This window comes from Mya arenaria, chromosome 15 (assembly GCF_026914265.1).
Source record: "Mya arenaria isolate MELC-2E11 chromosome 15, ASM2691426v1".
NCBI classification, from domain to species: Eukaryota; Metazoa; Mollusca; class Bivalvia; order Myida; family Myidae; genus Mya; species Mya arenaria.
This window is the reverse complement of record NC_069136.1, coordinates 45113381-45185469: the sequence shown is the minus strand read 5'-3', so window position 1 is coordinate 45185469 and position 72089 is coordinate 45113381. Positions and strand designations below refer to the sequence as shown.

The following is a 72089-nucleotide window of genomic DNA, read 5'->3' as shown; positions in this document are numbered from 1 at the left end:
TTGTACAACATTTTTATACAATTTATTTGAGGTATTGATAATTTTTAACATCTTTATTTTCATGAACTTGAAATATAAGTAAGTGCTATCGCCGTCTTTCTAAACGATCCATACGGTTAATTCCCTAATGGTAAGTTTGATTACTTATCCGCAGTTGTACATTGCATAATCTTACCTGCTAAAGAAGCTCCGATAAGTTGACCTGCCGCCATGAAGATTAAAAGACATCCGTATCCATTTGCAAATCTGTGAAGGCCTAAAAGGCTGATAAGTATGGGGACTAAGAGTGTTCCAAAACACCCAGAGAGCAGCCCAAAACACAGTGCAAATATCAAAATTACCCAGTAATTCGTCGTTGCAGGTATAAGACATATGAATATCCCAGATAAAATAAACGATCCGCCATAGAGAACAAAAGCATTGCATCTTGGATGTTGAGCAATAGCGCCATATGCAAAGCGTCCAATTAGGTTCGCTAAGCCAAGTCCTGATATGAGAGCGGCGCTATGGTCCGCGTCAAACCCGATCGTTTCCGCATGCGCAACTAAATGTACGTACAGAGCCGATATCCCGCAACAATATAAGAACACATTTACACACAGCAACACGTACCCTTTCTTTTTAAATGGAGTTATATCCAAAATTGGCTGTTTTTCAGTAATCTCCGGTCGTTTTACGGGTTTTATCAAGGCACCGAACACACATGTATGCAGTGAAAGAGCGCCTAGTATAAGAAAACTCTGTTTCCAGTCATACTTATTCACAAGCCAGCGGATAAGAGCAGGATACACGATGTTGCCAACACCAACGCCGGAAGCTGCGATACCGGATGCAAGGGTGACCTTTTCGTCAAAGTAGTATGATATGGCTGAGATAGACGGAATGTAGACAATACCAAGACCTGCTCCTAAAATGCAAATCATTGTGCAGGTATATGTAAATATAAGTGGATCATTTTATAATAACACTTAAAAGTAGTATTCAAATAAAACGTGTATTTAAGACCGAGCATATGTCTTTAACGACCACAACTTTTTCACTTCTCATATCGTTTAAAATCATAAGTATTCATGCAAACGCTCAGCAATTCATAGTACATAGGGGATATTATGATATGACGCTTTTCTGGTGACCAGTATCACGTCGAGTACGGTGTGTGTAAACAGGTATGCGTCGAGACCGCAGGTCGTGACGGATACATGTTTACTTACCGAACGAAACGTGATGCAGGTCACCAGATAACCGTTATATCGTAATATTCCATTTATTATATACCTGCCTATTCAATTATTCCTTTTTTTTTCGTTCTAATTTAATTTAATTTAAACGCTTTCTGTCAAATGCGCGTATAAATTCGAATGTGTTACGTAGTTTTGTGTAATGAAGTCAAGGGAGGCTACTACTGTGAAACGAAGACAGAAGCTAAAGAATTCACTTTATTGAGCAAAATAACAACAAACTATTGTATGTTTTAGCAAAATTAAATGTCACAGCACAGGAAAACAAAACATCAAAAGAGCGGTACTTATTTTACGAGTACATGCACACACTAATCGTCATTTCCTGTTGACGAAAAGCGGTCATTTTTAACATAGTAACTATTCGTGGGATTTTTTGGGGATCATAATATGCAGAACTGAGGGAAGTTCGTGAGTCAGTCGCTATTTCTATCGATGAAGTGAATTTGCCTTGGCGAGCTGCTCATATTTAAGATAATTAACGTGGATAATGCAACAATTTGTGAAGTTCGAAATGGCAAACAACTAGTTCACTGAAGTAGTTGTCTATATAGATTGGAAGTGTTTTTTGCTTCGTGCTTATCCTCATCTTTGTTTAAAGAACGTGAGAACCATTTTCCTGAATATAAACATGCTTGCAGAGCGTGAGTAAAGTTAATTGATTTAATGTATTTAAAAGTTGACAGGTTTTACCAACTTTTTTGGTCACGCTATTTTAAGCAACACGGAAGTAGTTCCGAGATTTCTCACGGAAAACGACAGTATCGTGAAACGGATTTTTCAATAAGGCGTACTGTATTTTCACTGTTGGATATGGAAAAGGAATTTGATAGGCATATCATAAATGAATATAACGAACAGATGATCTAAGCTTACCAGTAAGCAAACCGAATGTAAAAAAGAGATAGTAGAGGGATGTAGCAAAGTAGCTGAGGCATAGGCCGGCACTGGTTAGCAGGCCACCACCAATAATAACTGGACGGAACCCGTACTTGATGGACAGCATACTCGCAATGGGACCTGAATAAAATAAAAACGATTTAATACATCGTGGTAATAAAAAAGGAATTATGTGTTTGCGCTCACGAATAAAGCCATGGGCTTGTTAGACTCAATCTGTAACCCAAACAAGAATTAATAAATTCATGTTGATGTATGAATTGTCCTTCTTTGTTTATTTGTTCAGAAATGATGAGGTTTAATGAGGCTTTGATTTCGGACATTACCAAAATCCATAAGCATGAATCCACTGTGAGCCATTCATCAATTACTCATTCCGAGGAATCAGTGCATGTGTGCATATGTTTGAATTGCAATTACGTATGAAACAAAATGCCTGCTTGTTGGAAAACCTACAATGTGTTTATTTGTTTATCTAACTTAAATGAAATGAAATAGAAAACATGAGTCCTTACTCTAGAGTGTCTGATAAGAATTGAAACGTGTGCCTCTAAACAAGACATCGTTGAGTCTTCAAGATAAATTAAAGAGAAAGTGATTCGCTAGTATTGAGATTATCATATATCCATAAAAATTAAATTTGTATTCTAATTATAATACACTACTCGCACTTCAAGTCGTATTACTGTAAATTACTTGGTAGTGGGTTACAAACGAGGTCTCTAACAGAAACCATGGATCATCAAGGCACTTCGCTCAAAGAAGATTTTTCCACATCAAGATTGAAGGTTTTAATATGTTACACGCAATTTTCGACAAATTATATAAAATATACAGAAAGAGGTCGCTGCGTTTACTAGAATAACATATACAGTAAGAGGTCGCTGCATTCCTTGAGAGGAACATTTACAAAAAGAGGTCACTACGTTCCCTGAGAAAAAACATATGCAGAAAGAGGTCATTACGCTCCATTAAAAGAGTATAAACAGAAAGAGGTCGATGCGTTCATTGAAAAGAACACATACAGAAAGAAGTCGCTGCGTTCCTTGAAAGGAACATATACAGAAAGAGCTCGTTACGCTTCTTTAAAAGTATATATACATAAAAAGGTCACTGCGTTCTTTGAGAAAAACATACACGGAAAGAAGTCGACACGTTCCTTGCAAAGAACATATACAGAAAGAGATCACTTCGCTACTTGAAAAGAACATATACAGAAAGAGGTCACTACGTTCCTTGAGAAGAACATATACAGAAAAAGGTCACTGCGTTCCTTAAAAAGAACAAATACAGATAAAGGTCACTGCATTCCTTAAAAAGAACAAATACAGAAAGAGGTCACTGCGTTCCTTGAAAAGAACATATACAGAAATAGGTCACTACGTTACTTGAGAAAAACATACAAGGAATGAGGTCGATACGTTCCTTGCAAAGAAAATACACAGAAAGAGGTCACTTTGATACTTGAAAAGAGCATAAACAGAAAGAGGTAACTGCGTTCATTGAAAAGAACATATACAGAAAGAGGTAACTGCGTTCCTTGAAAAGAACATATACAGAAAGAGGTCGCTACGTTACTTGAAAAGAACATATACAGAAAGAGGTCACTGCGTTCCTTTAGAAGAACTTATACAGAAATAGTTCGCTATGTTCCTTGAAAAGAACATATACAGAAAGAGGTGGCTGCGTTCCTTGAAAAGAATATATACAGATAGAGGTTATTGCGTTCCTTTAGAAGAACTTCTACAGAAAGAGGTTGCTGCGTTCCTTGAAAAGAGCGTAAACAGAAAGATGTAACTGCGTTCCTTGAAACGAACATACACAGAAAGAGGTCACTGCATTCCTTGAGAAGAACATATACAGAAAGAGGTCACTGTGTTCCTTGAAAAGAACAAATAAAGAAAAAGAGGTCACTGCGTTCCTTGAAAAGAACATATACAAAAAAGGTCACTACGCTCCTTGAGTGAAAACATATACAGAAAGAGGTCACTATATTCCTTGAAAAGAACATTTACAGATATAGGTCACTGCCTTCCTTAAAAACAACATATACAGAAAGAGGTAGCTAAGTTCCTTGAAAAGAACATATACAAAAAGAGGTCGCTACGTTCCTTGAGAATAATATATACAGAAAGAGGTCACTGTGTTCCTTGAAAAGAACATATACAGAAAAAGGTCACTACGCTCCTTGAGTACAAACACATACAGAAAGAGGTCACTACGTTCCTTGAAAAGAACATATACAGAAGGAGGTCGCTGCATTCCTTGATTGGAACATATACAAAAAGAAATCACTGCGTTCCTTTAGAAGAACTTATACAGAAATAGGTCGCAATGTTCCTTGAAAAGAACATATACAGAAAGAGGTGGCTGCGTTCCTTGAAAAGAAAATATACAGATAGAGGTTATTGCATTCCTTTAGAATAACTTATACAGAAAGAAGTCGCTACGTTCCTTGAAAAGAACATATACAGAATGAGGTCGTTGCATTACTTGGACAGAACATATACATATAGAGGACACTGTGTTCCTTTAGAAGAACTTATACAGAAAAGGTCGCTACGTTCCTTGAAAAGAACATACACATAAAGAAGTCGCTGCGTTCCTTGAAAAGAACATTTACAGAAAGAGGTCGCTGCGTTCCTTGAGAAGGAATATATACAGAAAGAGGTCGCTACGTTCCTTGAAAACAACACATTCAGAAAGAGATCGCTGCGTTCCTTGAGAAGAACATATACCAAAAGAGGTCGCTACGTTCTTTGAAAAGAACATTTGCCGAAAGAGGTCGCTACGTTTCTTGAAGAAGAACTTATACAGATAGAGGTAGCAGCTTTCCTTGAAAAGAACATATACAGAAAGAGGTCGCTGCGTTCCTTGAGAAGAACATAAATATAAAGAGGTCATTACGCTCCTTTAAAAGAGCATAAACAGAAAGAGGTCGCTGCGTTCATTAAGAAGAACATATACAGAAATAGGTCACTACGTTCTATGATAAGAACATATTCAGAAAGAGGTCACTGCGTTCCTTGAGAATAATATATATAAACAGAATAATATATATAGACAGAAAGAGGTCGCTGCATTTCTTGACTAGAACATACACAGAACGAGGCTGCTGCTTTGTTTGAGATGAACATATACAGATCAACATGTACAGAAACTTGTCGCTTAGTACTTTGAATAAAACATATTTTTGCCCACCCCAGATAAGTACATCTTAATATTTGGCCATGCTGGACATCCTTTTCTTGCCCACAGACAAAGAAAAAAGGACCCTTATTTAAAAAGATTAATAAATTAAAATTCATTTTACTATATGTTGTTATAGTGAGGTACATGTATGAGTGAAAGGGCATCTACCATGGCCGCTGTAAGATATGGTCATCCCAACCATCGCGCAGAATGTTCTAAGGAAACCCGGTAAATCTCGTTTCCGCAAAACAACCTACGCCCGGGTTGGAATGAACCTCTCGCACAGTTAACTCGGCCATGGAAGATAGTTATAATTTTCGAAGTTGTGTAGTATATATACTTATAGCATTTCGAACTTAACAATTCCGACACAACATAAATATATCTGAAAAGAACAAATTAGCTATATAATGAGATTTTGCACGATATCTTTCGGAGCTCATTTATTCTGACAAAACATATATTTCTATGTGTCTACGGAATGGTTCCGTGCCATCAAGCAAGTAATGTATTCCAGGTTATGGGCAATTTATGTTTGATTAATAGCCTACAAGCACATAACTCTGTATTAACAACTGCAACGCTTCTTTGATCTCGACTTGAATTTGCAGTAAAGCTTCATCGCTGCGAGCAGTTTTATGCATTTTATGGTTGTAGGTCATATGCCCTTGACGTTCATTGATATATGTAGCGTGCGTTTAAAAACCGTATTTTTATCGCTTAATTAAGCTTTGCTTTAGAGTAAACAGTAATGATGGATTTAATGAAACTGAAAAGTACACCCTAGAGGTTAAATTATTATGTGTGAATGAAATGGGTTTCCAGTTATTGCTCACTCTCGAACCTGCTAAGGTCTCTATATAGCTAACCATCATACCTAGCATACATGACAGCAGTTGGGAGCGAACCTGCCCAGGTCTATATATTACAAACATACCTAGCATACATGACAGCAGTTGGGAGCGAACCTGCCCAGGTCTATATATTACAAACATACCTAGCATACATGACAGCAGTTGGGAGCGAACCTGCCCAGGTCTATATATTACAAACATACCTAGCATACATGACAGCAGTTGGGAGCGAACCTGCCCAGGTCTATATATTACAAACATACCTAGCATACATGACAGCAGTTGGGAGCGAACCTGCCCAGGTCTATATATCACAAACATACCTATAGGATACATGACAGCAGTTGGGAGCGAACCTGCCCAGGTATATATATATTACAAACATACCTAGCATACATGACAGCAGTTGGGAGCGAACCTGCCCAGGTCTATATATTACAAACATACCTAGCATACATGACAGCAGTTGGGAGCGAACCTGCCCAGGTATATATATATTACAAACATACCTAGCATACATGACAGCAGTTGGGAGCGAACCTGCCCAGGTCTATATATTACAAACAAACCTATAGGATACATGACAGCAGTTGGGAGCGAACCTGCCCAGGTATATATAACTAGCATACATGACAGCAGTTGGGAGCGAACCTGCCCAGGTCTATATATAGCTAACCATCCTACGTAGCATACATGACAGCAGATGGGAGTGAACCTGCCCAGGTATATATATTACAAACAAACCTAGCATACATGACAGCAGTTGGTAGCGAACCTGCCCAGGTATATATATTACAAACATACCTAGCATACATGGCAGCAGTTGGGAGCGAACCTGCCCAGGTAAATATATTACAAACATACCTAGCATACATGACAGCAGATGGGAGCGAACCTGCCCAGGTATATATATCACAAACATACCTAGCATACATGACAACAGTTGGGAGCGAACCTGCCCAGGTACATATATAGCTAACCATCGTACCTAGCATACATGACAGCAGTTGGGAGCGAACCTGCCCAGGTCTATATATACTATATAGCTAACCATCGTACCTAGCATACATGACAGCAGTTTGGAGCGAACCTGCCCAGGTCTATATATAGCTAACCATCCTACCTAGCATACATGACAGCAGTTGTGAGCGAACCTGCCCAGGTCAATTTATAGCTAGCCTACCTATAGCATACATGGCAGCAGTTGTGAGCGAACCTGCCCAGGTCTATATATAGCTAGCCTACCTACGTAGCATACAAGGCAGCAGTTGTGAGCGAACCTGCCCAGGTCTATATATAGCTAACCATCATACCTGGCATACATGACAGCAGATGGGAGCGAACCTGCCCAGGTCTATATATAGCTAACCATCATACCTAGCATACATGGCAGCAGTTGTGAGCGAACCTGCCCAGGTCTATATATAGCTAACCATCCTACGTAGCATACATGACAGCAGATGGGAGTGAACCTGCCCAGGTATATATATTACAAACATACCTAGCATACATGACAGCAGTTGGGAGCGAACCTGCCCAGGTATATATATTACAAACATACCTAGCATACATGACAGCAGTTGGGAGCGAACCTGCCCAGGTATATATATTACAAACATACCTAGCATACATGACAGCAGATGGGAGCGAACCTGCCCAGGTATATATATCACAAACATACCTAGCATACATGACAACAGTTGGGAGCGAACCTGCCCAGGTACATATATAGCTAACCATCGTACCTAGCATACATGACAGCAGTTGGGAGCGAACCTGCCCAGGTCTATATATACTATATAGCTAACCATCGTACCTAGCATACATGACAGCAGTTGGGAGCGAACCTGCCCAGGTCTATATATACTATATAGCTAACCATCCTACCTAGCATACATGACAGCAGTTTGGAGCGAACCTGCCCAGGTCTATATATAGCTAACCATCCTACGTAGCGTACATGACAGCAGATGGGAGTGGACCTGTCCAGGTCTATATATAGCTAACCATCATACCTGGCATACATGCCAGCAGATGGGAGCGAACCTGCCCAGGTCTATATATAGCTAACCATCATACCTAGCATACATGGCAGCAGTTGTGAGCGAACCTGCCCAGGTCTATATATAGCTAACCATCATACCTTGCATACATGACAGCAGTTGGGAGCGAAACTACCCGTGTACATATATTGCTAACCATCATACCTAGCATACATGACAGCAGATGGGAGCGAAACTACCCGTGTACATATATTGCTAACCTACCAATAGCATACATGACAGCAGCTGGGAGCGAACCTGACCAGGTCTATATATAGCTAACCTACATATAGCATACATCACAGCAGTTGGGAGCGAACCTGACCAGGTCTATATATAGCTAACCTACCTATAGCATACATGGCAGCAGTTGTGAGCGAACCTGCCCAGGTCTATATATAGCTAACATACCTAAAGCATACATGACAACAGTTGGGAGCGAACCTGCCCAGGTACATATATAGCTAACCATCGTACCTAGCATACATGACAGCAGTTGGGAGCGAACCTGCCCAGGTCTATATATAGCTAACCATCCTACCTAGCATACATGACAGCAGATGGGAGCGAACCTGCCCAGGTCTATATATAGCTAACCTACCTATAGCATACATGGCAGCAGTTGGGAGCGAACCTGCCCAGGTCTATATATAGCTAACCTACCTATAGCATACATGGCAGCAGTTGTGAGCGAACCTGACCAGGTCTATATATAGCTAACATACCTAAAGCATACATGACAACAGTTGGGAGCGAACCTGCCCAGGTACATATATAGCTAACCATCGTACCTAGCATACATGATTGCAGTTGGGAGCGAACCTGCCCAGGTCTATATATAGCTAACCATCCTACCTAGCATACATGACAGCAGATGGGAGCGAACCTGCCCAGGTCTATATATAGCTAACCTACCTATAGCATACATGGCAGCAGTTGGGAGCGAACCTGCCCAGGTACATATATTACTAACATACCTATAGCATACATGACAGCAGTTGGGAGCGAACCTGCCCAGGTACATATATTACTAACATACCTATAGCATACATGGCAGCAGTTGGGAGCGAACCTGCTCAGGTCTATGTATAGCTAACCTACCTATAGCATACATGGCAGCAGTTGGGAGCGAACCTGCCCAGGTCTATATATAGCTAACCTACCTATAGCATACATGGCAGCAGATGGGAGCGAACCTGCCCAGGTATATATATAGCTAACCTACCTATAGCATACATGGCAGCAGATGGGAGCGAACCTGCCCAGGTCTATGTATAGCTAACCTATCTATAGCATACATGGCAGCATTTGGGAGCGAACCTGCCCAGGTCTATATATAGCTTACCTACCTATAGCATACATGGCAGCAGTTGGGAGCGAACCTGCCCAGGTCTATATATAGCTAACCTACCTACAGCATACATGGCAGCAGTTGGGAGCGAACCTGCCCAGGTCTATATATAGCTAACCTACCTATAGCATACATGGCAGCAGTTGGGAGCGAACCTGCCCAGGTCTATATATAGCTAGCCTACCTATAGCATACATGGCAGCAGTTGTGAGCGAACCTGCCCAGGTCTATATATAGCTAGCCTACCTATAGCATACATGACAGCAGTTGTGAGCGAACCTGCCCAGGTCTATATATAGCTAGCCTACCTATAGCATACATGGCAGCAGTTGGGAGCGAACCTGCCCAGGTCTATATATAGCTAGCCTACCTATAGCATACATGGCAGCAGTTGTGAGCGAACCTGCCCAGGTCTATATATAGCTAACCTACCTATAGCATACATGGCAGCAGTTGGGAGCGAACCTGCCCAGGTACATATATAGCTAACCTACCAATAGCATACATGGCAGCAGATGGGAGCGAACCTGCCCAGGTCTATGTATAGCTAACCTACCAATAGCATACATGGCAGCAGTTGTGAGCGAACCTGCCCAGGTCTATATATAGCTAACCTACCTATAGCATACATGGCAGCAGTTGGGAGCGAACCTGCCCAGGTCTATATATAGCTAACCATCATACCTAGCATACATGGCAGCAGTTGGGAGCGAACCTGCCCAGGTCTATGTATAGCTAACCTACCTATAGCATACATGGCAGCAGTTGGGAGCGAACCTGCCCAGGTCTATATATAGCTAACCTACCTATAGCATACATGGCAGCAGTTGTGAGCGAACCTGCCCAGGTCTATATATAGCTAACCTACCTATAGCATACATGGCAGCAGTTGGGAGCGAACCTGACCAGGTCTATATATAGCTAACCATCATACCTAGCATACATGGCAGCAGTTGGGAGCGAACCTGCCCAGGTCTATGTATAGCTAACCATCATACCTAGCATACATGGCAGCAGTTGGGAGCGAACCTGCCCAGGTCTATATATAGCTAACCATCATACCTAGCATACATGGCAGCAGTTGGGAGCGAACCTGCCCAGGTCTATATATAGCTAACCTACCTATAGCATACATGGCAGCAGTTGTGAGCGAACCTGCCCAGGTCTATGTATAGCTAACCTACCTATAGCATACATGGCAGCAGTTGGGAGCGAACCTGCCCAGGTCTATGTATAGCTAACCTACCTATAGCATACATGGCAGCAGTTGGGAGCGAACCTGCCCAGGTCTATATATAGCTAACCTACCTATAGCATACATGGCAGCAGATGGGAGCGAACCTGCCCAGGTCTATGTATAGCTAACCTACCAATAGCATACATGGCAGCAGTTGTGAGCGAACCTGCCCAGGTCTATATATAGCTAACCTACCTATAGCATACATGGCAGCAGTTGGGAGCGAACCTGCCCAGGTCTATATATAGCTAACCTACCTATAGCATACATGGCAGCAGATGGGAGCGAACCTGCCCAGGTACATATATAGCTAACCTACCTATAGCATACATGGCAGCAGTTGTGAGCGAACCTGCCCAGGTCTATATATAGCTAACCTACCTATAGCATACATGGCAGCAGTTGTGAGCGAACCTGCCCAGGTCTATATATAGCTAACCTACCTATAGCATACATGGCAGCAGATGGGAGCGAACCTGCCCAGGTACATATATAGCTAACCTACCTATAGCATACATGGCAGCAGTTGGGAGCGAACCTGCCCAGGTACATATATAGCTAACCTACCTATAGCATACATGGCAGCAGTTGGGAGCGAACCTGCCCAGGTACATATATAGCTAACCTACATATAGCATACATGGCAGCAGATGGGAGCGAACCTGCCCAGGTACATATATAGCTAACCTACCTATAGCATACATGGCAGCAGATGGGAGCGAACCTGCCCAGGTACATATATAGCTAACCTACCTATAGCATACATGGCAGCAGTTGGGAGCGAACCTGCCCAGGTCTATATATAGCTAACCATCATACCTAGCATACATGGCAGCAGTTGGGAGCGAACCTGCCCAGGTCTATGTATAGCTAACCTACCTATAGCATACATGGCAGCAGTTGGGAGCGAACCTGCCCAGGTCTATATATAGCTAACCTACCTATAGCATACATGGCAGCAGTTGTGAGCGAACCTGCCCAGGTCTATATATAGCTAACCTACCTATAGCATACATGGCAGCAGTTGTGAGCGAACCTGCCCAGGTCTATATATAGCTAACCTACCTATAGCATACATGGCAGCAGTTGTGAGCGAACCTGCCCAGGTCTATATATAGCTAACCTACCTATAGCATACATGGCAGCAGTTGGGAGCGAACCTGACCAGGTCTATATATAGCTAACCATCATACCTTGCATACATGACAGCAGTTGGGAGCGAAACTACCCGTGTACATATATTGCTAACCATCATACCTAGCATACATGGCAGCAGTTGTGAGCGAACCTGCCCAGGTCTATATATAGCTAACCATCATACCTTGCATACATGACAGCAGTTGGGAGCGAAACTACCCGTGTACATATATTGCTAACCATCATACCTAGCATACATGACAGCAGATGGGAGCGAAACTACCCGTGTACATATATTGCTAACCTACCAATAGCATACATGACAGCAGTTGGGAGCGAACCTGACCAGGTCTATATATAGCTAACCTACATATAGCATACATCACAGCAGTTGGGAGCGAACCTGACCAGGTCTATATATAGCTAACCTACCTATAGCATACATGGCAGCAGTTGGGAGCGAACCTGACCAGGTCTATATATAGCTAACCATCCTACCTAGCATTCATGACAGCAGTTGGGAGTGAACCTGCCCAGGTATGAATATATGATTATAAAGCAAACCTACCTATAGCATACATTACAGCAGTTGGGAGCGAACCTGCCCAGGCCGTGACTGACTTCGGTTGACCAAACGCTTCCAGAAAGATCACGTGATATACGCCTAAAACAAAATAATTCCAGAAATATTACGTGGTATAATCTTGAAAGAAAAAAAAACTCATCCGCAATTATAACAGGAAATGCCCCTGAAAGAACAGAAGTATATAGACAACGTATCTTTAAAAGTCTTCATTTGAAGCAAAATGTTGCCTTCCGACGCAATTATGACGTAATAAATCACGTGGTATACTTACACTGTATACGCCTGATCGCCAAACAGGAGGTGTAGGATTAGATATATACCCCCGCTCCGTAGGCACCCTAACCATAAGACCACGGAGGCAATATGATAAAAAGGATCAACTAAAGCAAAGTAAAGCCTGATTAACATTAAGGTTTAAATTGGATAAAAGGGCTTCCATTAGCAAGTAGTAAACAATAGTCTAAAGCATATTCATAATAGGTATCAGAATCATAATTATAGGACACAATGAAGTGTCACATTAGTGGGGTACATTACCTCGCCAAGAAGATGGAGGCGATATACGTAATTGCATAAGTCTAATCAAACTTCTGTCTTGTTCATAAGAACACTATGGAAACTATGGAGCTAATCTGAGTACTGTTTAAGCCGAGCTATTCCGGAAGTCCCTACCTGTGCTCCAAGCGAGTCCATACGTCATCATGTGAAGAGCGAACGAGCAAGCCGCAACCACCCACGCCCATCCCCTGTCTACGTCATCACACGGACGCATGACGTCACTCCTACGTCACTGTACGCAGTCAGGATAGCGTACGATATGAAGTCAACCCGTGCTCCTAATTCACTTCTGCTGGAACGAGAATTGTGATTTTTTCTCTTTTTCCACTATTTAATAGAAATATTCCATAATTTATTAGAAATATTCCACTATTTAATAGGAGTATTCCACTATCTGAAATAAAAAAAAATGTAATAAACTTCTTCATTATAAAATGAATAAATTAAGTATTTCATTTTGATGTGCTTTTTTTCTTTTTAGTTACGATAAGTTCGTATCGCATCGACCTTTAATGTAAAACATTAAACGGAAAACGAATTTCAATCGTTTTTGGACTAGGGCACTTGTGGCTTAGCTCATAGCGATACTCACGATATCTGCATTCTCAAGCCGCATCTGAGGGTTCACTGACGTAATGTATTCATACGCTGTATTTTGATTGGATTGCCGTAAGCGAATTTGAATTATAAAAGTAGTACCAGAACTGATTACAATGAAAAAAAATCCAATAAAATTAGTTCTCCTAACAATTCAAGCTAACCGTATGTTCTTTTAATGAAGCAAAAAAAATCATAGGTAGCGAGTGAGTTAATCGGGTTAACTACATGAATGTTCTTGCATAATTATGCTCAGATTAAATGCAATAAGAATATGAACATATTGGAAAAGTACGCATCGAAATTTTCCCGTTCAATGCTCTGTATTGATAGACTAGTACCCTTTATCCGAAAAGAAACCAGTATCAGATAACCGCGGTGCCCATCGCGCATTCGAAATGTCTTGTGAATTCATACGTAAAGCGACTAAAGTGTGCGATCTAAGTAGAAAACAACCTGGAAATTTTGTTTAAAAAAAGCAATACAAGTTCCTTTGATAAAATCATGTGATTTCAATTTTGCAAAATGGAGATAAAAAATATCAAATATGCGCATGCTTATTTATGAAGTTCCATTCTAAATGAAGCCAAATGTATGAATAAGTGCACAGAATATGGCTTATGAATAAAATGATTGTTTACCTATGTGCATAGAAAAGTCTTGGAGCCACTCTCAGTGTAAGTACATTTTGTTCAATGACATTGTGATAAACCATCGCCGTAGGTAAAACAATCTTGCCTGCTCAATTTTGATTTTCTCTCGTATAATGCACCAGTCAATTATTACCACGGCCCCTTGGGGATATACCGGAGGGGAAGGGCTGTGTTTCAACCTTTCAGGTGTCCTCGTAGCTAAAGAACTTCACCGAACACATTATATATTACCCTTTTGGACTTGTTCAATGTGTTGTAAACATAAAAAAAAATATCAACATTAAAAGTATGGAAGCCAGAACTAGTGTCCTCGCAATGCCGGGAGATTGCGGTGGTTTTGTCTTCCCGCAAATTATATCAGGGAATTGCACTTACCCCTTAGATCCCCGGGGTGCGGGGCTTTTCACGGAATTTTACCACCGGGGGGGGGGGGGGCGTGGTTACAATTGACTGGTGTATACTTTACAAGTTCTCTATATAGTATATAATTACATCATTGAAAATCTTCTCTGAAACTGCAAATAACAGACCTTTGATATAAAAGATTTGATCAAATTAAAGAAGTATGTGTACTTTGGTTAACTTACGCCAAACACGTACATTAATTTGTACAAGTCTGATTAAACGATTTTGAGAAATTCAAAAGAACTATGACTTTATCTGATTTAACGCTTTAGCCCCACACCCCGCCCCCTCCCTCTACACACACTTAACGAGATTTTTCAAATTTCCTTTCCAGCTTGCAAGCAATTTAAGTCAAAAGTTTAAGCAAGCCCATTAAACAGTGACCCCTTGTGATGTGAGCCGATTTTTTCAATGCTTAGAACATGGTTGTCAACATTCCCCTAAATGAAGCCCTAGTCCATCAGTGCTTTCAGCACTTTGATTGATATAAAAATCTTTCGAATGAGCCGATATCAGCAGTAAATCTATAGTAATGTGTAATTGGTATTTCTTAACGACCGTTTAATACCAACATACTCCCACTGTAACTGCGGTTTGCAATGTCTTACAAATATCTATCTGTGAACATTAAAATGCCTTTTATCCTGTTGTAATTGTCTAGCGTTCTGTATGTAAAAAGAGCCATAAAATCGAACCATATTGATAAATAAACCTTAAAAATCCATAATTTACAAGTATGTATTATACGCATACAATAGAGTGTTACCTTGAAGTGAACTGAGCTAGATTTCTACCTGCCCTTATATCTCCTTATTGTCTGATCACTTTTAAAGATGCACTCTTACTCCCAAATAAGATTTACCAAAAAGGATGAATATATGTCAAAACAATGGTTCCTATAAAAGTTACCGAGTTTAATTTGAAAGAAATCTGCAGAAAACACGGTATTTCTATCTAATTACACGATAGAAGATCACAGTAAATCTTTTGGCATTTACATTTTTGCGTTTTCAGCTATTAAAACATCATGGAGTATATTAACTGCTGCTCACTTTTCATAATAAATAAACGAACCGTAGTAACTTGTTGTTTATATTTACAACACATTATAATTGTTATTACGTTGAACTTTTGATTCTATTGGTAACAATTAACTAAGGCGCTGTCTCTACGGGATGGAAATATTTCTGCCGGACACGTTATAGATAAAAGTTTATTTAATTGAAACATACTAGGAGCTAAAGGCAAACGTTTGTCATGCAAGTTAATACAATTTTGAAGTTTTTCACCCCATTAAAAACAAAACAAAGCAATAAGTTCTACTGCAGTTGACAATTTATTTAATATATATATACAAAATCATCTTCAATAATATTGTACATATTAAGTATTTTGTCCTTCTCATTTTAACTCAAATAGAGCTATTATGCATTTCATAAAGTACACACATGTATTAATGGAGTATGTTACAAACATGAAATAAATAGAATTCATCACGTAACAATAATGATTGCACAGAAGAATATTACAAACAAGAGTACAGTCAAACCCCGTTGACTCGAACTCGCTTGGCCCGAATTTATTATAAAATTATTGGTAAACACATTTAGCTGATTTTCTGCTCCAAACTTTCTGTAGAAATTGTAATTGAAACCTTGCGTCAGTTTTTATAGCACGAGTGATGTTAAGTTCGAATTGCTCGAGCGGGATAATGTACTTAATGCACGAGCGTCATTTGGAATGTAATGCACGAGCGACATTAATTATGTAATGCACGAGCGGCAGTCAGCATGTAATGCGCGAGTAACATTTAAAATGTAATAAGAGAGTGACATATAGAATGTAATGCACGAGCGACATTTAGTATGTAATGCACGAGCGACATTAAATAGTTAATGCGAGAGCGAAATTTAGTATAAAAAGCACAAGCGACATTTAGAATGTAATGCACGAGCGGCATAAAGTATGTACTGCACCAGTGACATTTATTTAGTATGAAAAGGACGAGCGACATTAAGTATAATATGCTCGAGCGACATTAAGTATGAAATGCACGTACAACATTTATTATGTAATGCACGAGCGATATTTAGTATGAAATGCACGAGCGACATTTAGTATGAAATGCACGAGCGACATTTAGTATGAAATGCACGACCGATACTAAGTATGTAGTGCATGAGCGACATTCATTTTATAATGCACGAGCGACATAAAAATGTACTGCAAGACTGACATTTAGTATGAAATGCACGAACAACATTTAGTATGTATTGCACGAGCACATTTAGTATAAATTGCATGAGCACATTTAGTATGTATTGCACGAGCACATTTAGTATGTATTGCACAAGCACATTTAGTATAAAAAAAATGAGCACATTTAGTATGTATTGCACGAGCACATTTTGTATAAAATGCATGAGCACATTTAGTATGTATTGCACGAGCACATTTAGTATGTATTGCACGAGCACATTTAGTATAAGATGCATGAGCACATTTAGTATGTATTGCACGAGCACATTTAGTATAAAATGCATGAGCACATTTAGTATGTAATGCACGAGCACATTTAGTATAAAATGCATGAGCACATTTAGTATGTATTGCACGAGCACATTTAGTATAAAATGCATGAGCACATTTAGTATGTATTGCACGAGCACATTTAGTATAAAATGCATGAGCACATTTAGAATGTATTGCACGAGCACATTTAGTATAAATTGCATGAGCACATTTAGTATGTATTGCACGAGCACATATAGTAAAAAATGCATGAGCACATTTAGTATGTAATGCACGAACACATTTAGTATAAAATGCATGAGCACATTTAGTATGTAATGCACGAGCACATTTAGTATAAAATGCATGAGCACATTTAGTATGTATTGCACGAGCACATTTAGTATAAAATGCATGAGCACATTTGGTATGTATTGCACGAGCACATTTAGTATAAAATGCATGAGCACATTTAGTATGTATTGCACGAGCACATTTAGTATAAAATGCATGAGCACATTTGGTATGTATTGCACGAGCACATTTAGTATAAAATGCATGAGCACATTTGGTATGTATTGCACGAGCACATTTGGTATAAAATGCATGAGCACATTTAGTATGTAATGCACGAGCACATTTAGTATAAATTGCATGAGCACATTTAGTATGTATTGCACGAGCACATTTAGTATAAAATGCATGAGCACATTTAGTATTTAATGCACGGGCACATTTAGTATGCATTGCACGAGCACAGAGCACATTTAGAATGTATTGCACGAGCACATTTAGTATAAAATGCATGAGCGACATTTAGTATTTAATACACGAGCGACACTAAGTATTTACTGCACGAGCGACATTTAGTATGTAATGCACAAACGACATTGACTTCGTAATGAAAGAGCGACATAAAGCATGTAATGCATGAGCACATTTAGTATGTAATGCACGAGCACATTTAGTATAAAATGCATAAGCACATTTAGTATGTAATGCACGAGCACATTTAGTATAAAATGCATGAGCACATTTAGTATGTATTGCACGAGCACATTTAGTATAAAATGCATAAGCGACATTTAGTATGTATTGCACGAGCACATTTAGTATAAAATGCATAAGCGACATTTAGTATTTAATACACGAGCGACAATAAGTATTTACTGCACGAGCGACATTTAGTATTTAATGCACGAACGACATTCATTTCGTAATGCAAGAGCGACATAAAGCATGTACTGCACGAGCGACATTTAGTATTTAATACGCGAGCGACACTAAGTATGTACTGCACGAGCGACAGTTAGTATGAAAAGCACGAGCGACATTTAGTTTGTAATGCAAGAGCGACATAATTTATGCAGAGCACGAGCGAAATTTATCATGAAATGTGTTGTGTTTACAACAAGAAATAACAACAGTTTTACGGTTTATTACTAGTACTTGAGAACAGTCATTGAGAACTAAACTACTGTGATAGCATGCAGCATGTAGTAGTAGTACAGAGGTGTGGCTTATCAGCAAGAGGTGTCGCTATTGGCTGAAGTTAAATACACAACAGTTCTCCCCTTTCAAATATGAAGTCATAACATCATATATATCAATAAAATATTTCCATAATATTTTAAACTGTTTATGTTTTTCATCATAAAAATATTGTTTCAACAGTGCGATCATTGATAAACAATACATATTTTGTAAAGATATTAAATTAATTGATCTTTATTTGATAAAATTAATCACAAATAGCAGCTATTAGTTAGCAACACTTCTCCAGCGTCATTTAATTAAGCACATTAATTTACAACGCCTCTTGACGGGTACTCTAATTATACGCTAATCTTTCCGGCGGGTGCCTATCGCGTTGTGGATAACGACGTTCTTCGACCTGGGGCGGTTCATTATTATTATTAACATCTGGGGCTAATTGCTCTGAATGTTGTGAATCGGGTAGTGTATTGAAAAACCCCTGACCGCGAGTTAATGGCATTGATCCTGTTAACTCTGGTATCTCAGTTTGAGCCTGACTTTGTTCTATTTCGGTGGGCCGTAACTGATCAATGTGTCGTTTCCATGTGGCATTTCCAACAAGTACTTTATACATCAAGGGGCCATCCCTTGATACCACCGTCCCTGTAACCCATTTCTCTTTCACGCTCGGCCTATAATCGCGCGCAAGTACGCTTTGATCTAACACAAGCTCCCTAAATGTTTGTTTTCCTGCTAATGACAAAGTCATTTGTTTGTCTTGAACACATTGCTTTGTGTCCGGCTTGAGCAAATCGAGCCTAGTCCTAATTTTTCGACTTAAAAATAGTTTTGACGGTGTTTCGTTGGTTGTGGAATGCACAGCTGTGCGGTATGATAATAGAAAATTACTGATTTTCAAGCCGAAATCGTCAGTTCCGCCATCCATAGCTCGCATAGCAGATTTAAATGTAGCATTGAACCTTTCAACGAGACCATTTGTTGATGGTTTTGCCGGGGCTGTTTTGATATGCATTATGCCATAATTTGCATGAATTTTGCAAAACTATCAGAAATGAATTGAGGTCCATTGTCTGTAACGCATTGTTTCGGAAGACCGTATCTTGAGAATATAATTCGCAATTCATTTATCGTGCGTTCGGCAGTATTCGATTTCATTTCTATAACTTCTGGCCATTTGCTATGTGCATCGACAATTACCATAAACATTCGTCCTAAAAATGGGCCAGCAAAATCGACGTGTATTCGTTCCCAGCTGGAACTCGGCCATTCCCACGGATGTAGGTAAACATGTGCTGGCTGTCTTTGTTCCATCTGACACCCATTACATCTTTTGACCAGAGATTCAATGTCACTATCAATACCGGGCCACCATATGTAACTTCTAGCCAGTCCTTTCATTTTGACAATCCCAGGATGCCCTGAATGAACTGTGTCTAATACCTTAGACCGTAATTTGATTGGAATTACTACCCGGTTTCCCCACATCAAACAACCATGATGAATTGCGAGTTCATTCCTACGCGAGAAATAGCTTTTCAACAGAGGGTCATTAAGCTTTTCGTCCCTGCCGTTTTCTACATAACTGAAAACACGCGATAACAAACGCTCGCGCTGAGTTTCTCTGCGAATCTGAGAACTTGTGACCGGTAACTGATCAATTTGAGAGGTGTAAAACACTTCTTCAATATCATTGTCATAATTTTCGGCGGTGTGCGGCGCCGGCAATCTAGACAAGCCATCTACGTTCGTATGTCGCTTAGTATTCTTGTACTCAACATCGTAATGAAATCCCGACAAGTATAACGCATATCTTTGAACACGTGCCGCGGTGGTAACCGGTATGCTTTTACCAGGGTTAAAAATCGAAGTGAGCGGCTGGCAATCTGTCACTAGAGTGAAATGTCTGCCATACAAATACGTGTAAAAAACGTTTTACTGCCCAGTAAATCCCTAACGCTTCTTTGTCTATTTGCGCATACTTACGTTCCGTCTTTGTCAAGGAACGCGACGCGAATGCTATTGGTCTTTCGGAGCCGTCCGGCATAACATGTGACAATATACCGGAAATACCGACAGGGGATGCGTCCGTTGCGAGCCGTACCGGAAGTTCCGGATTGTAATGTGTTAGCACGGGCTCTGATGTGATCAAGCGCTTCGAATCATTAAACGCCCTGTCACATTCATCTGACCATTTATACTTTTGATTTTTCTGGAGAAGTGCGTTTAACGGACTTACAACGGTTGCAAGATTTGGCGTTTAAAACCCCAAGATAAGCCCTCAATGAAGTTACATCATGTGGTACAGGTGTGTCGAGCACCGACTGAATCTTGTCATTACATTTCCACAATCCTATTTTATCAATGTCATGACCACAATATGTAACCTTGTCCTGAAAGAATTGACAATTATCTTTGTTAACTTTTAATCCATTATCACTCAAGTGTGATAACACTTTTTCAAGGTTTTCGTAGTGCGATTGATCACTGTCCCCTGTGACAATCATGTCATCCAGTATACACTGTACTCCCGGAATTCCCTGAAGTATTGTGTCCATTGTGCGTTGCCATATCGCTGGAAGTGAGGAAATGCCATACACAGACCGGTTATAGCGGTATAGTCCCCGATGTGTATTGATTGTCAGTAACTCCTTGCTGTCGTCGTCGACCTCCAAGTGTAGGTACGCCTGGCGTAAATCCAGTTTCGTGAATTTTTGTCCCTGTGACAGATTAGCGAAAATGTCATCAACACGTGGAAGTGGATACTTGTCAACCTTCAGCGCCTGGTTGACCGTGACCTTGAAATCTCCGCAAATCCTGACATCTCCCGTTGATTTCAAAACAGGTACGATTGGTGTAGCCCATTCGCTTGTATTTACTTTTTGGTTTCATTGAAAACGGAACCGACCATGCCTTCATGAACTTGAGTGTGGCATCGTCTTTCAGCGTTAATTTCGCACTGAAGCCTTTAGCGTGACCAATACCGTCGCTGAATACAGACTCATATCTATTCATCATATTCGCAAAACGATTTTTTTGTGATTCAATGTTATTGACGCGCATAACGCTAGTCCAGTCAACATTAATCTCACTCAACCAGTCTCTCCCAAATAAGGATGGTTTGTTGCCTTTCACTACACAAAGCCTTAAATCCTTCGTTTGGTTGTTGTAGTCAACACGCACTACTGCAGATCCTACTTGCTGTATTGTTTCCCCAGAATATGAGTGTAGCTTACAGAAGGGTTTGTCCAGTTTGATATTTCCAAACAATTGTTTTATGTTTTGTTCTGAAATAATGGTAACTGCAGACCCAGTGTCTAGTTCCATTTCAACCTGTTTTTCATTGATGACTGGATATAGAAGAATTCTCGATGTTCTTTCGCTGGTCACTTTGTTTATGACATACACACTGTTATTTTTCGTTTCGTCAATTACGTTCACATTTCTGGGGTTTGGACAGACAGTCTTAATGTGTCCCTTTTCACTGCAACTATGGCAAATTGCATTCTTTAGTCTACACTTGTCAGACTGGTGGTTTGATTTACCACAATGTATGCACCGTGTATTGGAATATTTCCCTTTTTGTTGTGGCTTCAATGTCACGTCTTTACGGTATTGTCGCTCGGTGGCTTCTTTCCTATTTTGTTTACATTTGAACTTCCTGATGCCGTATAATGTAATTCAGCTGCGTCTTTGCAAGCTGTTTCCATCGCAGTGGCGATTTCAATTGCTTTTTTCAAGCTTAAGTCAGCCGTTGACAATAGCTTACGTTGTGCTTCATCCTTCAACCCACAAACAAACCTATCACGTAATGTGTTTTCGAGATTATCATTGAATTCACAATGTTCTGCTAATCTCCTTATAGCGGCTGTGAAATCACAAATGGATTCACCTGTCGCCTGATTACGTTTATGAAAACGGAACCGTTCCGCAATCACCAGAGGTTTGGAACATAACTGTGGCTTCATTAATTGACGAAGTTCCTGGTACGTCTTTTCTGCTGGGTTTTGGGGTGACGTTAAGTTTCTCAACAATGCATACGTCTTCTCCCCCAACAGAGTTAATAAAGCGGCAACCTTTTTCTCGTCCCCAATACTATTTACTACAAAGTACATCTCTAAACGCTCCTCATATGAAATCCATGATTCACTGTCACTGTTGAATGCGTTTAAAGTTCCAATTAAACCTGAGTTCGCCATCTTAATTATTATCCAGAATTTCACGCACAAATTGATAAAATTCCCGAAATAATAGTACGTTTTAGTTAAACATCCTCGTCGCCAATATGTTGTGTTTACAACAAGAAATAACAACAGTTTTACGGTTTATTACTAGTACTTGAGAACAGTCATTGAGAACTAAACTACTGTGATAGCATGCAGCATGTAGTAGTACAGAGGCGTGGCTTATCAGCAAGAGGTGTCGCTATTGGCTGAAGTTAAATACACAACAAAATGTACCAGCGACATTAAGTATATAAAAAACTGGCAAATTTTAGAATGGAATGCACGAGCGACATTTAGTATGTACTGCACGGCCGACTTTAAGTTTGTAATGATCTAGCGACATTATGTATGAAGTGCACGAGAGGCCTTTAGTATGTCATGCACGAGGGATATAAATTACGTAATTTTAATTCAATAACATAATTAAGTACGGCATTTAGTTTTTATTGAACGAACGTTATCAACTATGAAATACAGAACGTAATGCACGAGCTACTTGATGCATCTAAAGCACCAGCAACATTTGATATGTGCTGCACAAATAACATTATGAAATGTAAGAATGTATGTTATCCACGAGCGTCAGCATGTATGTTATCCACGAGGGCCAGAATGTATGTCATCCATGAACGCCAGAATGTATGTTATCCACGAGCGTCAGCATGTATGTTATCCACGAGTGTCAGCATGTATGTTATCCATGAGTGTCAACATGTATGTTATCCACGAGTGTCAGCATGTATGTTATCCACGAGTGTCAGCATGTATGTTATCCACGAGTGTCAGCATGTATGTTATCCACGAGTGTCAGCATGTATGTTATCCACGAGTGTCAGCATGTATGTTATCCACGAGTATCAGCATGTATGTTATCCACGAGTGTCAGAATGTATGTTTTGCACGAGTGTCAGCATGTATGTTTTCCACGAGTGTCAGCATGTATGTTATCCACGAGTGTCAGCATGTATGTTATCCACGAGTGACAGTGTTACCCACGAGCGTCAGCATGTATGTTATCCACGAGTGACAGTGTTACCCACGAGCGTCAGCATGTATGTTATCCATGAGTGTCAGCATGTATGTTATCCATGAGTGTCAGCATGTATGTTATCCACGAGTGTCAGCATGTATGTTATCCACGAGCGTCAGCATGTATGTTATCCATGAGTGTCAGCATGTATGTTATCCATGAGTGTCAGCATGTATGTTATCCACGAGCGTCAGCATGTATGTTATCCACGAGCGTCAGCATGTATGTTATCCATGAGTGTCAACATGTATGTTATCCACGAGTGACAGTGTTACCCACGAGCGTCAGCATGTATGTTATCCACGAGTGTCAGCATGTATGTTATCCACGAGCGTCAGCATGTATGTTATCCATGAGCGTCAGCATGTATGTTATCCACGAGTGTCAGTGTTACCCACGAGCGACAGCATGTATGTTATCCACGAGTGTCAGCATGTATGTTATCCACGAGTATCAGCATGTATGTTATCCACGAGTGTCAGAATGTATGTTTTGCACGAGTGTCAGCATGTATGTTTTCCACGAGTGTCAGCATGTATGTTATCCACGAGTGTCAGCATGTATGTTATCCACGAGTGACAGTGTTACCCACGAGCGTCAGCATGTATGTTATCCATGAGTGTCAGCATGTATGTTATCCATGAGTGTCAGCATGTATGTTATCCACGAGTATCAGTGTTACCCACGAGTGTCAGCATGTATGTTATCCACGAGTATCAGCATGTATGTTATCCACGAGTGTCAGAATGTATGTTTTGCACGAGTGTCAGCATGTATGTTATCCACGAGTGTCAGCATGTATGTTATCCACGAGTATCAGCATGTATGTTATCCACGAGTGTCAGAATGTATGTTTTGCACGAGTGTCAGCATGTATGTTATCCACGAGTGTCAGCATGTATGTTATCCACGAGCGTCAGAATGTATGTTATCCACGAGCGTCAGAATGTATGTTATCCACGAGAGCCAGAATGTATGTTATCCACGAGCGTCAGAATGTATGTTATCCACGAGTGTCAGCATGAATGTTATCCACGAGCGTCAGCATGTATGTTATCCACGAGGGCCAGAATGTATGTTATCCATGAGTGTCAGAATGTATGTTATGCCCGAGAGCCAGAATGTATGTTATCCACGAGCGTCAGAATGTATGTTATCCACGAGTGTCAGAATGTATGTTATCCACGAGCGTCAGAATGTATGTTATCCACGAGTGTCAGCATGAATGTTATCCACGAGCGTCAGCATGTATGTTATCCACGAGGGCCAGAATGTATGTTATCCATGAGCGTCAGAATGTATGTTATCCACGAGTGTCAGCATGTATGCTATCCATGAACGCCAGAATGTATGTTATCCACGAGCGTCAGAATGTATGTTATCCACGAGCGTCAGAATGTATGTTATCCACGAGTGTCAGCATGAATGTTATCCACGAGCGTCAGCATGTATGTTATCCATGAGTGTCAGAATGTATGTTATGCCCGAGAGCCAGAATGTATGTTATCCACGAGTGTCAGCATGAATGTTATCCACGAGCGTCAGCATGTATGTTATCCACGAGTGTCAGCATGAATGTTATCCACGAGTGTCAGCATGTATGTTATCCACGAGCGTCAGCATGTATGTTATCCACGAGTGTCAGAATGTATGTTATCCACGAGTGTCAGCATGAATGTTATCCACGAGCGTCAGCATGTATGTTATCCACGAGTGTCAGCATGTATGTTATCCACGAGTGTCAGCATGAATGTTATCCACGAGCGTCAGCATGTATGTTATCCACGAGCGTCAGCATGTATGTTATCCACGAGTGTCAGCATGTATGTTATCCACGAGCGTCAGCATGTATGTTATCCACGAGTGTCAGAATGTATGTTATGCCCGAGAGCCAGAATGTATGTACTCCACGAGTGTCAGCATGAATGTTATCCACGAGCGTCAGCATGTATGTTATCCACGAGCGTCAGAATGTATGTTATGCCCGAGAGCCAGAATGTATGTTATCCACGAGCGTCAGAATGTATGTTATCCACGAGTGTCAGCATGAATGTTATCCACGAGCGTCAGCATGTATGTTATCCACGAGGGCCAGAATGTATGTTATCCATGAGCGTCAGAATGTATGTTATCCACGAGTGTCAGCATGTATGCTATCCATGAACGCCAGAATGTATGTTATCCACGAGCGTCAGCATGTATGTTATCCACTAGTGTCAGCATGTATGTTATCCATGAGTGTCAACATGTATGTTATCCACGAGTGACAGTGTTACCCACGAGTGTCAGCATGTATGTTATCCACGAGGGTCAGCATGTATGTTATCCACGAGTGTCAGAATGTATGTTATCCACGAGTGTCAGCATGTATGTTATCCACGAGTGTCAGCATGTATGTTATGCACGAGAGCCAGAATGTATGCTATCCACGAGCGTCAGAATGTATGTTATCCACGAGTGTCAGCATGTATGCTATCCATGAACGCCAGAATGTATGTTATCCACGAGCGTCAGCATGTATGTTATCCACGAGTGTCAGCATGTATGTTATCCACGAGTGTCAGCATGTATGCTATCCATGAGTGTCAACATGTATGTTATCCACGAGTGACAGTGTTACCCACGAGTGTCAGCATGTATGTTATCCATGAGTGTCAGCATGTATGTTATCCATGAGTGTCAACATGTATGTTATCCACGAGTGACAGTGTTACCCACGAGTGTCAGCATGTATGTTATCCATGAGTGTCAGCATGTATGTTATCCATGAGTGTCAGCATGTATGTTATCCACGAGTGTCAGCATGTATGTTATCCATGAGTGACAGTGTTATCCATGAGTGTCAGCATGTATGTTATCCACGAGCGTCAGCATGTATGTTATCCATGAGTGTCAGCATGTATGTTATCCATGAGTGTCAGCATGTATGTTACCCACGAGTGTCAGCATGTATGTTATCCATGAGTGACAGTGTTATCCATGAGTGTCAGCATGTATGTTATCCATGAGTGTCAGCATGTATGTTATCCACGAGTGTCAGCATGTATGTTATCCATGAGTGTCAGCATGTATGTTATCCATGAGTGTCAACATGTATGTTATCCATGAGTGTCAACATGTATGTTATCCACGAGTGACAGTGTTACCCACGAGTGTCAGCATGTATGTTATCCATGAGTGACAGTGTTATCCATGAGTGTCAGCATGTATGTTATCCACGAGTGACAGTGTTATCCACGAGCGTCAACATGTATGTTATCCATGAGTGTCAGCATGTATGCTATCCATGAACGCCAGAATGTATGTTATCCACGAGCGTCAGCATGTATGTTATCCACGAGTGTCAGCATGTATGTTATCCATGACTGTCAGCATGTATGTTATCCATGAGTGTCAACATGTATGTTATCCACGAGTGACAGTGTTACCCACGAGTGTCAGCATGTATGTTATCCATGAGTGTCAGCATGTATGTTATCCATGAGTGTCAACATGTATGTTATCCACGAGTGACAGTGTTACCCACGAGTGTCAACATGTATGTTATCCACGAGTGACAGTGTTACCCATGAGTGTCAGCATGTATGTTATCCATGAGTGTCAGCATGTATGTTATCCATGAGTGTCAACATGTATGTTATCCACGAGTGACAGTGTTACCCACGAGTGTCAGCATGTATGTTATCTACGAGTGACAGTGTTACCCACGAGTGTCAGCATGTAGGTTATCCACGAGTGACAGTGTTACCCATGAGTGTCAACATGTATGTTATCCATGAGTGTCAGCATGTATGTTATCCATGAGTGACAGTGTTACCCACGAGTGTCAGCATGTATGTTATCCACGAGTGACAGTGTTACCCATGAGTGTCAGCATGTATGTTATCCATGAGTGACAGTGTTACCCACGAGCGTAAGCATGTATGTTATCCATGAGTGTCAGCATGTATGTTATCCATGAGTGTCAGCATGTATGTTATCCACGAGTGACAGTGTTACCGACGAGTGTCAGCATGTATGTTATCCATGAGTGACAGTGTTATCCATGAGTGTCAGCATGTATGTTATCCATGAGTGTCAGCATGTATGTTATCCACGAGTGTCAGCATGTATGTTATCCATGAGTGTCAGCATGTATGTTATCCATGAGTATCAACATGTATGTTATCCATGAGTGTCAACATGTATGTTATCCACGAGTGACAGTGTTACCCACGAGTGTCAGCATGTATGTTATCCATGAGTGACAGTGTTATCCATGAGTGTCAGCATGTATGTTATCCACGAGTGACAGTGTTACCCACGAGTGTCAGCATGTATGTTATCCACGAGTGACAGTGTTATCCATGAGTGTCAGCATGTATGTTATCCACGAGTGACAGTGTTACCCACGAGTGTCAGCATGTATGTTATCCATGAGTGACAGTGTTATCCATGAGTGTCAGCATGTATGTTATCCACGAGTGACAGTGTTATCCACGAGCGTCAACATGTATGTTATCCATGAGTGTCAGCATGTATGCTATCCATGAACGCCAGAATGTATGTTATCCACGAGCGTCAGCATGTATGTTATCCACGAGTGTCAGCATGTATGTTATCCATGAGTGTCAGCATGTATGTTATCCACGAGTGTCAACATGTATGTTATCCACGAGTGACAGTGTTACCCACGAGTGTCAGCATGTATGTTATCCATGAGTGTCAGCATGTATGTTATCCATGAGTGTCAACATGTATGTTATCCACGAGTGACAGTGTTACCCACGAGTGTCAACATGTATGTTATCCACGAGTGACAGTGTTACCCATGAGTGTCAGCATGTATGTTATCCATGAGTGTCAGCATGTATGTTATCCATGAGTGTCAACATGTATGTTATCCACGAGTGACAGTGTTACCCACGAGTGTCAGCATGTATGTTATCCACGAGTGACAGTGTTACCCACGAGTGTCAGCATGTATGTTATCCATGAGTGACAGTGTTACCCACGAGTGTCAGCATGTATGTTATCCATGAGTGACAGTGTTATCCATGAGTGTCAACATGTATGTTATCCACGAGTGACAGTGTTACCCACGAGTGTCAGCATGTATGTTATCCACGAGTGACAGTGTTATCCATGAGTGTCAGCATGTATGTTATCCATGAGTGTCAGCATGTATGTTATCCACGAGCGTCAGCATGTATGTTATCCACGAGTGTCAGCATGTATGTTATCCACGAGTGTCAGCATGTATGCTATCCATGAGTGTCAACATGTATGTTATCCACGAGTGACAGTGTTACCCACGAGTGTCAGCATGTATGTTATCCATGAGTGTCAGCATGTATGTTATCCATGAGTGTCAGTGTTACCCACGAGCGTCAGCATGTATGTTATCCATGAGTGTCAGCATGTATGTTATCCACGAGTGTCAGCATGTATGTTATCCACGAGTGTCAGCATGTATGTTATCCATGAGTGTCAGCATGTATGTTATCCACGAGTGACAGTGTTACCCACGAGTGTCAGCATGTATGTTATCCACGAGTGTCAGAATGTATGTTATCCACGAGTGTCAGCATGTATGTTATCCACGAGTGTCAGAATGTATGTTATTCACGAGTGTCAGCATGTATGTTATCCACGAGTGTCAGCATGTATGTTATGCACGAGAGCCAGAATGTATGCTATCCACGAGCGTCAGCATGTATGTTATCCACGAGTGTCAGCATGTATGTTATCCATGAGTGTCAGCATGTATGTTATCCATGAGTGTCAACATGTATGTTATCCACGAGTGACAGTGTTACCCACGAGTGTCAGCATGTATGTTATCCACGAGTGTCAGAATGTATGTTATCCACGAGTGTCAGCATGTATGTTATCCACGAGTGTCAGCATGTATGTTATGCACGAGAGCCAGAATGTATGCTATCGACGAGCGTCAGAATGTATGTTATCCACGAGCGCCAGAATGTATGTTATCCACGAGCGCCAGAATGTATGCTATCCACGAGCTTCAGAATGTATGTTATCCACGAGCGCCAGAATGCATGTTATCCACGAGCGCCAGAATGTATGTTATACACGAGCGTCAGAATGTATGTTACCCACGAGTGTCAGCATGTATGTAATGCACGAGCGCCAGAATGTATGTTATCCACGAGTGTCACCATGTATGTTATGCACGAGCGCCAGAATGTATGTTATCCACGAGTGTCAGCATGTATGTTATGCACGAGCGTCAGAATGTATGTTATCCACGAGCGCCAGAATGTATGTTATCCACGAGCGTCAGAATGTATGTTATCCACGAGTGTCAGCATGTATGTTATGCACGAGCGCCAGAATGTATGTTATCCACGAGCGCCAGAATGTATGTTATCCACGAGTGTCAGCATGTATGTTTTCCACGAGTGTCAGCATGTATGTTATCCACGAGCGCCAGAATGTATGTTATCCACGAGCCTCATCATGTATTTTATCCACGAGGGCCAGAATGTATGTTATCCACGAGCGCCAGAATGTATGTTATCCACGAGCGTCAAAATGTATGTTATCCACGAGTGCCAGAATGTATGTTATCCACGAGCACCAGAATATATGTTATCCACGAGCGATGTGTAGTTCGTCATTTTGTTTGTAACGCACGAGCGACATAAAGTGTTTAATGCACGAGCAACATTTTGAATGTAATACACGAGACAGATTGTGTTAGTAATGGACGAGCGACAGAATACATGTTATTCACGAGCGATGTGTAGTTTGTCATTTTTTAAATTATGCTCAAGCGACCTTAAGTGTTTAATGCACGAGAAACATTTAGAATGTAATACACGAGCCAGATTTTGTTAGTAATGCACGAGCGACATCAAGTGTATAATGCACGTGTGACCAATTAATTTGAAATGCAACCGGAACATTTAGTATCTGATACATAGGGAAATAAATATATATATGTTTTAATGCATAAGATATGCTTTTGGTGAAAGTCATAATCAAGAATTTAAATTCAATGTGTGCATTTTGATATACACTTACATCATTAGACGTCCAAGGATTGTACACGACTATATGGTTTTCTTTTCATTTGCTGAAACACACATTGAACGCGTTTCAAAGTGTACAAAAGAGAAAGATGTTTACTGGTGAACGTTAACAAACATCATTAGTATTTTTTTTAAATACGTGACACTCCAAAGCTACTGCATGAAAAGATTGCATGCATAATATGTTGCGTTTTTTTAAATACTTAAACGACTGCATGGATTTATTTTTTTATAAACATTTGCAGTAGTTTAGATTGAATATTCACCTCCGCTCAAATTACCGCAATTTGATATTATGCGGTTTTGATCTAAATAATACGCGTATGCATATCACATAATAACATTTTGAAATTTGCAGACAATTATTTAACAATAGACTGAGTTCCAATACAAGCTGTATGCCACTCGTAGGCATTTTTTTCTTGGCTCAAAAGCTTTAATGATTTAGATATTGAAAACCATTCGATCCGTTTATTCAATCATCACATCTAGTACGAGGTTGTCCAATATCAATGCCACTCTGTTAAACATTGAGCAGTTACTATACATTGGCGTGTTCTTGTCATGCAAAACGCTGTCCCATGGCTGGTCGAAGCGTGGTCACCAATTGATTTTCTAATAGATTGCTACATTGTGAACGAAACTAAGTAGAGACTACAGAATCATTGAATCGATCCCAATAAATGAAATATATCACACTATTTTATGTACACGCGTTCGCATGTAAATGACTGTTGATTTAAATGCAGTTTAATTATATGCATAAAAAAAAGTTTTTTTCTGTAACGAATCTCAGGACAATTATTTAATAGAATGTTTTACTCTTTGATATCATAATTGTAAAAAAATACCAAAATGTAAAAAAAAAACATCGGGTCGGAGACCGGGTTGGAACCGGTGTCGCTCAAGTTGCAATCAAGTGTTGCATCCACTGTGCAACGAAGGCTTACCCTAAACGATTGAAATATTTAAGATATGTACCTAACTTGGTAATATCACATGATAAAATCGACTAGCCAATCACGCATAAGGAATGAATTCTACTAGGTCGACATGCCTACTAATCTTTTTTAATGGAAAAATACGAAAACACTGCGAAAAATAAATTAATTGTAAACTATGTGGTACTTCAGTTAGTAAGTTTCAATGCTTTGTACACATCGATACCAAGTTTATGTCAGTTTTCGACAATTTTCTTTTTTTCGCTTTCTCATCATACGAAGTGAAGCCCCTTTAATGAAAAGGATTTGACACAAACAATCAGTACGCTTGCAAATATTGAAACCTCCCCTCAATCATCCCCCGACCCCTAACTTCCATTCAATTAATAAATAGTTAAAAAATATATATACGGACGAGATAAAATGCTCAAGATTGACCTTTTAACTCGCAAGTTTGTTTCGTAAACACGAATGAAATCATGGCGGAGAACATTAACCCTAGTCTTAATTGCCGCTTCATGTAGAGAGCATCACTCAAGCCTCGCACCAATGTACAGTACTCTACTTTGTACTTCACATTACATCCTTTCACATAAGTTTTCCGTTCTCTATTTATCGTATATTACAGTCGAGATACACATCATCAAACGCTGTATCCCGACTGATGTACTTTTATACATTTTGATTTAAACATGACGCAAAGAATGTACTTTACTCGAGTTACTCTACGGATTTTCATAACATACATCGTGTATAATGAGGTATCTTCCGTTGGAAGGTACCTTACATATACATTTAATACAATAGTTTCTACAATCACTTGCACTTACGTTAAGCTGTTAAACGGATATTCACCTCATGTCAGTAACCCTTTGTTCAATATTCGTGCCCGTTTGCTTAGAACTGTGTTCGGTACACATTCAGAGGAGTAAGCCCAACTTATGTATCCATACAACACAATGGTTTCTACCTTTCAATTTCTTCGTATTAAGATATTCATTTGATATATGCATCACAGCGTCATAAATAATGAAGCCCATTCAGTTCAATTTGTATTAAGAAACTGATTACTAGTAGATATATCCATGACAGCATTCTAGTTAATACTTGATGTTTAATTCCGTTGAGGTAATGTATTCTAGTTCTAAGGCATGTTTTACTTATTGAGAGTATATATGAGCTATCTATAAAAAAATACAACTGATTTTACATTTCAATTTCTTCGCATTAATATACTTATTTCATATATTCATCAGGGCATCACCCACAATAAAAGGTTTATACTGTTCAATACCGTTGAACTTATCTCCACTTAAATTTGCTTTAATACATACTTAGAGCATAAATGTAGCTAGATATTACATTATTGCTATAAAACAGCTTCGACATGTACAGTTTTATTTAGATACAAATTCACTGAAACCTCATCCCAGGTCCGGGGAATAGCGGGGACTTTGACTTACGGTCCAGCCGATCCCGGGTAAAATCCCCGCCCTGCAGAGACAAACTGCTGGCAAAAATCCCGCAAAATACACCCGCACCCCGGGGACATTCTAGGTACACCCCCCCCCCCCCCAAATTTCGGCGCGTAAATAAAACAGCGTATCTCCGGTATAACCCGGATCGGGGGGGGCGGGGGCTGCAATTAACTGGCGCATTAGAGACTCAACTATGTACATTAAAATTACTTGTACTAAGCGACTTACCGAATACTTATTACGTGCATCATACGTAATAAAACACAATCCACTCCATAATCACGCCTCTCGTTTGTATATTCCTTTCAATTTCCTTGACAAAAGAACACACATGGCGAAGTCAATATGAGTAGCGGCACTAAACATGTACTACGCTAGTTATTGAGAGTTCATATTCAGATTTAGCCTCGATTTCAATTAAAATCTACCACGAGAAACCAACAGGGAGGTGAAAATAGTCTTCATTATTAATGGCGCGTGTCAGCCAGTGAACTACCATGGTTGCTAGATGGTAATCGCATTAGAATTCCTTTTATACAGCAGTCAGATAATATTAAAAAATATAATATAGCGGGTAGACTGGCGGCCTGGCTCCATATGAAAAAAAATATTGCGTTCAATTTATAAAAAAACTATTAAGCAATTTGGACGCACCATTCCTTACCCTAACACGCAACCTTAAGGCGCTATTTGGACGTCCCATTCCTTACCCTAACACGCAACCTTAAGGCGCTATTTGGACGCACCATTCCTTATCCTAACACGCAACCTTAAGGCGCTATTTGGACGCACCATTCCTTACCCTAACACGCAACCTTAAGGCGCTATTTGGACGCACCATTCCTTACCCTAACACGCAACCTTCAGGCGCTATTTGGACGCACCATTCCTTACCCTAACACGCAACCTTAAGGCGCTATTTGGACGCACCATTCCTTACCCTAACACGCAACCTTAAGGCGCTATTTGGACGCACCATTCCTTACCCTAACACGCAACCTTAAGGCGCTATTTGGACGCACCATTTCTTACCCTAACACGCAACCTTAAGGCGCTATTTGGACGCACCATTTCTTATCCTAACACGCAACCTTAAGGCGCTATTTGGACGCACCATTCCTTACCCTAACACGCAACCTTAAGGCGCTATTTGGACGCACCATTCCTTATCCTAACACGCAACTTTAAGGCGCTATTTGGACGCACCATTCCTTATCCTAACACGCAACCTTAAGGCGCATATTTGGACGCACCATTCCTTACCCTAAAACGCAACCTTAAGGCGCTATTTTGACGCCCCATTCCTTACCCTTACATCTGATTATAAAGGGCTATTTTGGCGCCACATTCCTTACCCTAACACGCAACCTTAAGGCGCTATTTTGACGCCCCGTTCCTTACCCTAACACGCAACCTTAAGGCGCTATTTTGACGCCCCTTTCCTTACCCTAACACGCAACCTTAAGGCGCTATTTGGACGCCTCATTCCTTACCCTTACATCTGATTATAAAGGGCTATTTTGGCGCCACATTTCTTACCCTTTCATCTGACTATAATGGTCTATTTTGACGCCCATTTCCTTAGCCTTATATCTGTTTATAAGGGACTATTTTGGCGTCACATTACTTACCTTTTCATCTGATTATAAGGAGCTATTTTGACGCCACATTACTTACCCTTACATCTGATTTTAAGGGGCTATTTTGGCGCAACATTACTTACCCTTACATCTGATTTTAAGGGGCTATTTTGACGCCCCATTTAATAGTTTTACATCTGTTTATAAGGGGCTATTTTGACGCCCCATTCCTTAGCCTTATATCTGTTTATAAGGGGATATTTTGATGCCCCATTCCATAGCCTTACATCTTTTATAAAGGGCTACTTTGACGCCCCATTCCTTAGCCTTACATCTGTTTATAAGGGGCTATTTTGACGCCCCATTTTATAGCCTTACATCTGTTTATAAGGGGCTATTTTGACGCCCCATTCCATAGCCTTACATCTGTTTATAAGTGGCTATTTTGACGCCCCATCTGATTATAAGGGGCTATTTATTTATTTTTTTATATATTATTACCTTTACATTGGATTGTAGGGCGCTATTTGGACACTGAATACCACACCCTTACACGGAATCTTCAGGCGCTATATTGACACACCATATCTCACCTTTACACGGAATTTTATGGCGAAATTTGGACGCACAATTCCTCACCCTAACACGAAATCGTAAGGCGCTATTGTAACGCCCAATTCCCGATCCTTATACGGAATCTACAGGCGTTGTCTAGACGCTCCATTCTTTAGCATTGCATGGGATTATAAGGCCTTGTTTTGACGCACCATCCATATAGTTACACGGAATCCTAAGGCGCTTTTGGACGACTCATCCCCTATCTCATACTGAATGTTCAGGCGCTATTTGGACGCCCCATTCTTTACCTTTACATGGGATTATACGGCGCTATTTTGACGCACCATCCTCATCCTTACAGGGAATCTTAAGGCGCCTTTTGGACGTCCAATTCCTCATCCTTATACGGAATATCCAGGTGTTATTTGGACGCTCCATTCCTTAGGGCAATTCCATTTAAACATCTAACTCCCGGGGTATTACAACCACCCTACAGAAGCAAACTAGCATTGTTGGGTCCAAATTAGTGGGAAAAGATACCCACCAATAAATTATTTAAATAATTGCCTCCCCCCACCCCGGAGGTTATACATTTTACTACAATATCGCTTACACTATATGGGATTATAAGGTGCTATTTAGACTCACACTACCTTGACCTGATACGCCTGATCATACAGCGCTATTTGAACACACCATAACTTACTCTTACACGGGGTTCTAGTGCGATAATATAAGGCACCCTCATTGACTTTTCAGCGGACCCTATTGTGCTAATTGGACGCACCATACATACCATTTCCTGTTGTCCTAAGGCGTTTAAAGGTTTTCCATTATAATCCTTAGACGATTTCTAGATTATTCCCTACCTTTACGTGGGATCGTAGGCCCTAATTTATACGCCTCATTCTCTTCTTTAAACGGGACCCTATTGCGCCTTTTTGGGGGCATAATTCCTTTTCCATATACAGGATCTCAGCGCTCTATTTAATAGCATTATTCCGAAATATTAAACGATATGCAGGAGGGCTATTTTTCGCACCATTCTAAAACGGTAGACGGAATCATAGCGCTCTTTTGATCTCTACCCTAACGCGGAATCACAGGGCACTATTTGGACGCACCATAATTTTCTCTAACAAGGATCAAAAGCACCATTTGGGCTTTTATTTTTTTCTATCCATACAAGGGATCCTGGGCCGTCATTATTTACACCGACACTGATCAAAAGGGAACTATTTGGACGTATCAATATTTACTCGGACACTTATAACAAGGCACTATTTTGATGCACCATTTTTCACCCAAACATAGGATCTTTGGGCTCTTTTAGGACGGGATCAGACATCACTATCTGCATGCACCACTATTTAATATTATACCTTACATTACTATGTTTCTTTTTTACTTATATAAGTGAAAGCGGGCCTGGAATTAGTTTAACTTACAACATGAAGTTTAGTGGGCATAAAAAATAGTGACCGGTCACTATTTCTGAAGACCCTAATTGTGTAGACCGCTGATTAGACTCTACAAGACATTTATTTTATGAGTTCTTACGAAGAACTCTCGTCGAAATAAAGATGTGTTTGATGTCTGTGCATATAGAATTAAACGCAAGTTTTTGTTTTTTTGTTAAATTATAAAGTGCGGTATAATATACACCTTGACACGGATTCATCACCTAAAACGATGACGTGGACTTCCTGGGGACGGGGTTTAACCTTTAATGATCTTTTAGTTAATAAATTAAAAGAATTCTTCGGCATATAGCGGTTTCTAATGCTGCAGCTGGAGTCGTATTCAATTACCAACTTAGATCGAACTTAAGTTTAGAGTAGAATCTGAGTGTTTTGATTGGACAGTAAAATAATTGGCTCATAGACTGAATGGAATCATTTAGCAGTATCGAAGGATACAGATAAGAATAATATTTCATACTGCCCCACAGGACATTGCATTGTTGCGTGCGGCAAAATATCAAAGCCATCCTTCCATGAAATTTGCTGCCAAATATCAGCGCGTTCCGTTGGTGGAACTTGTGGCCAAATATCTTTGCGCTCCGTCTATGAAACTGGCGGCTAAATTTCAGTGTGCTCCGTCTATGAAACTTGCGGTCAAATATGAGTCTGCTACGTCTTTGAAATTCACTGACAAATATCAGTGCGCTCCGTCTATTAAACTTGTGGCCAAATATCAGTGCGCTCCGAGTATTAAACTTGCGGCTAAATATCAGTGCGCCCCGTATTTGAAACTTGCGGCCAACTGCCAGTGCGCTCCGTCTATTAAACTTGCGGTCAAATATAATTGTTTTTCGTTTTTGAAACTAATTGCCAAATATCAGTGCGCTTCGTCCATGAAACTTGCGGCCATATATCAGTGCGCCCCGTATTTGAAACTTGCGGCCAACTACCAGTGCGCTCCGTCTATTAAACTTGCGGTCAAATATAATTGTTTTTCGTTTTTTAAAACTCATTGCCAAATCTCAATGCGCATCGTCCATGAAACTTGCGGCCATATATCAGTGCGCCCCGTATTTGAAACTTGCGGCCAACTACCAGTGCGCTCCGTCTATTAAACTTGCGGTCAAATATAATTGTTTTTCGCTTTTGAAACTCATTGCCAAATATCAGTGCGCTTCGTCCATGAAACTTGCGGCCATATATCAGTGCGCCCCGTATTTGAAACTTGCGGCCAACTACTAGTGCGCTCCGTCTATTAAACTTGCGGTCAAATATAATTGTTTTTCGTTTTTGAAACTCATTGCCAAATATCAGTGCGCTTCGTCCATGAAACTTGCGGCCATATATCAGTGCGCCCCGTATTTGAAACTTGCGGCCAACTACCAGTGCGCTCCGTCTATTAAACTTGCGGTCAAATATAATTGTTTTTCGTTTTTGAAACTCATTGCCAAATATCAGTGCGCTTCGTCCATGAAACTTGCGGCCATATATCAGTGCGCCCCGTTTTTGAAACTTGCGGCCAACTACCAGTGCGCTCCGTCTATTAAACTTGCGGTCAAATATAATTGTTTTTCGTTTTTGAAACTCATTGCCAAATATCAGTGCGCTTCGTCCATGAAACTTGCGGCCATATATCAGTGCACTCCGATTATGAAACTTGCGGTCTGATATCAGTGCGCTTCGTCCGTGATAATTACTGCCAAATATCAGTCTGCTCCGTCTATGAAACTCACTGCCAAATGTCAATGCGCTCAGTCTTTGAAACTTGCGGCAAACTGTCAGTGCGCTCCGTCTATGAAACTTGCGGCCAAATATATCAATGCGCTTAGTCTATGAAACTTGCGGTCAATATCAGTGCGCTCAGTCTATGAAACTTGCGACCAAATATCAGAGTGCCTCGTCTATGAAACTTGTTAAAGTTCTCTGCTGTTAGGCTTTGTTGATTGTTGTTTTTATCATGTATGATATGAATACGCGGTGTAGACAACTTATTGATGTCCGTGTTTATATACAGAATGTTGAGATATTATCATTGCCAGTGCTTGTCATCATATAGCAAGAACGTACGTCATTTCTGTCTTTGTGAGTGTGTTTTTCATGACTTAGATAACTTGACGGTATGTAAACCATAGTGATCATCATCAAAAGATGTAAGCAAATGCATTTTAGTGTGGAACGCATTTATAAATATATATTTAAATCACTGTTTAACAATGCAATATTAAATAAGTAAAAGCAAACAAATATCAAGGGTACATAATGCAATCAACTCTACGTAAATGTAACACTGGTCAACGTAGCATATTTCAATGTTATAAATCACTTATACAATCCAATATATCACATTATAAAATATATGAAAATTGAGCTAAACGTTTGTAAGCTATATTGCAGATCCATTTTGAAAATTGGTAACCTAAAGGTTAAAAACAAATTCATGTAGTACAAAAATAAAACCTTTAATAATAAACATGTAAGTTTAAGACACATGTAACACTTTATCGAACATTCCCTGACAATCTATTTAAGCAAATTGAGCAGATCAGCTATGACGCGTCGGTTGAACCAAGCCTGTTTGAGCGAATCAGCTCAACAACGTCGGTTAAGCCAAACATATTTGAGCAAACCGGCTATACAGTGTCGGTTGAGCCTAACCTGTTTTAGCGACCCAGTTATACAATATCGGTTAAGCCAAACATGTTTGAGCGAACCGGCTATACAGTGTCGGTTGAGCCTAACCTGTTTTAGCGACCCAGTTATACAATATCGGTTAAGCCGAACATGTTTGAGCGAACCGGCTATACAGTGTCGGTTGAGCCAAACCTGTTTGAGCGACCCAGTTATACAATATCGGTTAAGCCAACCCTGTTTGAGCGAACCAGCAATACAGTGTCGGTTGAGGCTGACCTGTTTGACCGAACCAGAAATACAGTGTCAGTTGAGCCTAACCTGTTTGTGCGAACCGGCTATACAGTGTCGGTTGAGGCTGACCTGTTTGATCGAACCAGCAATACAGTGTCAGTTGAGCCTAACCTGTTTGTGCGAACCGGCTATACAGTGTCGGTTGAGCCTAACCTGTTTGAGCGAACCAGTTATACGGTGTCGGTTGAGCCGAACACTTTAAGAGCCTGCACAGCCTTATTTACCGGCTTGCCGCGGTTTCTTAACTTTGCTACACCATTCATGTCCACGTTGTTTTTCGGCACATTTAAAGATAACCTTGACCTCTGTATGTCCAATATTCTTTTCACAGCTGAAAGACTTTCAAGCGACACTGTCATGTTAATAATATCCCTGTGTGATCTGAAAGACAGCGGGTTGAAATCAACTGAGTCTGCAAGAGCGTTCTTTTCTTCCACCTCAATTTCACCGATGACGTCATGTTTGTTTTGATGCTTTACGTAACAATATGGTTGAATCATGACGAAACCACTGACAATGGCCAATGCACCTCCTACTACAAAGGCGAACGTGTAGGTTCCAGTGAAATCGTACATTGCACCTGAAAGTTTTAAAAGGTAAAGTGATAACTCTGCAGTATAAATAACATGGACAAAAATACATGCAGAAAATATCTAAAGGGAACCAAAGAATGCGTGTGTGTTTGTATATGAACATGATGGTTATGGAAAAAAGAAAAAAAAAAGAATGAACGAAGAGAGCATGGATGAAAACAGAAATAGAAAGAGTGAGAATATCTGATTCTTGATGATCTGAAGTTTGATGATAGTTGGGTACATATACCGTTTGATGGAAAAGGTCAAGTCAGGTAATATAGCATGATCAGCGTTCCGAATCTGGTAAAACGTTGTGAACTAAACTGAAGTTTTTGGAGTTGCTCTCGTCTCGTTCCTAATTTGGATATTTTTGATATGTGCAGTTCATTCTTTCCGTAGTTCGTACAGTTATCATTGACAGAACATCCTTTTGTCGTACAGTAATTACTACCAACATGCAAATCACGTAATGATGCTCAACACCACGTGATTTTTCATTCAACAAGTAAAAATTGTATTCTGTTTGAAAGAAATCAATACTGTTTTTAACTTCGAAAACAAAGTCATTTCATGAAGTTTATAAAATTTTGCATAAATACATGTTCAAAAAATAGTTTCAAAAGCAACTCTTCGTACTACTTTAATGTCATTTCGAACGATGTTGCAGAGATCTTCCACTCTAGTCAGGGGAGATCACTGAGTACAATATTGTGACAATCACGGAAGCAATCAACATTGCAACAAACTAATATTTTTATTTGATAATACGACTGCAATACGCAATCCGTCATAACTATCCATACGGTTAGTACCCCTCATAGTCAACTTATAATAAAAATAATAAAGTAATACATTGCATAATCTTACCTGCTAAAAAAGCTCCGATTAGTTGACCTGCCGCCATGAAGATTAAAAGGCATCCGTATCCATTGGCAAATCTGTGAAGGCCTAAAAGGCTGATAAGTATGGGGACTAAAAGTGTTCCAAAACACCCAGAGAGCAGCCCAAAACACAGTGCAAATATCAAAATTACCCAGTAATTGGTCGTTGCAGGTATAAGACATATGAATATCCCAGACAAAATAAACGATCCGCCATAGAGAACAAAAGCATTGCATCTTGGGTGTTGAGCAATAGCGCCATACGCAAAGCGTCCTATTAGGTTCGCTAATCCAAGTCCTGATATGAGAGCGGCGCTATGGTCCGCGTCAAACCCGATCGTTTCCGCATGCGCAACTAAATGTACGTACAGAGCCGATATCCCGCAACAATATAAGAACACATTTACACACAGCAACACGTACCCTTTCTTTTTAAATGGAGTTATATCCAAAATTGGCTGTTTTTCAGTAATCTCTAATCGTTTTACGGGTTTTATCAAGGCACCGAATACACATATATGCAGTGAAAGAGCGCCAAGTATAAGAAAGCTCTGTTTCCAGTCATACTTATTCACAAGCCAGCGGATAAGAGCAGGATACACGATGTTACCAACGCCAACGCCGGAAGCTGCGATACCGGATGCAAGAGTGACCTTTTCGTCGAAGTAGTATGATATGGCTGAGATAGACGGAATGTAGACAATACCAAGACCTGCTCCTAAAATGCAAATCATTGAACAATTAGTTGGTTAAATTTACATTTTTAATAATACTTCAACATAGTATTCCAAGCAAACCTTGGACAAAAATATGTCTTAAACGACCAAATTATGTCTTACAACTCATCTCATATAAATTCAAAATTAAAGTCTTTATTAAAACGATCAGCAGTTATTAAAAAAATAAATATTACGAAAAAACGATCTAAGCTTACCAGTAAGCGAACCGAATGTAAAAAAGAGATAGAATCAGAAAACGACAGTATCATGATACGGCGTGCTGTAGTTTCACTGTTGGATATAGAAAAGGAATTTGATAGGCATATAATAAATAAATATAACGAAAAAACGATCTAAGCTTACCAGTAAGCAAACCGAATGTAAAAAAGAGATAGTAAAGCGATGTAGCAAAGTAGCTGAGACACAAGCCGGCACTAGTTAGCAGGCCACCACCAATAATGACTGGACGGAACCCGTACTTGATGGACAGCATACTCGCAATGGGACCTGAACAAATGAAAGAAACAAATAAAGGACTTGTAATGAATGCCACTTTTAAAGTAGGTTTCACAATGGTCAATGTAGGGGGATGCCCATAGGAAACACAAAATGTTTTCACTGTATTTACTATTATTGATAAAGAACATACAAACACATAATATTCTTGTCAAAAATGTATGCAGCGCAAATCTCTTCCTTAACGTTAACAATGCTGATCATCTGTGGTCCTACGACAGATGTTCGCCCGAGGAGTTTAGCGTACAAGTGATATTATTTTACTGCAAATGTATAAAAGTTTATTGATTGTTATATATACATCTGAGGAGAACAAATTGTCTATGCCATGAGGATATACGTGATTTAGCTTTCGGAGTTCATTTACTCTGACAAAACACATATTTAATGTATGTGTCTAGGGAATCGTTCCGCGCCAACAATCAAATGATGTTTTCCAGAATATGTGTAATCTATATTTCATCAAATATCTACACGATCAAACCACCGGTCCACTATACGAAGGAGTTTAACGCTTGTTTGATCTTTGGCTTGCCTTTACAGTAAAGCTTCATCGCTGTGAGCTGTTGCACACATTTTATGGTTTAATCCTTGACGTGCATCGAGATAAATGTGGTGTGCATTTGACAACAGTACTTTTAGCGTTTAATGTAGCTGTGCCTTAGAAAAAACAGCTATGATGGATTTAATGAAGCTCACAAATATTACCTCAAGGGTTATGAATGTGTGTGAATTATATAGGTTTCAAGTTAGTGCTCACAAGCGAATGCAACCGTATAAATCAGCAAACACATTTCGAAATACTTACAATGATGAATAAACAATTACTGGGACAAGCCAGTCAGTCACAACCTTTGACCTTGACTTGTTAAAAGACGCAAGGATCAATGAAATGTTCTCAAAATATGGATAACACTCAGAATTGTGAACTAGACATTCAATGAAAAGATGGTATTGAAAGTTATCATAATTTGTTTTGCCAAACATTTAGATTTAGGTAACTGCACATATGAATGTTTTCCGAGTACATACATTAAATTCGTCACCTTAGTGCATTAACTCAATATCTGCTTCTATTTCTATATGCAGTTATTGAGTTATTGCACTAAGGTGTCCTTTAAAAATATAGGGCAATTATCGAGTACTTGAACGTTGTTCACATATCTAAGTGGTTAGAAATGTGATAACGCAGTACATTGACCTTAACGGAGAAAGTTAATTGTTCTTACAGTGACACTCTTATTCAAAATCAATACATACACATGTATAACAAACATACATTTTGAGTGATACACCTTTAACTTCTTACTAAATTATGCATTTATGGAGCATATTTATTACTGATAACAAAATTGTAACCGTGTATTTAATAGCTGAAAACGCAAAATATAAAATGCATGGTGAGTACTAAAAGATTTACTGTGATCAATTTAGTCTCATAAGGTAGAAATACAATGTTTTCTGCACATTTCTTTTAAATTAAACTCGGTTTCCTTCATAAGAACCATTGTTTTCGACATTTATTCATCCTTTTTTTGTATATCAAAACAATTGTATTAATTTTGGTAAATCTTATTTGGGAGTAAGAGTGCATCTTTCATAGTATAACTACATGGACTATCTTACTGCCATCTTTACAATACGCACGAAAACATATTAAGAAATTCAGTCGAATACTTGAGAAAGTGTCAGAAATTGAATACAAAATTTAACTTCACTTTATGCATTTATCTCTAGCTTTGCTTTATTTTAAAGAAACACTTCAAATTACAACCAAGAGTTAAAGATTCGAACATCGAAAATTTGATCGTAAAATATTCATGATAATAATTATGTCCCCAATTTACTCCACCATTCCTTAGCCCCTTATAACAGAATCATTTTTTTTTGTATATTTGTTGTATTATTTCTTTATTTTTTAAGGAGTTTTGAGACTTTTACAAGAAACTCTTTAATATGATATTCACGATAAACTAATTTTATGTTGTAAAATCAAGTTAAAGTAAGTAATTTGGTTAAATGAAATAAGACACTTAAGCCCGTGATGCTTAAGATGTATCGAGAAGTATTGGCCAGGGCCGTGGTGGCGTAGTAGTTTATACTCCGGGTCCCGGCATGAGCACATTGAAGGGTCCCAGAGTGACAGTTCAACCACCGCACACCTATCCTGGACAGACTATCAGGCGGTTAACCAGTACTAGGTGCCTTCGCCTCTGCAAGGAACTGAAAATTCTGTTGTCAGGGGCAGTGGTACAGTGCGAATAGTCGTAGAAAGGAGATCATAACTAATCACAACAAAAGTACCCTGGTCCGCCCGGGAATCGAACCCGAGTTGTGCGATTCATAGTCCAACGCTCTACCGATTGAGCTAACCGGGAGGATCTCCATGGGCCAGGGCCAGTATTTAATATCGATCTTATCCTTTTCCTCAGACATACCTCAGTGATGCCATTCAACCTATTGGTCAATTAAATATACAGGCCAAAAAACTCAGTTTCTAATATTAAATTTAAGTTCAATCTAAGGTGCTAATTGAATACAGCCCCTGGAGTCAAACTTGCATGTTATAATAACTACAGTCTCACATTTAGGTCAAAGATTCAAAGGTCGACATCGCTGCAAACAAACAAATCATATCCAAGTAATTCTTGGGCGGTATTTCGAATAATAGGCCGTCACGTCATAATTGTGGGAGAAAATTGACTGTGCCTTTCCCAAACAAACAGAATGGCGGGGAGAGAGTGAAATAAGTTTTATCTCTTATTTAAACAGTAGGTTTACGAAGGAATTTGAGCTATCAACTTGCTTACCAATTTCTAGAAATAAGCCTGATTTTGTAGACTTTTTCTGAACACTTAGTTATGATAATGGAATCGATGGAAACATTCGGCAAAAACATGTATCGCCGTTTATTTGGGTAAGGTACAGTCGAGTCTCCTTCCTATGTAAGTTGGCTATACTTAATGTTATACAAATTGAATGAACTTAATCACAATAGTCGCTCGTGATCCTATTGAATAAATTCGTTTAATGTGTAATTCAGGAGCTTTGCTACATAATGTTCAAATTTCAATTACATGTGCACACTTGCTGCAACAATACACTTTTACTTTCAACGCTTTCATAATTTCTTAAAACCACGATACAAATAGGCTTATGCATGAATATCAACTTACAATACAAGGAAAATAATGCAGTGTACATTTCTCATCAACCATAAATTCGGTTTTTTCAAAATATGAAATAAATAGGCATTCAGGATAAAAGGTCCATTAAAGGAAAACTTGAAATCACTATATATAAATATATAAGAACTTAAAGTTAGAAATCAAAATGGTAAACCGGTTTTAAAAAGAAACACAACATGAGTTAAATTGGAAGACAAAGTGAATAATGAATAAAAAGTGAACGACATCACATGAATTAATTCTGTTTGATATTTTTATCGGTTTCGCATCATGTTCTTCAGGGCATTTCTGTTATTGTGATATACATGTACCTACAAACAGCATACATAACAGCAGTTGGGAGCGAACCTGCTTAAAAATATATACAGATAACCCAAACAAAGCATACTTGACAAGAGTTGGGAGCGAACCTGCCCAGGTACATATATTACAAACATACCTATAGCATACATGACAGCAGTTGGGAGCGAACCTGCCAAGGTACATATATGACTAACATACCTATAGCATACATGACAGCAGTTGGGAGCGAACCTGCCCAGGTACATATATAACTAACATACCTATAGCATACATGACATCAGTTGGGAGCGAACCTGCCCAGATACATATATTACAAACATACCTAGCATACATGACAGCAGTTGGGAGCGAACCTGCCCAGATACATATATTACAAACATACCTAGCATACATGACAGCAGTTTGGAGCGAACCTGCCCGGGTACATATATTACAAACATACCTATTGCATGCACAACATCAGTTGGGAGCGAACCTGCCAAGGTACATATATTACTAACATACCTATTGCATACATGACAGCAGTTGGGAGCGAACCTGCCAAGGTACATATATTACTAACATACCTATAGCATACATGACAGCAGTTTGGAGCGAACCTGCCGAGGTTCATATATTACAAACATACCTATTGCATACATGACAGCAGTTGGGAGCGAACCTGCCCGGGTACATATATTACAAACATACCTATTGCATGCACGACATCAGTTGGGAGCGAACCTGCCAAGGTACATATATTACTAACATACCTATAGCATACATGACAGCAGTTGGGAGCGAACCTGCCAAGGTACATATATAACTAACATACCTATTGCATACATGACAGCAGTTGAGAGCGAACCTGCCCAGATACATATATTACTAACATACCTATTGCATACACGACATCAGTTGGGAGCGAACCTGCCCAGGTACATATATTACTAACATACCTATAGCATACATGACAGCAGTTGGGAGCGAACCTGCCCAGATACATATATTACAAACATACCTAGCATACATGACATCAGTTGGGAGCGAACCTGCCCAGATACATATATTACAAACATACCTAGCATACATGACAGCAGTTTGGAGCGAACCTGCCCGGGTACATATATTACAAACATACCTATTGCATGCACAACATCAGTTGGGAGCGAACCTGCCAAGGTACATATATTACTAACATACCTATTGCATACATGACAGCAGTTGGGAGCGAACCTGCCAAGGTACATATATTACTAACATACCTATAGCATACATGACAGCAGTTTGGAGCGAACCTGCCGAGGTTCATATATTACAAACATACCTATTGCATACATGACAGCAGTTGGGAGCGAACCTGCCCGGGTACATATATTACAAACATACCTATTGCATGCACGACATCAGTTGGGAGCGAACCTGCCAAGGTACATATATTACTAACATACCTATAGCATACATGACAGCAGTTGGGAGCGAACCTGCCAAGGTACATATATAACTAACATACCTATTGCATACATGACAGCAGTTGAGAGCGAACCTGCCCAGATACATATATTACTAACATACCTATTGCATACACGACATCAGTTGGGAGCGAACCTGCCCAGGTACATATATTACTAACATACCTATAGCATACATGACAGCAGTTGGGAGCGAACCTGCCCGGGTACATATATTACAAACATACCTATAGCATACATGACAGCAGTTGGGAGCGAACCTGCCCAGGTACATATATTACTAACATACCTAGCATACATGACAGCAGTTGGGAGCGAACCTGCCCAGATACATATATTACTAACATACCTATAGCATACATGACAGCAGTTTGGAGCGAACCTGCCAAGGTACATATATTACAAACATACCTATTGCATGCACGACAGCAGTTGGGAGCGAACCTGCCCAGATACATATATTACAAACATACCTAGCATACATGACAGCAGTTGGGAGCGAACCTGCCCAGATGCAGTTATTACAAACATACCTAGCATACATGACAGCAGGTGGGAGCGAACCTGCCCAGATGCATATATTACAAACATACCTATAGCATACATGACAGCAGTTGGGAGCGAGCCTGCCCAGGCCGTGACTGACTTCGGTTGAACAAACGCTTCCAGGAATATCACTTGGTATACACCTGAAAATTCAAAATTCATCCAAAAAATATAACTTGTTTTACCCCTAAAAGACCAAAACATCCAGAAATATCACTTGCTGTTCCACTAAATAACCAAACACTTACAGAATACCCTAGAAAAACCAAATTCATCTATAAATATCGCCTTGTTTACCACTGAACTACCATATCACTTGAATTTCCCCTGATAGACATCAAGCACTATTACGTGGTATACCCATTAAAGACCGAAGGATTCACAAATATCACATGATTTACCGCTGAAAAAACACAACAACAAAAAAAACATCCAGAAATATCACTTGGTATACGACGGAAATACCAAACTCATCACAAAATATCACAATGTATACCCCTGAGACCAACAACGTTCAATGTATCACTGGATTTACCCCTAAAAGACCAACAACGTTCAATGTATCACTGGATTTACCCCTAAAGGACCAACAACGTTCAATGTATAACTGGATTTACCCCTAAAGGACCAACAACGTTCAATGTATCACTGGATTTACCCCTAAAGACCAACAACGTTAATGTATCACTGGATTTACCCCTTAAGGACCAAACGCATCCAGTTATATCACTTGGTATAAACTGGTAAGACCATACAGATATAGCAAACTTACGTGGTAGCCTCCTTAAAGACCTAACGCATCAAAAGTCATTAATTGGTATACGCTGATAGGCCAAACACATTCAGATATATCACTTGGTATATCCCCGAAAGACGACACGCATCTAGAAATATTATGTGGTATACCCCTAAAGACCAAACAAATCGAGAATGATCACGTGATATACCACTGAAAGACTATATTCATCCGAATATCACTTGATTTACCCCTAAGAAACCAAGCAACTCCAGGAATATCACTTGGTTTACCACTGAAAGACCAGACTAATCTAGAAGTATCACGTGGTAAACCCTTGAAAGACCAAAAACATATCAATTTATTTACCCCTGAAAACCTTAAAACATCCAGAAATATCACGTGATATACCCCTGAAAGACCAAACTCATCCAGAGATATTATGTGATATACCCATGAAAGACCACACTCATCCAGAAATATCACGTGATATACCCCTGAAAGACCACACTCATCCAGAAATATCACGTGATATACCCCTAAAAGACAAAACCCAACCAGAGATATTATGTGCTATACCCATGAAAGACCACACTTATCCAAAAATATCACGTGATATACCCCTGAAAGACCAAACTCATCCAGAAATATCACGTGATATACCCCTGAAAGACCACACTCATCCAGAAATATCACGTGATATACACCTGAAAGACCACACTCATCCAGAAATATCATGTGATATACACCTGAAAGACCACACTCATCCAGAAATATCATGTGATATACACCTGAAAAACCACACTCATCCAGAGATATTATGTGATATACCCATGAAAGACCACACTTATCCAGAAATATCACGTGATATACCCATGAAAGACCAAACTCATCCAGAAATATCACGTGATATACCCATGAAAGACCACACTCATCCAGAAATATCACGTGATATACCCCTTAAAGACCAAACTCATCCAGACATATCACGTGATATACCCATGAAAGACCACACTCATCCAGAAATATAACGTGATATACCCATGAAAGACCAAACTCATCCAGAAATATAACGTGATATACCCATGAAAGACCAAACTCATCCAGAAATATAACGTGATATACCCATGAAAGACCAAACTCATCCAGAAATATAACGTGATATACCCATGAAAGACCAAACTCATCCAGACATATCACGTGATATACCCCTGGAAGACCAAACTCATCCAAAAAATCACATGGAGTACGTTTGAAAGACAAACAAGAGGTGTACGATTAATGTGATCTCGAAACTTATTATTTCCGTCCAATGACTTAGTTTTTACACTTATTTGTGGACCAATTAGAATTGAGTAATGTCTAAATATTTCCTTACAATGTATAAAAATATCATACAAACTGAGCTGATCTGTCCACTGTTAAACCTAGTAATTCCGGAAGTCCTTACCTGTGCTCCAAGCGAGTCCATACGTCATCACGTGAAGAGCGAACGAGCAAGCCGCAACCACCCATGCCCATCCCCTGTCTACGTCATCAGACGGACGCATGACGAACTTTTTACGTCACTATTTACAGTCACGATTTCGCACGCTATGACGTCAACCCGTTCTTCTAAATGTACTTGTCCTGGAACAATAATTTAATTGTGAATTTTTATCTCATATTCCACTATCTTATAAAAATGTTTTTTTTGTGAATAATCTTCATTTTTATGAAAGTATTAAATAAGTATTTTAATTTAATATTGATTCGCCTTTTAAACGTAAACGTAAACGTGAAAACAAGATATAAAAAACGTTCGAATCAGCCGATATCAGGAATAAATTTATACCAAAATGTAATTGATATCTTATAACTTCCCTCAAATACCAACATGCTCCAATTGTAACTTCATTTCGCAGATTCTTACAGACGAGAATCCGTGAACAATTTAACATCCTTTTTTTATTTTTGTTGTAATTATGAAGATTTTTGCTATGTCAAGTGAAATAAAATCGTACCATATTGATAATTACCACAACACGAAATTCAAATATATATTATAAAATTATGTACTAATACACATCCAATAAAGTGTAAACATTATATTTCTACCTACTTTTAAATCTCCTCGTTGCATGAACACAATTAAAATAGCTCTTAATCGTTACTCGTAGTTTTGCCTTATAATAAAAGTCAATAAAATCGAACACGCTGTAGTTAACATAGCGAAATTGTATTAGAGCTAAACATCTAGAAGTAATAACTCCTGCTTTCATTTCATAATATGTAAACAAGCTTAGAAACTCGGAGTATATTTGTAACGAGTTATTTGTTGTTACGTTGCCCTACTTAAGTGTTTTGATTCTATTGATAGAAATGAATTTTGAACATGAGGATTAGACAGTCGCCTATTCAACGTAGTATAATAATTTTCTTGTGATGTAAAGTTATGTGTTAAGCATATGAACTCAATATTTTTTTATTATTGTGAATTTTATTTCCCAGGTTAGTTAATGATATAGAACTATACTTAAGTGAAAATTAAACTGCAGGTTTGACATTACACGAACATTACATTTATTTATCATTGTTTACAGATGATGCTGTAACATTTTCTGCTGATCTTTAAACAATATATGCAATCTGTGGAAAGTTGACACTTGAAAGTTAAAGTTCCATTATGTTTTAGTGATGTAGACTGATATGTTTATCCAAATCTCTTCTCTTCACATTTTTGACCTTTTTAACTCAAAGAATGATAAAAAATGCAATTACAAAATGCAACAAAACCGAAAGTATTATCGTAGTAAACGTAGTGCGCACTAAATTTAGATTATACGTAGGGCGTTTTTGTTGATACCAAACCAGTTTCAGTTTTGGTTTCAATGGTTTCAGCAGTTACGAAACCGGTTTTGATAGTTTTGCTTTAAGTAACAAGTGCATGGTTTTGTGAAACTATCGAAACCCCTACCGGAGGCGGTTTCATCGGTTCGTTCCATCCCAAACCTAGTTTACTTCGAAAACAACATGGCGGAAAGTGATCAACCACGTTTGTTGAAACTCAATCTTTTAGATAACAATGCCTTACAATGGGCAAATGAGCTGAATGCAAAGGATTATATTAGTAATTGTGTGGCTCAGTAGCTCCGCCATGTTATTGATAATGTACGTTTCAAAAAACGGTTTCGGTTTTCGTTAACAAACTATTAAAACTGGTTTTGGTTTTATTTGAAACTGTTACAACAAATACACAGTTCGTGAAACCGATATAAAATCGAAACCAGTTTACTACCAACAAAAACGCCCTACGTACAATCTAAATTTAGTGCGCACTACGTCATTACTAAATTTGCATATCACGTGACTTACTGAATATCTAAACAATCTATAATGCTTTATATACTAATGATTTGTATTTTTAATTAAGTAGTTTTTGGTTTAAAAAGTGTTCCCGGTAACGCATCTGAAAACACTTATTTTACCATTATTATACTCCATGATATCGAAATTGCAGACCAAATACAGTTATATTATACAAATAGTTAAGATTTAATGAGCTGAAAAACAGCGTGTTCTCTCTTATTATTATTTCATGAATTTTGAACAACTGTCAAAAGGTAAATATGAGTTAAAATGACTGAAGAGTGAAGTTCCACAACCCATACGTTATTTGAATTGTAATTATAGCCCTTGACATTAAAAAACTAAATTGGTAAACATATTTGGGTGCATTTCTGCTAAAAATCCTGAAAGTATTTTAGAATAGCTTTTATAATGGATAAATTCGCTCAATATTAGTATATCATGCACGTAAAGTTTGCAATGCAAGTGTATTGCACAAGTGACATTTAGTATGTAATGCACGAGCGACATTTAGTATGTAATGCACGGGAGACTTTTAGTATGTAATGTACGGGAGACATTTAGTATGTAATGTACGGGAGACATTTAGTATGTAATGCACGGGAGACATTTAGTATGTAATGCACGAGCGACATTTAGTATGTAATGCACGGGAGACATTTAGTATGTAATGTACGGGAGACATTTAGTATGTAATGCACGGGAGACATTTAGTATGTAATGCACGGGAGACATTTAGTATGTAATGCACGAGCGACATTTAGTATGTAATGCACGGGCGATATTTAGTATGTAATGCACGGGAGACATTTAGTATGTAATACACGAGCGACATTTAGTATGTAATGCACGGGAGACATTTAGTATGTAATGCAAAAGCGACATTTAGGATGTAATGCACAAGTGACTTTTAGTATGTAATGCACGGGAGACATTTAGTATGTAATGCACGAGCGACATTTAGTATGTAATGCACGGGAGACATTTAGTATGTAATGCACGAGCGACATTTAGTATGTAATGCACGGGAGACATTTAGTATATAATGCACGAGCGACATTTAGTATGTAATGCACGTTAGACATTTAGTATGTAATGCACGGGAGACATTTAGTATGTAATGCACGGGAGACATTTAGTATATAATGCACAAGCGACATTTAGTATGTAATGCACGTTAGACATTTAGTATGTAATGCACGAGCGACATTTAGTATGTAATGCACTTGAGACGTTTAGTATGTAATGCACGTTAGACATTTAGTATATAATGCACGGGAGACATTTAGTATATAATGCACGAGCGACATTTAGTATGTAATGCACGTTAGACATTTAGTATGTAATGCACGGTAGACATTTAGTATGTAATGCACGGGAGACATTTAGTATATAATGCAAGAGCGACATTTAGTATGTAATGCACGTTAGACATTTAGTATGTAATGCACGGTAGACATTTAGTATGTAATGCACGTTAGACATTTAGTATGTAATGCACGGTAGACATTTAGTATGTAATGCACGGTAGACATTTAGTATGTAATGCACGGTAGACATTTAGTATGTAATGCACGGGAGACATTTAGTATATAATGCACGAGCGACATTTAGTATGAAATGTTCTGTATTCATTTAGTTTGCAATGCTTTAAGTGTGTAATAGTGCATGCGATAAAAAGATTTTTTCATTCCGAATTTTTTACCTAAAGTAGTTATTTTCTTTCATTTAAGCGCTCGTTTTGAATAATTATCTTTTATTTGCAGTTTTATTACAGTTGGTTGAAAGCGGACATGCAGATTTTAATACTGTTATTTGATATTAGGCGGTATGATTATAATAATAATAAGGACACTAGGAATATCTAAGTTTTGTGTTTGCATTTTTGTGTGGGTCAATTTTGTGTTTGATTTTTTCCACCGATCAATCAATCAATCAATCAATCAATCAATCAATCAATCAATCAATCAATCAATGAACCAATCAATGAACCAATCAATCAATCAATCAATCAATCTATCAATCAATCAATCAATCAATCAATCAATCAATGAGTTTATTATTAGCACAAATATTTAAATTTAACGGCTTTACATCTGACGCTTACATTTACATAAATACGTAAGAAAAACATGATAACATAATAACAAAAGTATTTATTATATTGACATACTGATGATTAAAGAATTATAAGTCAGTTATGTCAATCCTAACATTGTTATTCAGCATTATGTATTATAAGACTTATCCTTCATCCTCATCTTGAGATTTAAATGATTAATATAATAACTATCCCCCTATAAGGTCAGGCATTTCATTTGACAATAGCGAGTATGTTTGTGATGATTGGAAATCATGGTTAGGCCAATGCAGAGCATAGTTACAAGCCAATATAATAGAAGTTTACTTCGCATAAAAGCTTACACTGTATAACGACAATACAGATTTAATGATATTTTTTACGTACTTGAGTCAGGTTTAAATAAACAACTTATTTATCCTGAAACAATACAAAGCAAAACAGACATATGTTATAGTAAGATGACATGAAGTAACTTTTAATGATTAAGAATGGGCGGAGTTAGTGTATTCCTAAATGATTGCCTATCTACAATTTCATTGGCTGTGGCAGAGGTACGCCAGCTTTATTTTCTATAGGTCGCCAAAATGGATGTCTGACATAGTTATTTTTTAATGATTTAGTTCCCAGAATATTAAAAACACATTCAAAAACGTTTCAGCCATTCATTCAATTCGCATAGTGTATGCGAGTTTTTCTAATGTAAATTCCATCTGGTGATTATTGTGCAGTAACTATTGATTGGCATTCTCCTGTCACGGAAAACGATTTGCAAGGGCAAAGACACTGAGTAAAGAGAAAGACTATAGAATCTTTTTGAGCGTCTTATAAATGAAAACCGACACTTTTTAACGCGTTCGCGCTCGCAGTAATTGCATGATGATTTAAATGTTATAAGCGTACTTGTATAAATCATAATGTAGTATATAACGTTTGATTTGATAAACAAAATCAATAGCACGCATGTAAATATATGCAACCCCACCCACCCCCTCCCCCATTAAATAAAAAGTAAACAAAAACTGAACCAAAACAATACAAACATATTATTTCAGACTTTGGAGTTTGTTTCGTTAACACTTATTAAATCAAGATGGAAACACATTAACCCTAGTCTTTATTACCGTTTCACGAAGCGAGCATCAGGCAAGCCGCTCACTACTGTACCATAACTCTACTTTGAAATACACTTAACATCCCATGCTCAAAGCCCTGTATCCAAATTGATGTACTTTTATACACTTTGATGTATAAACGATGCAAAGAATGTACTTAACTTAAGGAACTTCACGGATTCACCTAACAAACAGTGTATAATTGGTGCTTTCCGATGTACACAAAATAATACAATGTTTTGTAGATTGTAATTACTTGCACTTATTATAAGCTAAGCTATTCAACGGGCATTCAGCTTATGGCACTAACACTTCGTTGTGCCTGTATGCTTAGTCCTGCGTTCGGTACACGTTCAGAAGGGTAAACCAAGAAATGTATCTATACATTAATCTCGTTTCAAAACAAAATCTGCGATCTATTTTTTTCAGCAGTCTTAAAAATGACTGGTTTACAGGCATTTTCGAACAAATTGGGTCGTTCCACGACAAAAATAAAAAAGTCAAAACGTTCAATTTGTGAGAGTGCAGCTTTAAGATCCTTACTGGATATATTTTTAACAGCATCTTAGATAACTAAAAAAATGTATTAGTCCACAGTTTGTAATTAAGTCAGTGGAGTTTTTGTTCTCTTAAGTCTGTTTTTTTCACGCATTGAACGTATATAACTCATGCTCCAGCTATCAGCTTAAACAGATGTTTCTTTATTTAAAGATGCACTCTTACTCCCAAATAACATTCACCACAATTAATACAATTGTTTAAATATACCAAAAAGGATGAATTAATGTAAAAACAATGGTTCTTATTAAGGATACAGAGTTTAACTTGAGAGGAAGGTGTGTGTTTCTACCTTATGAGACTATAGTAGATCACAGTTAATCTTTTAGCACTCACCAATCATTTAATATTTTTTTTGCGTTTTCTGTTATAAAATACGTGTATGGTTGCAATCCTGTTATCAGTGTGACGGCAGTATTCCTCAAGTTTTCCAATACATTTATTTCAATAAATGGGCAGTCAGCCGTTATTCAAATTTCACGAATCGGTAATTATAAAGAATAGCTGGTCCAGTAAGCTGGTAGTTTATAAACTATAAAGTGGAACACTAAACGAAATAGAAATGTTATGCGACTGCGCGTACATTCTTAACATCCTAAGCCGTTATTTGAGAGCATAAATGTAGATATATATTATATAATATACAGAAACAACGGTCTTGACATATACATTTCTACCAAGAAACATACTTACTTGGTGTTCATCACAGGTGTATATTTCAATATACCCTTATCATTTTAAATCCATGTCTGTCCTTCACTGGTAAACTCAAGCGATACTACTATTTATATCTATTTTCCCTGTATTAATTGAGATACTTATATGTATGTATTTATCACGGATATTAATCACATGCACCAGACGTAACCCAATTCGTATTTGCATATTCCTTTCAATTGTGTTGACAAAAGAACCCACACAGCTGAACTTACATTGATCAACATGAGTAGCGAGAGTAAACATGTATGACACTAGTTATTGAGAGTTCATATTCAGATATATTAATTTGATTTAACAGCATTCCCAATTCAAATCTATCATGAGAAACCGACAGGGAGATGAAAATAGTTTACATTATTAATGGCGCGTGTAAACCAGTGAACTACCATGGTTGTTAGATGGTAATTGCATTATCATTCCTATTATACATCAGTATTGAAAAATATAATACAACGGGTAGACTGGCGGCCTGGCACTATTTGAAAAAAATATCGCGTTCAATTAATAAATAATTTTTAAGCTATTTGGACTCACCATCCTTACCCTTTCACGGAATCTTAAGGCGCCATTTGGACGGCCCATTACATAGGATTATAGGGCGCTGTTTGGAAGCCCCATTCAATACCCCTACATGAGAATATAAGGCGCTATTCGGACGCCCCATTCCATGCCCTTATAAGGAGTTATTCGGACGCCCCATTCCATACCCTTACATAAGAATAAAAGGCGCTATTCGGACGCCCCATTCCATACCCTTACATAGGAATATAAGACGATTTTTGAAAGTCCCGTTCCATGCACTTACATAGGATTATGAGGCGCTATCCGGACGCCCCATTCCATACCCTAACATGAAAATATAAGGCGCTATTCGGACGCCCCATTCCATACCCTTACATAAAAATATAAGACGATTTTTGAACGCCCCGTTCCATGCACTTACATAGAAATATAAGGCGCTATTCGGACGCTCCATTCCATGCCCTTACATGGAAATATAAGGCGCTATTCGGACGCCCCATTCCATACCCTTACATGGAAATATAAGGCGCTATTCGGACGCCCCATTCCATGCCCTTACATGGAAAAAAGGCGCTATTCGGACGCCCCATTTTACATGGGCGTATAAGGCGCTATTTGTACGCCCCGTTCCATGCCCTTACATAGGTTTATAAGGCGCTATTCGGACGCCCCATTCCATACCCCTACATGGGAATACAAGGCGCTATTCGGACGCCCCATTCCATACCCGTACATGGGCATATAAGGCGCTATTTGGACGGCCAATTACATATGATTATAGGGCGCTGTTTGGAAGCCCCATTCAACACCCCTACATGGGATAATAAGGGGCTATTTGGATCATTTGGACCCAATTTCTCACTGCCATGGTTGATAGATAGTATCGCAATATTCTGCGATAGCTGTTTAACTTCAGTTTTAACTTAGATTTCAGACAAATGATTTCGACCCATCAAATACTGTATAAGTAATGTCGAAGAAATAAAGGAAATAAATAATTTTAATTGGTTAATAGTTAAGTCGACCACTTATTAGGCGAAGTTTTGAAATGAAATGGGATGCTTACTTTTTATTTATTTCCTTAAACTTTACTTCTGCTGAACCAAAATCTCCTAAAACTCAACGTGACACTCTTAATCAAAATCAATACATACACATGTGCATCAAGCATCAATTTTGACTAATAAACCTTTAACTACTTACTAAATAATGCATTTATGGAAAAATATTAATTTCTGATAACAAGTTTGTATCCGTGTATTTAAAAGCAGAAAACGCAAAAATATTAAATGATTGGTGAATGCTAAAATATTTACTGTGGTCTACTATAGTCTCATAAGGTAGAAATACCGTGTTTTAAGCTAATTACTATCAAATACAACTCGGTATGCTTCATAAGAACCATTGTTTTCGACATGTTTTCATCCTTTTTGGCATATTTAAGCAATATTAATAATTGTGGTAAATGTGGTTGCTTCTTTCACCGTAAAGTATATACATATGCTGTAGTTAATCATAAAATAGTATTTGTTGACAACAACATAACTTCCCTGTCTTTTATCATTGCAATAAGTCAGGTTATTACAATTGCATTGATGTTGTAAACATGTAGTACCAAACCTAAGTCGTTGCGCAAATATATTGCTTTAACTTTAAAAGGTACTTTATATTGAAATGAAACATGACACAAACATAACCTCTGTAGTTACGCTAAAGTTTAGCGAATAATAATCTCTGAATATTATTGAGTAAGAAATTTGTCCAAAAACTAGACCAATAAATTAATATGTACTTGTTAAGTTTATACTGCTTTCTAATTAATCCTCCATGACCTTGTATATTGGGTCATTGCCGTTATTTCTTGTTTTTCCTACTGTACAGCAGTCAGATAATATTGAAACTATAATATAAAGGGTAGACTGGCGGCCTGGCACCATAGTCCGCCCGGTTAGCTCAATCGGTAGAGCGTTGGACTCTAAATCGGACAACCCGGGTTCGATTCCCGGGCGGACCAGGTCACCTCTGTTGTGATTGGTTATGAAATCCTTTCTACGACCATTCGCACTGTACCACTGCCCCTGGCATGTACGGAAGTTGTCGGTTCCTTGCAGAGGTGAAGGCACCTAGTACTGGTTCTACCCAGGATAGGTGTACGGTGGTTGAACTGTCACTCTGGGACCCTTCAATGTGCTAACGCCGGGACCCGGAGTATAAACTACTAACACCACCACCTGGCACCATATGAATTTTTGTTAATATCTTGATTTGAATGAATGCATTACTTTTGATGTATTTGGAACAATTCTTTATCCTTACACGGGATCCTAACACGCTATTGGGATACACTGTTATTCACCCTTACACGTGATCCTAGCACGCTAATGGGATACACCGTTATTTACCCTTACACGGGATCCTAGCACGCTATTGGGATACACCGTGATTCACCCTTACACAGGATCCTAGCACGCTATTGGGATACACTGTTATTCACCCTTACACGTGATCCTAGCACGCTATTGGGATACACCGTGATTCACCCTTACACGGGATCCTAGCACGCTATTTGGGATACACCGTTATTCACCCTTACACGGGATCCTTTTACGCTATTTGGGATACACCGTGATTTACCCTTACACAGGATCCTAGCACGCTATTGGGATACACCGTTATTCACCCTTAAACGGGATCCTAGCACGCTATTGGGATACACCGTTATTCACCCTTACACGGGATCCTTTTACGCTATTTGGGATACACCGTGATTTACCCTTACACAGGATCCTAGCACGCTATTGGGATACACCTTATTCACCCTTACACGGGATCCTTTTACGCTATTTGGGATACACCGTGATTTACCCTTACACAGGATCCTAGCACGCTATTGGGATACACCGTGATTCACCCTTACACGGGATCCTAGCACGCTATTTGGGATACACCGTTATTTACCCTTACACGGGACCCTTTTACGCTATTTGGGATACACCGTGATTTAACCTTACACAGGATCCTAGCACGCTATTGGGATACACCGTGATTCACCCTTACACGGGATCCTAGCACGCTATTGGGATACACCGTTATTCACCCTTACACGGGATCCTTTTACGCTATTTGGGATACACCGTGATTTACCCTTATACAGGATCCTAGCACGCTATTGGGATACACCGTTATTCACCCTTACACGGGATCCTAGCACGCTATTGGGATACACCGTTATTCACCCTTACACGGGATCCTTTTACGCTATTTGGGATACACCGTGATTTACCCTTACACAGGATCCTAGCACGCTATTGGGATACACCGTGATTCACCCTTACACGGGATCCTAGCACGCTATTTGGGATACACCGTTATTTACCCTTACACGGGATCCTTTTACGCTATTTGGGATACACCGTTATTCACCCTTATACAGGATCCTAGCACGCTATTGGGATACACCGTTATTCACCCTTAAACGGGATCCTAGCACGCTATTGGGATACACCGTTATTTACCCTTACACGGGATCCTTTTACGCTATTTGGGATACACCGTGATTTACCCTTATACAGGATCCTAGCACGCTATTGGGATACACCGTTATTCACCCTTACACGGGATCCTAGCACGCTATTTGGGATACACCGTTATTCACCCTTACACGGGATCCTTTTACGCTATTTGGGATACACCGTGATTTAACCTTACACAGGATCCTAGCACGCTATTGGGATACACCGTGATTCACCCTTACACGTGAATCTAGCACGCTATTTGGGATACACCGTGATTTACCATTACACGTGATCCTAGCACGCTATTGGGATACACCGTTATTCACCCTTACACGGGATCCTTTTACGCTATTTGGGATACACCGTGATTCACCCTTACACGGGATCCTAGCACGCTATTGGGATACACCGTGATTCAACCTTACACGTGATCCTAGCACGCTATTGGGATACACCGTGATTCACCCTTACACGGGATCCTTTTACGCTATTTGGGATACATGTTATTCACCCTTACACGGGATCCTAGCACGCTATTGGGATACACCGTTATTCACCCTTACACGGGATCCTAGCGCGCTATTTGGATACACTGTTATTCACCTTTACACGGGATCCTGGCACGCTATTGTGATACACCGTGATTCACCCTTACACGTGATCCTGGCACGCTATTGGGATACACCGTGATTCACCTTTACACGGGATCATAGCGCGCTATTTGGGATACACCGTTATTCGCCATTACACGGGATCCTAGCACGCTATTTGGATACACCGTTATTCACCTTTACACGGGATCCTAGCACGCTATTGGGATACACCGTTATTCACCATTACACGGGATCCTAGCACGCTATTGGGATACACCGTTATTCACCCTTACACGGGATCCTAGCGCGCTATTTGGATACACCGTTATTCACCTTTACACGGGATCATAGCGCGCTATTTGGGATACACCGTTATTCGCCATTACACGGGATCCTAGCACGCTATTTGGATACACCGTTATTCACCTTTACACGGGATCCTAGCACGCTATTGGGATACACCGTTATTCACCATTACACGGGATCCTAGCACGCTATTGGGATACACCGTTATTCACCCTTACACGGGATCCTAGCGCGCTATTGGGATACACCGTTATTCACCATTACACGGGATCCTAGCGCGCTATTGGGATACACCGTTATTCACCCTTACATGGGATCCTAGCACGCTATTGGGATACACCGTTATTCACCATTACACGGGATTTTAGCTAGATAATGGTGAAAGCTAAAAGAATCATCATGCAAACGAGAGTGATTAATATAAGGCGTTTAACATAGACAACATAAAATTTATAAGTTTAAACTGAACTGAGGTGACAATACATGCACCTCCATTGATTCAAATGACCCCATATTTGAACAAGATTCGCAGATTGCCACCATTGCAAAAGTTCACTTACAGCACAATCTTTCTACCAAGCCTAAAAATAATACTTTTGATATTTGGCATGAATTCCGGAATAATGATAGACATCATGCATTTGCATTATACCGATCACTGGGGTGGTTATCAATATGAAACTAAGTCAATGTCATGGTCATACACCGTTGACTCCATTCACTGTATAGGTCAGTTACTTATATCGAGTAATCCGATTAGTTATATCGATCCAATTAAGACCCGTATTGAATACTACTGCTACTGGAATTGAATTATCCATCCGATATATACGACATGGTGATTCAACAACACTTTATAATAATAGCTTAGCTACGTAAGTGATATTTATAGTTTTCAAGTGTGGATGTTGTGTTGAGTTTTGTAGTATTTATATTTATTTCGAATGCCGGTAATAAAATACCCATCATTCACAATTGACAAAAACAAACATCATCCACGAAGCCAGGCTTTGTCATTATAAATTTTATAGTGTACTGTTGACCGAAAAACTTATTAAGAAAAGAAGAACAGTCAGTTTCATTAATTGTAACCCACCTTAGGATGACCTTTTCTTTATTGAATTGAATAAGAGTTGTTTATTGTGCCAAACAAGGCTATTGTCATTATTCTAATGCTATTAACTAGGTAATTTCAAATTGGCTTATTCATATATTTGTCTGAGGTCAGTTGTATTGGCCTGAACATGACGGGTTAAGGCAATTACTGCTTACTGAGTCTGACTGACTTAGATGGAATGCAAGTTATTGCAGGGGGTGTTTCCGTTTTTTTATGTGATATATACATATTTGTTGTCTTGGGCCGGTGGCCTTTAGCAAATAAAATATTGAACTTGAGTCCAAAATAAAGGACTGGACTTTGCTGATTTTGACATGCATCCTTTATAGAGACGTTACACAGACTTATGAATAAAGCCCATTGCATTGTAAAGTCTAAGGAAGCATATCTTTTTACTTCGTAAAAATTTGCCTAAAGTTTAAAATTGTATTCACATTCGTCGTCCATTTAGTCGGTTTACAAGCACATATTTGTCGAAAAATCCACCAACAGGTTAAATACTACTATAATACCAACTGGAAAAGAAATTGGAGTTTTTTTATAGACTAGTAATTCCAAATAAAGATACACACTTTTCAAAACAGTCGGTAAAAACGGAAAACAAAATGACTGCCTTTAAATATAATTAACAGCATTCTCATATTAGGGCGAGTTCCGAAAGTCAATGAAAATAGTCCATTTTTCTGTTACCGTATTTGGTGAGTTTAGTAGTCAATGAATTCGGCAGAAACTCATATTAGCCGACTTTTGTCGATTTTCGGCATATATTGTCGTCATTTGTTAAGTTTTAGTACAACGATTAATTGGTATAAGTAAAAGTTGATAAATAAATTAATATTAACTACAATTACAGGCCATAAGCGACGTTGATGGAAAAAAAATATAGTGAGAACAAAGACAGATAGAAAAACAAGAACTGAAAAAAAAGGTTTACATCAGCAGCAGGATTCAACCCTGGATCTTTTCCCACCATTGCGTCATTTTGACACACATTGCGAATTGCGAACTTTACCTAGAATTGAGCAAAAACAGTGTGGACATACCACGTGATTTGTGACGTCACATTTGGTTATAACATGAAGCAAAAACCGCTCGGTTCGGAAAGGAGTATCGCTGTAATTTTGTTATTTTCATATCAATATCTATAACCCATAGCGTAGGCTAAGCGGGAAAATGTACCCTATACTCGGTTACTGAGCGATATGTTGAGCTGTTTTTGCTTCATGTTATAACCAAATATGACGTCACAAACCACAAGGTATGTCAACACTGCAAAAAGGTCAGGAAAGATTAAACGACAATGATAAAGTTTGTTTCTTTAAGAATGCACCAATTGAAAAGTCGCTTTTTCGGTTCATATTTTTAATGTTATATTTACATACATTTTTATTGTTGTTGTTGTTGTTGTTGTTGTTGTTGTTGTTGTTAAAAACAGTAACTGTGAGTTTCATTTTCACTCTTGGTATTGTTTTTATGATTTAGCTTTGGGAAGCGGGCTGTACTTCGGCCCAAAATTGTTCAGGAAATAAAGATGGCTGACACTGTGTCGACAATAATTAGCCATAGGTGTTTTGTTATACTATACACAGTTTACTATTAATATAAATAAATCGCACTTTGTCAACACTGCGGGGATTTTCGTACACATTAGACTGTTGTTTTTTGGGGTTAATTGAACACAAGATTTCGAAGGATGAATCGTTTTTTAAGGTCGAATACAACCAGTGATTTATTTCTTTAATCGGTGACTTAAAGGCCGAGAATGTGGCTGAAGCAATGTTATGCTCGGCTGAGTAATGTTATTAGTTCGTGTTAAGTCGATAAAATGATCCAATAACTGAATGTGTTTAAACTACCTTTTAAAGCTGCCCTCTCACAGATTTACCGTTTTGACAACTTTTTTTTATTTTTTTGTCTTGGAATGAGACAATTTTTGGAGAAATTTCAGCAAACCAATGATATAAGACTGCTGACCAAATATCATACCGCTAATTTTTATATTTGGGCTCTAAAATTAATGTTTTATGGCTTTAAACGTCACTATCGGTTGAAGAAAAATGCATAAAATATCAATTTTTGAACTTAAATACAAAAATCTGCGATCTGATTTTTGGTAGTAGTCTTTTATCACTCGTTTCCATTCATTTTCGCATAAATTGGCTCATTCCTCGACAAAAAATAAAAAAAAGTTGTCAAAACCTTCAATCTGTGAGAGTGAAGCTTTAACTTTACAGGGATATAAATCATAAACAAGATCAGATTTAATCCTTGTTATAAGGAAGTTAAACTTATTAGTTCATATTAAGTCGATTAAATGGTCTAACAGCTGAAATGTGTTAAACATTAGCGTTTTACCTTTCAACTTAACATGGATATAAATCGTATACATGATCAGGTTTAGCCCACGCTTAAAGGAAAACAACCTACATGCGTTCAGCTTTTCATTGACATAAATTATATTTGTATATTAAGTATAAATTCAAATATCTTTTATTGCAGAATAGTACTAATTTATCTTATTTTAACCCAGTGCGAAAAACGAACATAAAATATATGTACCAAGTACTAGTTAGATGATGTGAATTCAAATGTAAATGAATCATTATCGAAATGACAACGATTTATATTAAAATAGGTACATATAGAATTCTTAGTTCGACAACTTCTAATTTGCTCACTAAACTAACTTAATTTTCCATCTGATTTACAGACAATAGAGTCTTATAGCCCTACTACTTCGGCTGTGGAAGCTTCCGGGTTCAATGCTTGACCGATGGTTACCTCAAAGCGTGCATGACTAACCCAGGGTAAGTTATACCAACCTTAACCAAGCGTGCATGACTAACCCAGGGAAAGTTATACCAACCTTAACCAAGCGTGCATGACTAACACAGGGAAAGTTATACCAAACTTAACCAAGCGTGCATGACTAACACAGGGAAAGTTATACCAAACTTAACCAAGCGTGCATGAATAACCCAGGATAAGTTATACCAACCTTAACTAAGCGTGTATGACTAACCCAGGGTAAGTTATACCAACCTTAACCATGCGTGTATGACTAACCCAGGGAAAGTTATACCAACCTTAACCAAGCGTGTATGACTAACCCAGGGTAAGTTATACCAAACTTAACCAAGCGTGTATGACTAACCCAGGGAAAGTTATACCAACCTTAACCAAGCGTGTATGACTAACCCAGGGTAAGTTATACCAACCTTAACCAAGCGTGTATGACTAACCCAGGGTAAGTTATACCAACCTTAACCAAGCGTGTATGACTAACCCAGGGTAAGTTATACCAACCTTAACCATGCGTGTATGACTAACCCAGGGTAAGTTATACCAAACTTAACCAAGCGTGTATGACTAACCCAGGGTAAGTTATACCAACCTTAACCAAGCGTGTATGACTAACCCAGGGTAAGTTATACCAACCTTAACCATGCGTGTATGACTAACCCAGGGAAAGTTATACCAACCTTAACTAAGCGTGTATGACTAACCCAGGGTAAGTTATACCAACCTTAACCATGCGTGTATGACTAACCCAGGGAAAGTTATACCAACCTTAACCAAGCGTGTATGACTAACCCAGGGTAAGTTATACCAACCTTAACCAAGCGTGCATGACTAACCCTGGGTAAGTTATACCAACCTTAACCAAGCGTGCATGACTAACCCAGGGTAAGTTATACCAACCTTAACCAAGCATGCATGACTAACCCAGGGTAAGTTATACCAACCTTAACCAAGCGTGTATGACTAACCCAGGGAAAGTAAACCAACCTTAACCAAGCGTGCATGACTAACCCAGGGAAAGTTATACCAACCTGAACCAAGCGTGCATGACTAACCCAGGGTAAGTTATACCAAACTTAACCAAGCGTGCATGACTAACCCAGGGAAAGTTATACCAAACTTACCCAAGCGTGCATGACTAACCCAGGGAAAGTTATACCAACCTTAACCAAGCGTGCATGACTAACCCAGGGTAAGTTATACCAACCTTAACCAAGCGTGTATGACTAACCCAGGGAAAGTTATACCAACCTTAACCAAGCGTGCATGACTAACCCAGGGTAAGTTATACCAAACTGAACCAAGCGTGAATGACTAACCCAGGGTAAGTTATACCAACCTGAACCAAGCGTGTATGACTAACCCATGAAAGTTATACCAACCTGAACCAAGCGTGTATGACTAACCCAGGGTAAGTTATACCAACCTGAACCAAGCGTGCATGACTAACACAGGGTAAGTTATACCCATCTTAACCAAGCGTGCATGACTAACCCAGGGTAAGTTATACCAACCTTAACCAAGCATGCATGACTAACCCAGGGTAAGTTATACCAACCTTAACCAAGCGTGCATGACTAACCCAGGGAAAGTTATACCAACCTTAACCAAGCGTGTATGACTAACCCAGGGAAAGTAAACCAACCTTAACCAAGCGTGCATGACTAACCCAGGGAAAGTTATACCAACCTGAACCAAGCGTGCATGACTAACCCAGGGTAAGTTATACCAAACTTAACCAAGCGTGCATGACTAACCCAGGGAAAGTTATACCAAACTTACCCAAGCGTGCATGACTAACCCAGGGAAAGTTATACCAACCTTAACCAAGCGTGCATGACTAACCCAGGGTAAGTTATACCAACCTTAACCAAGCGTGTATGACTAACCCAGGGAAAGTTATACCAACCTTAACCAAGCGTGCATGACTAACCCAGGGTAAGTTATACCAAACTGAACCAAGCGTGAATGACTAACCCAGGGTAAGTTATACCAACCTGAACCAAGCGTGTATGACTAACCCATGAAAGTTATACCAACCTGAACCAAGCGTGTATGACTAACCCAGGGTAAGTTATACCAACCTGAACCAAGCGTGCATGACTAACACAGGGTAAGTTATACCCATCTTAACCAAGCGTGCATGACTAACCCAGGGTAAGTTATACCAACCTTAACCAAGCGCGTATGACTATCCCAGGGTAAGTTATACCAACCTTAACCAAGCGTGTATGACTAACACAGGTTAAGTTATACCAACCTTAACCAAGCGTGCATGACTTACCCAGGGAAAGTTATACCAACCTTAACCAAGCGTGCATGACTAACCCAGGGTAAGTTATACCAACCTTAACCAAGCGTGTATGACTAACCCAGGGTAAGTTATACAAACCTGAACCAAGCGTGCATGACTAACCCAGGGTAAATTATACCAACCTGAACCAAGCGTGCATGACTAACCCAGGGTAAGTTATACCAACCTTAACCAAGCGCGTATGACTATCCCAGGGTAAGTTATACCAACCTGAACCAAGCGTGCATGACTAACCCAGGGTAAGTTATACCAACCTTAACCAAGCGTGTATGACTATCCCAGGGTAAGTTATACCAACCTGAACCATGCGTGCATGACTAACCCAGGGTAAGTTATACCAACCTTAACCAAGCGTGCATGACTAACCCAGGGTAAGTTATACCAACATTAACCAAGCGTGTATGACTAACCCAGGGTAAGTTATACCCAACTTAACCAAGCGTGTATGACTAACCCAGGGTAAGTTATACCAACCTTAACCAAGAGTGTATGACTAACCCAGTGAAAGTTATACCAACCTTAACCAAGAGTGTATGACTAACCCAGGGTAAGTTATACCAACCACCAACCTTAACCAAGCGCGTATGACTTACCTTGGGTAAATTATACCAACCTTAACCAAGCGTGTATGACTAACCCAGGGTAAATTATACCAACCTTAACCAAGCGTGTATGACTAACCCAGGGTAAGTTATACCAACCTTAACCAAGCGTGTATGACTAACCCAGGGTAAGTTATACCAACCTTAACCAAGCGTGCATGATTAACCCAGGGAAAAGTGTACCAACCTGAACCAAGCGTGTATGACTAACCCAGGGTATGTTATACCAACCTGAACCAAGCGTGCATGACTAACCTAGGGTAAGTTATACCAACCTTAACAAAGCGTGCATGACTAATCCAGGAAATGTTTGACCAATCTTAACCAAGCGTGCATGACTAACCCATGGAATGTTTGACCCATCTTAACCAAGTGTGCATGACTAACCCAAGGAAAAGTATACTAACCTTAACCAAGCGTGCATGATTGACCCTGGGAACGTTTGACCAATCTTAACCAAGCGTGCATGACTAACCCAGGGAACGTTTGACCAATCTTAGCCAAGCGTGCATGACTAACCCAGGGAATGTTTGACCAATTTTAACCAAGCGTGCATGACTAACCCAGGGAATGTTTGACCAATTTTAACCAAGCGTGCATGACTAACCCAAGGAAGGTTATACAAACATTATCCAAGCGTGCATGACCAGGGAAAGTAATACCAACCTTAACCAAGCGTGCATGACGAACCCAGGGAATGTTTGACCCATCTTAACCAAGCGTGTATGACTAACCCAGGGTAAGTTATACCAACATTAACCAAGCGTGTATGACTAACCCAGGGTAAGTTATACCAACCTTAACCAAGAGTGTATGACTAACCAAGTGAAAGTTATACCAACCTTAACCAAGCGTGCATGACTAACCCAGGGTAAGTTATACCAACCACCAACCTTAACCAAGCGCGTATGACTTACCCTTTGTAAATTATACCAACCTTAACCAAGCGTGCATGACTAACCCAGGGTAAGTTATACCAACCTTAACCAAGCGTGTATGACTATCCCAGGGTAAGTTATACCAACCTTAACCAAGCGTGTATGACTAATCCAGGGTAAATTATACCAACCTTAACCAAGCGTGTATGACTATCCCAGGGTAAGTTATACCCATCTTAACCAAGCGTGTATGACTAATCCAGGGTAAATTATACCAACTTTAACCAAGCGCGTATGACTATCCCAGGGTAAATTATTCCAACCTTAACCAAGCGTGTATGACTAACCCAGGGTAAGTTATACCAACCTTAACCAAGCGTGTATGACTATCCCAGGGTAAGTTATACCAACCTTAACCAAGCGTGCATGACTAACCCAGGGTAAGTTATACCCATCTTAACCAAGCGTGTATGACTAATCCAGGGTAAATTATACCAACCAGAACCAAGCGTGCATGACTAACCCAGGGTAAGTTATACCCATCTTAACCAAGCGTGTATGACTAATCCAGGGTAAATTATACCAACCTGAACCAAGCGTGCATGACTAACCCAGGGTAAGTTATACCCATCTTAACCAAGCGTGTATGACTAATCCAGGGTAAATTATACCAACCTGAACCAAGCGTGCATGACTAACCCAGGGTAAGTTATACCCATCTTAACCAAGCGTGCATGACTAACCCAGGGTAAGTTATACCAACCTGAACCAAGCGTGCATGACTAACCCAGGGTAAGTTATACCCATCTTAACCAAGCGTGTATGACTAATCCAGGGTAAATTATACCAACCTGAACCAAGCGTGCATGACTAACCCAGGGTAAGTTATACCCATCTTAACCAAGCGTGCATGACTAACCCAGGGTAAAGTATACCAACCTGAACCAAGCGTGCATGACTAACCCAGGGTAAGTTATACCCATCTTAACCAAGCGCGTATGACTAATCCAGGGTAAATTATACCAACCTGAACCAAGCGTGCATGACTAACCCAGGGTAAGTTATACCCATCTTAACCAAGCGTGTATGACTAACCCAGGGTAAGTTATACCCATCTTAACCAAGCGTGCATGACTATCCCAGGGTAAATTATACCAACCTGAACCAAGCGTGCATGACTAACCTAGGGTAAGTTATACCAACCTGAACCAAGCGTGCATGACTAACCCAGGGTAAAGTATACCAACCTTAACCAAGCGTGCATGACTAACCCAGGGTAAGTTATACCCATCTTAACCAAGCGTGCATGACTAACCCAGGGTAAGTTATACCAACCTTAACCAAGCGTGTATGACTAACCCAGGGAAAAGTATACCAACCTGAACCAAGCGTGTATGACTAACCCAGGGTAAGTTATTCCAACCTGAACCAAGCGTGCATGACTAACCCAGGGTAAGTTATACCAACCTGAACCAACCGTGTATGACTAACCCAGGGTAAGTTATACCAACCTTAACCAAGCGTGTATGACTAACCCAGGGTAAGTTATTCCAACCTGAACCAAGCGTGCATGACTAACCTAGGGTAAGTTATACCAACCTTAACCAAGCGTGGATGACTAACCCAGGGAAAAGTATACCAACCTGAACCAAGCGTGTATGACTATCCCAGGGTAAGTTATTCCAACCTGAACCAAGCGTGCATGACTAACCTAGGGTAAGTTATACCAACCTCAACCAAGCGTGCATGACTAACCTAGGGTAAGTTATACCAACCTTAACCAAGCGTGCATGACTAATCCAGGAAATGTTTGACCAATCTTATCCAAGCGTGCATGACTAACCCAGGGAATGTTTGACCCATCTTAACCAAGTGTGCATGACTAACCCAGGGAAAAGTATACTAACCTTAACCAAACGTGCATGATTAACCCTGGGAACGTTTGACCAATCTTAATCAAGCGTGCATGACTAACCCTGGGAACGTTTGACCAATCTTAACCAAGCGTGCATGATTAACCCAGGGAACGTTTGACCAATCTTAGCCAAGCGTGCATGACTAACCCAGGGAATGTTTGACCAATTTTAACCAAGCGTGCATGACTAACCCAGGGAATGTTTGACCAATTTTAACCAAGCGTGCATGACGAACCCAAGGAAGGTTATACAAACATTAACCAAGCGTGCATGACCAGGGAAAGTAATACCAACCTTAACCAAGCGTGCATGACGAACCCAGGGAATGTTTGACCCATCTTAACCAAGCGTGCATGACTAACCCAGGGAAAGGTATACTAACCTTAACCAAGCGTGTATGACTAACCCAGGGAAAGTTATACCAACCTTAACCAAGCGTGCATGACTAACCCAGGGAAAGTTATACCAACCTTAACCAAGCGTGTATGACTAACCCAGGGTAAATTATACCAACCTTAACCAAGCGTGCATGACTAACCCAGGGAAAGTTATACAAACCTTAACCAAGCGTGCATGACTAACCCAGGGAAAGTTATACCAACCTTAACCAAGCGTGTATGACTATCCCAGGGTAAGTTATACCAACCTTAACCAAGCGTGCATGACTAACCCAGGGTAAGTTATACCAACCTTAACCAAGCGTGCATGACTAACCCAGGGAAAGTTATACAAACCTTAACCAAGCGTGCATGACTAACCCAGGGAAAGTTATACAAACCTTAACCAAGCGTGCATGAC

General features: G+C 39.5%; 2 protein-coding genes across 4 annotated transcripts in view; both read right to left on the bottom strand.

Annotated features, from left to right (window-relative positions):
- LOC128219417 (uncharacterized) overlaps nucleotides 1–737 on the bottom strand; it is a 9635-nt gene extending 8898 nt beyond the window's left edge. The window contains exon 1 of the mRNA XM_052927226.1: nucleotides 176–737. Coding sequence (XP_052783186.1) covers nucleotides 176–212 — 37 coding nt within the window. The 5' untranslated portion in view covers nucleotides 213–737. The remainder of the gene's footprint in view (nucleotides 1–175) is intronic.
- Nucleotides 738–39238: 38501 nt separating this feature from the next.
- LOC128218863 (monocarboxylate transporter 13-like) lies at nucleotides 39239–57026 on the bottom strand. 3 transcript variants are annotated; one of them, XM_052926598.1, is made up of 6 exons: nucleotides 56700–57026; nucleotides 50356–50534; nucleotides 48217–48312; nucleotides 42529–42672; nucleotides 41433–42164; nucleotides 39239–40570 (listed from the first exon to the last, which is right to left on the bottom strand). In XM_052926598.1, exons 2-6 carry the CDS (start codon nucleotides 50453–50455, stop codon nucleotides 40161–40163), a joined length of 1482 nt encoding a protein of 493 aa, XP_052782558.1. In that variant the 5' UTR covers nucleotides 50456–50534; nucleotides 56700–57026; the 3' UTR covers nucleotides 39239–40160. The 3 variants fall into 3 exon arrangements, with proteins under 3 accessions (XP_052782558.1, XP_052782560.1, XP_052782561.1); XM_052926600.1 differs by lacking the exon at nucleotides 56700–57026 and adding an exon at nucleotides 51007–51151; XM_052926601.1 differs by lacking the exons at nucleotides 48217–48312; nucleotides 50356–50534; nucleotides 56700–57026 and adding an exon at nucleotides 46309–46340.
- Nucleotides 57027–72089: the final 15063 nt, after the last annotated feature.

Coding starts and splice junctions, on each gene's coding strand:
- LOC128218863 (XM_052926598.1), bottom strand. CDS start 50,455: ATGCGTCCGTCTGATGACGTAGACAGGGGATGGGCATGGGTGGTTGCG. Junction 42,673..48,216: donor TGCTGTCATGTATGCTATAG/GTATGTTTGTAA, acceptor TCATTTGTTCAG/GTCCCATTGCGAGTATGCTG. Junction 40,571..41,432: donor AATCGGAGCTTTTTTAGCAG/GTAAGATTATGC, acceptor TAAAACTTTCAG/GTGCAATGTACGATTTCACT.